Source organism: Camellia sinensis, chromosome 1 (assembly GCF_055761805.1).
Source record: "Camellia sinensis isolate YWXY chromosome 1, ASM5576180v1, whole genome shotgun sequence".
NCBI lineage: Eukaryota > Viridiplantae > Streptophyta > Magnoliopsida > Ericales > Theaceae > Camellia > Camellia sinensis.
Window position 1 is genome coordinate 126467475 of NC_138961.1, and position 72089 is coordinate 126539563.

Consider the following 72089-nt stretch of genomic DNA (forward strand, 5'->3'; position numbering starts at 1 on the left):
TATCGGGATTTGGGTCGCCAGTTCTGGTGGCGGGGTATGAAGAGAGATGTGGCAGCTTTCGTATCTAAGTGCCTTACTTGTCAGTAAGTGAAGGCCAAACATCAGAGGCCGGCAGGTTTGTTGCAACCCTTGCCTATTGCCGAGTGGAAGTAGGAACACATCACTATGGACTTCGTTGTGGGTCTTCCGAGGACTCAGCGGGGTAGTGATGCTATTTGGGTGATTGTAGACCGGTTGACTAAGTCGGCGCACTTCATTCCTATGTGCATGAGAGATTCGGTAAATCATCTTGCCGACTTGTACATTCGGGACATAGTGAGGTTACACGGGGTTCCAGTGACGATCGTCTCAGATAGAGATCCTCGTTTTACTGCCAGGTTGTGGCAGAATTTGCAGAGTGCCTTAGGCACTAAGTTGACCTTTAGCATGGCTTATCATCCTCAGACTGATGGACAGTTCGAGCGTACTATTCAGATCCTTGAGGATATGCTTCGGGGTTGTGTTCTAGACTTTAGTGGGTCGTGGGAGAGGCACTTGCCGTTGGTGGAGTTTGCCTACAACAACAGTTTCCAGTCTAGTATCGGTACGGCACCATTTGAGGCCTTGTATGGCCGACCGTGTAGATCTCCTGTTTGTTGGGCCGAGGTGGGTGATGCACCTCTGTTGTGTCCGGAGTTGGTGAGGGAAACGACGGAGAAAGTTGAGCTTATCCGTAAGAGGCTTGTTATAGCACAGAGTCGTAAGAAATCTTATGCCGACCGTAGGAGGAGACCTCTGGTGTTTGAGGTGGGTGATCATGTCCTTCTGAAGATATCACCTAGACGGGGTTTGATGAGGTTTTGGAAGAGCGGAAAGTTGTCCCCTCGGTTCATTGGTCCGTTTGAGATCCTTGAGAGGATTGGCGAGGCTGCTTATCGTTTAGCTTTACCGCCGCAGCTGTCCGGAGTACATGACGTGTTTCATGTGAGTATGCTTCGGAAGTATGAGCCGGATCCATCACATGTGTTGGATTGGACCAATTTAGTGGTTGATGAGGATGTCTCGTATGAGGAGAGACCGGTTCGGGTCTTGGATAGGCGGGATCAAGTTTTGCGAGGCAAAACCATCCCTTTGGTCAAAGTTTTGTGGAAACGCCACGGAGTGGAGGAAGCCACTTGGGAACGTGAGTTGGAAGTCCGCTAGAAATATCCGGACATGTTTGTTGATTTGTAATCTTATAATTAGATTCTGTTATATTGTTGAACTTAAGAGCTTTATATATGTCTTAAGTTGTAAAACATTGAGTTTGTATTGGTAAATGGGTGCATCTTGAAACTTGCTTCATTATAGAAGTTTAGTGTAATATTGCATCTGTTGAGTACATTGTTGAACGGGTTGTATATATCATGCGATTGAATATGATATGGGAATTGTTAACATTGAAAGGAATAATGCATTATAATGATACATGTTGAGATATATGTTGTTTTATATATATAATGTGAGATGCCTCTTGATAAAGATATGAAATGACCAGTTTTGGGTCAAGATGTTTACTAATGAATTGTCAAAAAAAAAAAAAAAAAAATCTGTTTTCAAAAACTTATGCTTAATTTCGGGGACGAAATTCTTTGAAGGGGGGAGATTATAGCGACCCCGGTCTTGTCCCATTTGATTATTGTATCCGGACTTAGGTTCCGTAGATTCTGTCATTGTATAGTTGTTGTTGTTGTCCCTTATTTTCTCATTTGGACTTATAGGATGTGTTGGGCAGGTTTGTTTCAGGTTGGTTGGGTTTAGAAACCAAGTGTTGCTGTCCAGAATTTTGGATCTTCGCTCGAGCGAGGAGTTTGTCGCTCGAGCGGGCTATTGTTTTTGGTTCTTCGCTCGAACTGGGGTTTGGTAGCTCGAGCGAGAGTTTGCGTCTGATTTGGACCTGTAGCTTTGCATTCTTGGCTCAAGCGAGCTTTTCTTCGCTCGAGCGAGTTAGTTCGTTCTTCGCTCGAGCGATAGTTCCTTCGCTCGAGCGTGTGTCTGGTTACAAATCTGAGGGTTTGAGTTCTTCGCTCGATCGAGTTTTCTTTCGCTCGAGCGAGCTTTTGGGTTGTTGGCTCGAGCAAGGCTTCCTTGGCTCGAGCGTAGATTCTCTGTGTCTGGTCGCTCGAGTGACCAAGTCTTCGCTCGAGCGAGCCTGTCCAGTTTATATACACAGCAGCGGGTTTTGATCAGTCTTTTTCATCTTCTTTTGATTCCAAACCCTAGGTCCGACTTCTCTCCCTCCCTACTCACCTTCTTTCTTAGGTTTGATCTATTTAGAGGGTGTTTCTACCCTAGTTGCTTTATTAAAAAGATAGAGGGAGTCGAGGGCTTTCATTTAATCTGAACATTTGGCGATTTGGAGCACATTGGTATTTGGGCACTCATCTCTGTCTTCACCATTTGGGTTGTTTTCTTCGAGGTAGGGATTTCCTACTCCATTTTATAGGTTTTGTTCTAAGTTTTGGTATTTTGATATGTTGGGGATACTTTGGTAAATTTTGGGAAAAAACCCTACTTGTATTATTAAATTAATTTGTATAATTAATTCATGGAATTGGGAAAAGAGGGTTAAATTCATGGAATTGGGGAATTCATTGATTAGATGGCGTAGTTGGATAATTTGAATCATTTGTCCATTGAATTGTTGACATAGTTATTTTCAGTTTAGAAATAACTGTTTTGGGCTATCGGTGGAGGATAGTCGTGCTTGTTGTAGACACTGCATGTGGATTAGGGATAACTGAAACTAATCACATTGGTTGAGTCATTCATTTTGACTGCTGAATTAATACAGACATTATGTGTATTGATTGTGTGTTATATGTTATGTGTTTACATACATTGTTTTGTGTGGGAGCAGATAGGGGATGTACTCCACGGTTTAGGGGAAGATAGGGGATGGACCTCTAAACCGGATTTTTGTTTGGGAGGAGATAGGGGATGGACTCCATTAGCATCACTTTTATGTGTGCTTATTTATATAGAAGTGTTTTTATTGATACAGCACTAAAATGTGTATCAATTTGGAAGCATGAAGTGTTTTGATCTGAGCTTGAGTCTCATTTTGTTGTTGACATTGGAAGAATGTGAATATGATATATATATATATAATTCACTGTTGTAAGTTTGGCCAGGTTCTAAGCCATATTGATAAAGCTGGAAAGTAAAACCTGTCTTAGACAATAGTGTCATGAGACTGTAAATTATCTTGGTTAACCATCTATTGAATGTTATTGCTTTATTCATTGCTTATATTTGGTTTAGTATATTTCTACTGGGCTGTGGCTCACCCTTTATGGGAACATCATTTTCAGTTTCAGGGGATAAGCTACCTCCAAGGACTTAGCTTGGAAGGACTTGGATTTTGAAGACTATTTTTAGTTGTTGTTTTTCATTGTTAGTACATGTAAACACTCAAGCCTGGGGCTTTATTTATGTTTGAGTTAGAACTCATATTTTTGTGTCCAAGTGTTGGCTTGGAAAGATGTAAGCCGGTAGGGCATTTACTTGATGTTACATGTAATGCTTTGTTTAGTAAGACTCTGATGGATATTATATTGAATTATTAAAGTGTTTTCTTTAAATAATGCATGTTAATGATATATATATATAATGGGTTAATTCTGAGGGCGTTACATCTGCTCTGTTCTGTTCTATTCCAAAAAAGTTGCTACTCAGTTTGAAAAGTGACTGGCAGGCCAGAAGTAGTGGTTTACTAGCCACAAATGGTAGCCTATCGTCCAAAAGAAGTAGCCTGCCGGCCAGAAAAAGTGGCCGGCTGGCCACTGAAGCTTGGTTCCTCCTGCTACAACAGAGGACAAACAGAGCACAAATAGAGCATCCTCAGGGGATGTTTGTACACCTTACCCCTCCTTATCATCAAACAGCTCAAAGGAGTGGCAAGCTCAATTCATAAGCCGTCAATCGATGCAATTTCATTGCATGATGGCCTATGAACCAAGGTGTAGAATTTCAATAAATGCACAATAAAAGTCTCTCAAACCTCCTCCCTATCATGGATTGATCAAGGGAAGTGGTGACCATGGAAACTTGAACCATTTCATCACTAGCAAGTATGAAATGCCTCAAGTTCCTATGTGTTCAATTAACGTTCAATTGAACACCAAATTGCTTATTATCTTGCATCATTTTTAGTACCAATTTTATTACTTCATTTTGATTACCAACCATTCCTTAGTTCATTGAGTCCAAAAGTGAAGATTAAGTCTTCTAATGGGAAGGAGTACCAAACCAAGTGTTGTTTTAGGCATGAGAGAAGTGTCATGCCGTTGGTAATGAACCCCCAAAGGTATTAAACCATTAAGCACGATACCTTTATCTCAAACTTAAACAAGCAAGTAGTTTGAAACAACTTTCAAAATAAAGAAAAAACCAAGAAAGGAGGGAGGATGCAGAGGTGATTAAATATGAATATGAGTATGGAAAGCAAGAAATAAACACTCTCAACTCAAATAGGTTGGTGGCTAAGGCCTAAACCACCAAGCCTATGAGGACAATTATAGTACAAGCATGCTATGTGAAGTTCAAATGCAATGAACAACTAAAAACAGTCCTAAAACAGTGCTGGAATTAAGACAAAAATAGCTAAAACAATAAGCTACAACATGAGGCAAGTTAAGCTAGTAACCAAGCACAAGGAGGGGAGGCTACCCCCTCAATTTTTGGGATTTCAAAACATGATTTTAGCCTCTGAAAAACCTCTGGAAATTAGTGGTAAAAAGCTCAAAAAAAAGAAAAAATAAAAAGGTGTTGAGAAGGTGGGAAACACAAGGGCAAAGGCCTTAGAAACAAGGTTCAAAGAAGGGCTATCAATCCCTCTACCCTTAATGGCCTTAAACCACAAGTTTCAGCCCAAAAATTCAGTGTAAAAACAGTCCAAAAATAGTAGGAAAAAAAGAAAATAAATCAAAGAAACAAGCCAAGACTTATACCTCTTGAAAAGTGACAAACCAATACTTACACACCCTCAAGAACTCAAAGTAAGCTCAAAAGTACCCCATCTCCAATACCACCAGGTTTGGTTTAGAGTGTATAGGCAAAGGCTTAAGAATTTGCAAAAGAGAGAGGGAATTGTACAAAGAGAATATTTTTGCTCCAAAATTTCCAACCCTCAAAAATGGAAGGGGAGGTCTTCTATTTATAGAAATACATGAAACTCCCTCAGAAATATCCATACATACACGTGTGGGCAGATGCATGCACCTGTGGAAACAGCTGGCACAACTGGTATAAATATCTGCAAAAACACACAAGTGGCCGGCAGGCCCAGCAACCCACATTGGCGGCCGACCGGTCCTAGGGTTTTTAGGCATGAAAAACTGTGGTTTTGGTCCAAAATAAGGCAAAATGTGCGTAGGGTTTGAAGGCTCAAAGCTGTGGCTTTTTGCTGAGGACTTCGAGCACTTGACAAGCATATACAAATTCATCTTTGGGTACGCAATCGGTGGCGCCCAAGTCATAAGGACGGTAAAAAAATGGGGTGTCTACAATTTCCCCTCTTTAACAGAACTCGAAGTCATGAAATGACGTGAGTGAATGTCAAAGCTCGGAGACGACCCATTTTGACAAGGCCATAAGACTTGGGCAAACAATCAAGACATAAATTAAATGGTTGTGCTCGCAAGCTGCCTATGTATCCCTTTGCAGGGAATCAAACCAGCGTAGTTCTAGGGCAAGATGCAAATGATATGCACAAAAAATATACTTTGAAAGTTGGATTCACAAGCTTCACGAAGCTAGGTATTTGGAAACTCATGATCATGTACAATGATGCAATACGCAAAACAGATGTAATAAGCAATAAAAAGATAACAACATATGAATGAGCATCTTCAAGCTTAAAACCAACACAGGTTCCATGCAAAAAGATCTAAAACACAATCTAACCATGCCAAAATGTGAGAAGAAGAAAGAAAACACCATTTAGGGTCGCATTTCACGCGTCCTGAGAAACTGAGAAACGAAAACCACTTGAGGTCACGTTTTACGCGTCCCGAGATGAAACCACGCAAGGTCGCGTTTCACGTGTCTTGAGATAAAAAACAAAACCGCTCAGGGTTACGTTTCACGCGTCCTAAGATAAAAGCAAAACCGCTCTGGGTAGCATTTCACGCGTCTTGAGATAAAACCCGTCGCATACGCTAATCTCGCTGAAACCGTGAGAAAAGGAGAAAAATCGCTCAGGGTCGCGTTTCACGCATCCTGAGATAAAACTTGCTCAGGGCCGCGTTTCATGCATCCTGAGATAAGAGCAATAAATGCAAAGAGGAATGAGCTTGTGCGATAGATGCATAAAGTGCGCGTGTGCGATTGATGCACAAAGTGAACAGGTACGATAAATGTACAAAGTGAACAAGTGCGATAGATCCACGAAATAAGCAAATGCAATAGATGCACAAAGTGATAGAAAACCAACAGATGCGGCTATTGAAAGCATGTTCTATGCAAGACATGAATGCATGTTTTATGATGCATGAATCATGAATGATGCAGGGCACGCATGCAACACATATGCTATGCAACAGAAGACAACAAATATGTAATTCGACAGAATGAGTAAAAGTGATGTTCAATGACAACCTCTAACTTACCTCTCGGAGACTTTGAAATATGCTCAGAAAGGATACACCTCATTCATATTGGTATGTGGGGAATGCTTACGCACCGGAACGTAGTTTCGAGCTCCCTGAGAATCAATTTGGACCCAAAAGAGAACCTCTCATACAATGCTCGGGGAACAGAGGCATAAAACAGAACCAGGCCATAGATAAGAGCCGTCGGTCACCTGTCGGCCACAAGGGAGGACCGCCGGCCAATAGTATGGCATGCCAACCACTAATGTGACCTGCTGGCCACCCGTGCATTTTCGGGGGCACACTTGCCATTTTGCTTTGGGTCTTTGTAAATACACATCAAGGCTTCACTTTTCACACACCCACATATCCAAAATCTTCATCCATCTCTCTCTAGGTGCTTTCACTCTCTAGAAAAAAGTGGATAGCCGGTCACAATTAGTGGCCTGTCGGCCACTAATGTGAAGAACCACCAGAAAACTGACAGCTGGCCTTCATTCATAGCCCTATCTTCTACAAAAGGTCCTCATTTGTGATTTCTTCTTCAAAACCTCATTTTAGCTGCTGTTTCTTTTACAAATGGAGACATTTCTTGCTGAGAAGCTCACGAATTGGATAACCACTTTAGACAGGATGGAAAAGGTAAATTTCTGAGATTTCGGCATAAACGTACGTTTTCCGTTGAGCCATACTCCACTTTGCTTTCCGTTCCTCCATGTCGCGGCCCGATGCTGGGACCCAATTACACATGTATTTTTCTTCAGAACACAAGAAATGTGCCCCGCTCTTGAAGAGTTTCGGGCATTGATGGAAACTCGGCGTGACGAAGAAATCATGCCTCAACCCATTTTGGCCATGTCTAAGCTTTGGGACGAATGTCTGGGCTCACTTTGTATGAAGCTCGATCTCTGGCTTATAACGAGGAGCTGGATATACCCGGCTTGGTTCATCGATTTTCTGACATCGGAGACAGAGGTGACCTCCTCTGCCGAGGCTTTCAGTAACATGCCCTCTGTTTATGTATGCTTGCGCATTTCCTTCTTGCCCCTAGTTACGGCGGAGCCAACATCAAGTTGATTGAGGTGGCTCAACGCTTGAAAGAGAGTAAAAGCTGCATCGGTTTGGCCTAGGCCGAGACCCTGATGGGTTTAGATGCTTTTCATCAGTGAGTGACCACCAAATTTGTGGAGAGTCCACTACTGCCCCAGGTCTTGTTTCCCACCCTTTCTGATATATGCCTCACATATGACTCAACACTTATGCTCTATTTTTTCTCAAAGCCTTTTCTTTACTTTTCTCTCCACACACATTTCTCTATTCTTTAGTCTCTCTTATTTTTCATCCGTTCCCAGGTATGGCTCATTGATAAGCTGAAGGTAGTGGACTCTTGCCCCGAGTATTCAGCTTGAGCTTATTTCTTCCTCCAACAACTAGTGAACTTTCCCAATGTAGGTTGGTAGTGCAACTGGATGTGCAGTAGGTCTGCAACTGACATAGCTTGGCATTGCCCCTAGCTTAATCTGATTGAGATGAGTTACAGCATGACTCGGCAGCTTGGCATACAGTTGATTGGCCTCACGCACTGCGTGTTCTATTTTCCCTTCCGGTTCAGACACTAGTTCAGGCATAATCAGACCCGTCCAGCGGAAGGAGTAGAATACCCAGCTTTATTCCCGATCCGTGCTTCGCACTTAACTCAGTATCTTGCTGCCTGGAGGACGAGAGAGCTTCTGGCCCTTGCCCCTAGTTTTAGTTACGCCCTTTTTGACGAGTGCTTGACTTGGCTCGAGGATGAGGCACAAGTTGGGCCCACTTTGGCTACAGAAGCTTCCGCAAGCACGAGCAGAGGACGTAGGAGCACCTGACTCGCCTATGCCCCTAGTTTATTGCTTTGACCTTTCTTTTCAAGTTTTATGATGTAAAAGCAACTTTAATTTGTATTAGAGAGTTGGAGAACGTTATGTTGAAATCAATGGAATTAAAGTTATGAGCACTAAAATTTTTCCTTTTGGTCCAAAAATGGTCTAAGTTGTAAAAGGTAAATTTTGAACAAAATCAACTTTTATTAAAACTTTCCAAAACCATTTTCGAAAATGATCACTACCTTACACGCACAGAATTGATCTTCAAGATGTACAACCTCAAATCAACAAATCATAACTGCCCATGCTTGAATACCACTACTGCTCTGCATTGGCACAAGGTTTTCTTTCAAAAATGATGATCATAACCAAACTAGCAGATGATGAACGAACATGACTTGATTAGGAAAACGGACAGGACAGTTGAATTGGAGATAGTTACGGTCGAATTTCAGGATGAAGTTGCCTATGTATCTCGAAGATGGGAATCATGCCTTACATAGTTTGGTTCAGGTTCACCCGAGTATTAACTCTCTTCTTTTGCGCTCTAACTTTTGCCCTCTAACTTTTGCCAAAGTCGCCCTTTAGGGTTTTCAACCTTGCGAGCTTAGTTTTTCTTTGATTCTAATTTTTCATGCTCTAACTTTTGCCTAGGTCCCCCTTTCGGGTTTTCAGCCTAGCGAGCCTCTCAAGGGTAGTATTTCTTCAACTTGTCTATATTGATCGGCTGTGAAAATTCCAAGCCATCTAAGTCCATGAGAATAACTGCTCCACCCAACCAAATAGCTTTGATGATGTAAGGACTAGTCCAATTGGGTCTGAACTTGACCCTAGGGTCATGGATGGGGGCTCGGTTGTCTTTTAACACCATGTCTCCCTTCTTGAGATTCCAGGACTTAACTTTCTTATTAAAAGCCCTAGCAATTCTGCGCTGGTAGCCGTAAACATGATACAATGCCTTCAGCCTTCTCTCATCAAACACATTAACTCCTCAAGTCTGCTCTGTTGCCAATTCGCCTCCGCTATCTGACACTCAGCCATAACTCGCAGCGACGAGACTTTAATTTCAATTAACAAAACAGCTTCCATCCCATAGACGAGAGAATATGGGGTTGCTCCTGTAGACATCCGGATCGAGGTCCTGTAGCCCTAGAGTGCAAATGGCAGCTTCTTCGGCCAGTCCATATCGGTCTCAACCATCTTCTGTAAGATGTTCTTGATATTCTTATTGGCAACTTCAACAGCTCCATTGGTTTGTGGCCTATATGTGGATAACTTATGAAAAGCCACATTGTATTTCTCCAACAAGTTTATCACCTCTTTCTTGAAGTGGGAGCCGTTATCTGATATAATCTCATTCGGGACTCTGTATCGGCAGATGATATTGTTTCTAATAAATTTGGCCACATGTGATGGCTTCAACACTATATAGAATTGAGCTTCCACCCACTTTGTAAAGTAATTAATCACGACGAAGATATATTCATGCTCATTCGACTTTTTTGGCGTGACTGCACCAATAACATCGATTCCCCAGACTGAGAAAGGCCATGGCGAAGTCACGTTGTAGAGCTTTGACGGCGGAATATTCATGCGATTGGCATGAATTTGACATTTGTGGCATTGCCACATAAAACCAATACAATTCTCCTCTATGGTGGACCAGTAATAACCTTTTCAGAGAATCCTTCGGGCTAGCATCACACAATTCGTATGCGCCCCGCATTCGCCGCATAGCCTCCATAAGGCGCTTAGATTCCTCTTCCTCCACACACAACCTATGCATCATTCCCAGATGACCTCTTTTATACAGCTTACCCCCACAGATGATAAATTGGACAGTCATATGTCGTATTCCCCATTTGTCTTTGGCATTTGTCCCTGGTGGATACATCTCCTCTTCTAGAAAGTTCCAAATATCGTAATACCTGGGTTTTTTTGTCTTGCACTTCATCTATTGCGACAATAGTTTCATAAGCCGGTGTGTAGTTTTGTTCGATGATAATCGGACTCACCTGGACTCCAAGTGGGATGTCTACCATAGAAGATAGAGTTGTTAAAGCATCAGCGAACATGTTGTTCTCTCTTAATAGATGCGTGAATGTTAGTTTCTCAAACCTAGGAATTAGAACATCTAGGGTCTGATGGTAAACCTTCATCTTCTCTTCTTTGACTTTCCAGTCTCCATTTGCTTAAGAAACAACTAAGTTCGAGTCCCCGATGGCATCCAACCTTATTGCCCCTAGTTCTAGGGTGGCTTCTAGACCAGCAATACACGCTTCATATTCTGCTTCATTATTGGACACCTTGAATCGGAGTTTAAAGGCTAAATATATATGGGAGCCATCGAGTGCTATCAACAACACACCTATCCCATAACTGAACTGATTGGACGTTCCGTCGAAGTACATCGTCAAAGTTTCCTTTTCAACTTGCAGAATGTTTTCGTCTGGGAACAAGTATTCCACTACCTCATCTCCTTCCACCGGGTGGTCTGCCACGAACTCCGCTACAGCTCTTCCCTTGACCCACTTGCAGGTGACATATTTTAGATCAAATTCAGAGAGAAGAAGCAACCAACGAGCTAGCCTACTTGTAAGCGCTGGTTTCTCAAAGAGATATTTGATGGGATGTAATCTCGAAACTAGGTTTACAAAGTGAGCTAACAAGTAGTGTCTTAACTTCCTGGTAGCCCATACCAAGGCTAGGCAAGCTTTCTCCAATGGAGTGTACTGGGTCTCGTAATCAAGCATTTTCTTGCTTAAGTTGTAGATGGCTTTCTTCATCTTATCTTCAGATTCCTGAGTGAGCATGCATCCCATAGTTGTATCTGTTACTGGCAAGTACAGAATCAAAGGCTTTCCCAGCTCTAGCGGCGATAAAACAGGCAAATTCTGGAGGTACTGTTTAACCTGTTCAAAGGCAAACTGATAACGATCATCCCAACAAAATTTCTTTCCTTTCTTTAGGAGACCAAATAGTGGCTCCCTAGTCAAGGTTAATTTGGAAATAAATTGTCTTATGAATTGCACTTTACCCAGAAAGCCATGCACCTCCTTTTCAGTCCTTGGTGGTGGAATTTCTAAGATGGCCCTGATTTTGGAAGGATCTACTTCAATTCATCTACTTCAATTCTTCTCTATGTGATCAGAAAACCCAGCATTTTTTCTGCCGTTACGCCGAAGGTGCATTTCTGTGGGTTTAACCTCAATATGTATTCTCCGATACGTTGAAAGAATTTCTCCAAGGTGGTGTGGTGGCCCTTTCGTTCTTTGGACTTGACAATCATGTCGTCCATATACACCTCGACCTCTTTGTGGATCATGTCATGTAGAATGGTGGTCACAGCCCTCTAATAGGTAGCTCCAGCATTTTTTAATACAAAGGACATAACCGGTAGCAGTAGGTACCCCACGGAGTAGTGAATGTGGTCTTCACTATGTCCTCGAGTGCCATCATAATCTGGTTGTACTCGAAAAATCCATCCATAAATGAGAGTAATGCATGGCCCGTAGTGATGTCCACTAACACATCAATATGCGACAGAGGAAAGTTATCCTTTGGACTGACTTTGTTTAAGTCTCGGAAGTCTACACACACCTGAATTCTACCATCCTTCTTCGGCACTGGAATGATATTGGCCAACCAAGTCGGGTACTCAAAGACTAACAAGAAACCTGCCTCAATCTGCTTGGTGACCTCTTCCTCAATTTTCAGCGCCTAATCCGGACGAATTCTGTGCAACATCTGCTTGACTGGTCGGGCCTCGTGGTCAAGAGGGATCCGGTGTTGTAAAATCTCAGGGTTGATTCCAGGCATGTCTTCGTAGGACCATGCAAAAACATCTTTGAAATCTTTTAACAAAGTGATTAAATGCTCACGCTTCTCCGAAGACAACGTGGACCCGATTTGGACCAGGCATGGATCCTTCTCAGTACCCACATTAATGGCAATGATTTCATCAGCACAGGCTTTAGCAAACCTCTCCTTCTCTCAATTAATCAAGCTTTTCAAAGCCAAAGGAATTTCTTCCCCTTCATTTTCATTGAAATTTTGAAAATCCTAGTCAGTCCAATAAACCAACGGCCCATAAAAGTACACAGCATCTGCAGAGTTTTCATTCAAAGGATCAAGATCTTCGGTTACAGACTCAAAAGAAAAGTTGAATGAATACCTAGACAGGACTTTGGTATCCGGGTTACCACTCCCAGAAATACCAGACTCAGACTCAGAAGAATTTGAACCTAATTCCGACCCCACAGACTCAATGGAATTAGATTCTAGCTCATCACCCAATTCAGAACTAGATAGATAGCCTTCCTCCAGTTGCCAGGTAAGAGATGGTGCACCTGATGCATCCAAAATGCGACTGGTTGGGTTCACACCCAGTTCTTCCCTGATCATGGAGACAGTAAAGTTATCTCTCAAGTTCTCTAGGTTGGCCGAAGGATCTGATAGGAGACTAGCTAGTGCTGCCCTTACTCCAAGTTCGCTGTCATGTGTCCCGTGCTCTGTTCAGCTTTGATGCTCAATTCAGCCCTTTCCTCATCATCATTGTCCTACAGCTGCAGATCAAAGAATATCTTGAACCCGGGGACACGTTGTTTCAAAGAATTTACCCAAGGCCTGGGGAAGCCACAAAAGGGGAAATCCTCTCTTTCCCGAACAAAACGGCCATTCAGTGTCTCCTAGATTGGCCTGTGGATGAGTTCATAATGTTTTCCAGCTCTTTTGGCCTTGGCTTTTCCCTTCATCTCTTCTTCCTTCCTTATCCAGTCCTCTTTGGTGGGCACATAGCCCAGTCTAAAGGTATGTGGGTTGTGTGGCACATCTGTCAGTGCTGCAACATCTTTTCGGCCACTCTTTCTGAGTCGCATTCCTGGAACATGCTATAGTTTGTTCATAAAATAGATAGACTGGGCATTGACGTACATGCCTTCGCTTGCGGCCAGAATGGTCTGCACTACCTGGGCCTCAGCCAGAGTAAACCCTGAGAGGAATACATCCTTGTCGCCATGATTGATTTCTAGTATTGGCGTATTCACCTCTGGCGGTGGATGGATGGATGAATTCCCAAAAATAATTACTACCCCTCCCCCATGAGGGTACTTCAACATCTAGTGGAGAGTGGAGGAGACAGATCGATGATGGTGCAAACTTTCCTATTTCCTATTAGGGATATAGCTTGTTGACTACTACATACATCCTTAACCATGTGCCCTCCAAATCAGTACCTTCTACTCCATATGAGATGTGGACTAGCGAACAACCTGATTTGAGCAATTTGCGTCCCGGGGGGTCGATATCTTACATACACAATGCTTTCCATAAGTTTGGGAAGTTGGGCTCTAGAGGAAAGAAGTGTATCTTCAGTCGCTATAATAAGCATTCTAAGGCTATGTGTTTGTTGGGGAGTAGCCGAATTGCAACAATCCCGCTCCGTAATTAGTTACTAATCCATAATTAAGAATACTAATAAGATGGTGGAGCATAATTATGTGTTAATTGTGTGATTTGCTTGTTGTTAAGTTCTGATCTGTTAGATGTAGAAATATTTGTCTGAATTTCTGTTTTAGTATGTTAAATTGAAGGCCTTATCCACATTTGAACATGAAATTGACTAAGTCTATGTGTTATTTAGAATTTTTAGGATATTATGGTAAGTTTAATTAGAATTCTATTCCGAATCAAATAATTAGAATAAATTGATTAGAAGTAATTAAGTCTAACTAAGCTTAATTAAGCTAATACTAATCAAGCCTATATAGGGCCTCTTAAGACTCATCTAGCAACATTCTAGACTTCATTCTTGAGATAAAAAAAACACAGAGAGAGGGAGAGGAGGAAAAACATTGAGTTCAAGCTAAGAGGAAGAGGAGATTGAGAGGAATTAAGGAAGATTTTGCTTCAACACTTACAATTCAAGACCTAGGTAAGGACTTCAACCAAATTCTTGACTATAAAGTATGTAGAAATTAAGATTATCTAAGTTAAAGTCTAAATTGGCTTGAATTTGAGGAAGGAATCTAGAATTGCATGTTAGAATGTGGAATTGATCATAATTCATGCATGCATGCATAATTCATGGAATTTGAGTTTGAATTTCAACAAATACTTACATGCATGGGCCTATACTTGCATGATTTTGAGAAATCAACATGGTTCTTCTTTTATTACTCCATTTGTACATGTTTTGGAAACTAAGATTTCATTTCATTACATGCATGTGTATGTATACATAAGTTTCAACTTAATTATGAAGAATATTGACTTGTTTTTGGGCTTTGATTTTGATAATTGAACTTCATTTTATGTTTTTCTACAAGTTTCTAAGTGTTTCTTGAAGTTATGGCCCAAAAGAATGTGTTTTGGTACTTTGAAATTGCATTTTGAACTCAGAACACAAATCTGGAAATTCTAGAATTCGCAGGGTTCGCTCGAGCGGTGGAACCTTCGTTCAAGCGTACTTTGCATGCTTCCAGTATTTTTGCAGTCAAGGCAGTTGGCTTGAGTGACCAAAGCTTCGCTCGAACGAACTCACATTTTCAAGGCACATGGCTCAAGCGACCAAAAGTTGGCTCAAGCGTAAAACGAGAGCATCCAGTACTTTTGTAGACTTTGTAGACCACTCGAGCAACCAAAGCTTCGCTCGAGCGAACTGCCCTGTTTTCAAAAATTTTCCAAAGTGTTTCAAGTTCATAATTGCATCCCCATTCCACCTTAGGCATTCTTAAGCTATGTTTTAGGCTACAATAATGAGGATAAGAATTAGAAACACACCTAGAAAGAAATGAAAAAGGCAAGTGGTTTCAGAGCGTGTGTTTTAATGTGTATCTATTTTGTGTCTGTGTAGGTCATGCACAATAGTCCGTTTGATCTGTCTAAGTTGTCTGATTCGTCTGTTCTGTTTCTGGAGCTATCTGTGAGTAACAATTTGGTAAAGCTATGTTGACTATAAGTATTTTTTGAATGATATGATACGGTCTGTTTTTGTAAAATGCAATTTTGTGAACCATGAATGATTGTCTAGGTTTTTGAAATGTAATTGTGACATCCTTAGTATCATGTCATATGTTATATGTTACCTGGTACCAGAGTTTCAAGTGGGTTCCATTCATGGAACTGATTATGCATAATTAACTATCTGATCTACAAGTGGGTCTTTATGACCATCTTATGTGAATATAGGACTTAATGACCATCTGTTTTGTATATGGGTCTTTATGACCAATATGATTTGTTAACGCTAATGGATGTACCACGTATGACTATTTACAAGTCTGAATATGTATATGAATCTGTTTCTGATTTGAATTCTGATTTCTGAATTTGTTATGGATATCATTCATAAGATCTTTACTCTGTTGTTATTCACTAGGTTCCAGCTCACTGTATTAATTATGTATGTAGGTGATCAGGCGCGTGACCAGGCTAGAGACTTCTAGTCTAGATCGATTTGTGTCAACCAACTTGTGCTCCTCCTGAGGAGGTTCCGGAAGTCTTTTTGTGGTCAAGTTCTGTGGATAGTGTTTGTGATCAAGTCTAAGTTTAATTTACTTTTCTTTTGTTTGGACAAGTTTACGTTTCTTCTGTAAATAGGGCTAAGTCCCTTTTGACTTATCTACTTTGTGAAGATGTAAGGTTGACGTCATAATATATGTAAATATGAGTTTTAAATTTATGTCCTATATTAGTTTGCACAGCTCAATGAACATTGTATATTTGTTATTTGCTTCAGCTAGCCCCTAATAATTTGATTTCTATTTAAGAGGCCTTCGGTAATCTGTGGATTACTGGCTGATTAAGATGCTAAATCTATAGGGGTGGGCTTGGGTTGTGACACAGATGGAAGTGTGACTGAAATTGAGTCACGAGATGTAGATTTCCTAGAGGAGGATTTCCCTAGCAGAAGTAATGAAACTAGAGATGTGAATCTCTATGAGATGGAGGATCTACAAGATGGCACACCTAATAGCTTAGTAGAGGATAAGAAAGAAATTCCTCAAGCCCCTAGGGACAGTAGGAGCGATTTTCTTGTCCTTGGATTGGATCCAATGGAACATGATTATCAAGATCCTCAACTGTGTAGAAACAAGCGTGGAACTATTTCCCATTGTTGTTTTGGGATTGAAGGGGAAACATTCATGATTGTTTCAAATGATGAGATGGAGCTTAAGAATTTCTTTGAGGCTCTCTCATCTCCTGCTAGTAGATAATGGAATGTTGCAATGGATGAAGTAATGGCCCGTGTACCCTATTTGAATGTTGTTGAAAGCTTGATGTATGATATGATGTGTACACGACCAGACACCTATTATGCAGTCGAGTTGGTGAACAGTTACCAATCCAGGACAAGCTCAAAAAAAGCAGTCAAGAATATGGATTGAGTTGAACACTTACATTGCACATTTGACTTTATGGGATATTTATACTATCAATATTCGTATTTGTTTTTACATGTATGTTTATTGCTTATTGATATGGTTTGTCAGTTAGCATACAAAATAAATAGATTAGATGTTAGCGGGCTAGATTAGCTCACTCACACGAGCAATCGCCCTTGGCACTTGACAGTGAGCAAGGATGAGACTACTGGTTTATAGATTGGAGCTCAGAGGAGCTCAAAGTCATCCACAATTTATGTCGCCTTTGTTGGAGCCAAGATGAGGTCCTATTAAGGATCAACCATGGAAAGTAGTACCCACATAGGCCATAGTGTGCCTGTTATGTATGGCCAGATGCAAGATCTCATTTGATGTATTGGAAGCGAGCAAATAGAGAATTCGAGTTAGGCGGTTGAAGCTACTAGTGCACTTAGAAGTAACTAAACTACGATCTGTATAGTGTATAGAGTCTAACATCACTCTTTTGAAGAGTTACTCCACTGTAGCATGAGTTCATACTGCATGTGCTTGCCAACTAGTTAGTGAGGTAAGAGAATGGATCATTGCTTCCTCACCGTGTGAGTTCTAAAGGCCATTTTACAATGACCTTACTTTGTGCCCTTTTGTGACCTTTGATTGTGTCATGAGTTGAAGGATTGATGTTCTGCTACTTTGGTATGTTGTCTACAGTCATGTATGATTCAGCCTTAAGGGACATCACTGGGAAAGCGGTCAGTTATGAATTAAGTGACATGAGAGCAAAGGGAAGATCATTTAGTTATACACCTCTACTATATATTCACTGTCGACAACTCACATCGGTTTGTATGGGATGCGATTGAGTGTGTATATACTACAAGATTTGAGAGGGTCAAACATGCTCTTTGGGAGATTAGGAATGTTTTGGACCGTTATAACTAGATGGGTTTGAGGTACGTGAGACATTATTTTTTATCTTTGGGTTGATATCTCTATTCTGGCTCGTTTCGAGTTTCTAGTATAGAGCTCCCATATGCAGGTGGTCTCAGCAGTTGCACGGTCCATTGGCCAATATGAGTTTGTTCTAAGTTTAGGTAGATTGAGATGGAGATGTAGCAGCGTTATGCTAACCCATGTACGAGTGGAAGATGTTGGTTGGGTTTTGGACCTGAGTGTGGATGCCCATGGTGGCATGACCCATGACCCATGTAAGACCTAGTTGAATTTAAATTCAGAGCTATCCTAAGAGATAAGGATAACTTATCATCCCATCTTATCTGGGATAAGGATCGGTGGTTATATATCGCTCTATATATTGATCATATCAACACACGTATTATTATGGGACTGGATAAGGTGAAGCAAAACGTATTATTATGTGGGCAAATATCTGAGTGCTTTCAATCTTTTTGTCATTGAAGAATTAAACATGGGCCTTTTTATTATGAGTTGTGTGGGTGTTGCTCGCCTTGTAGTATCACTCCATTGTTAGGATTTCAACTGATGGTTCGGAGGCACACGATTCACTCATTAGGTTCATTCTTTTTGGATTCGAGATATTCAGGTATGGATTGAATCCGTTAATTTGTTGCGTATAAATATTCCTACATAGAATGATGTAGTAGTATGAAGACTTACTATTTTAAAACAAAGTGTCCATTTAAACTAGAATCGAAACCTAAACATTAGGCCTAATTTTCTTTAGTCACTTTCAAGTTCTCCTTTGGCCTAACATTTCATCTAATAGCATTCCAAAGCTACAAACATCTGCCTTATTTGAGACGATTGACCACACTAAAATTCACTTGAAAGGGATGAGATTAATATTGACATAATTTTTGTCTTGTCCATGTAGATAGGTTGTTAGTCGAGGTTCCACATGGAAGGATGTTATTGGCCGAGGTGTGATGCTATCACACTGGATCTGAGATTAATCAGAGAAGGACCTAAGTCCTAGTAAAAGACAGGCTGCTTGGTTGGATAAGTTGAGACTCTTGTGAGAGGTTAAACCCAATCCCATTAGGAGTGGTGAATCTTGAATAAGTGTTATTCCTATGGGAATAAGTGCCCTATTGAGGTATGACTTCTAGGATGAGAAGGGCACTAGTTCTATACAAAGAAAAGCACCTAAATGGGTGAAATGTATGTTTTTACTTGTGGGTTAATTGCTTGAGTTGGTACTTTGCAATTATCTACGAGAGATGAAGTTACTAACTTCACCGTCGGAGTGTTCTCCCGGTTGAGAGTAACCGGGTTAGTTATTATGTTCCTTGTTTTAGGTTGTGGATTCCATCTAGTGTATGTGCTCTTCAGCTTTGTTCCTGGAATCTTTGGAGGTGGATTTGATTTGGTTGTGTGATCAAATTTTAATACACACAATATTGTTATCTTTTCCAAAAACACTTACTAATTCTGCTTGAAGTTTAGTTGATAATTTAGTTATCTTTTACATGAGGTTTTATTTTATTTTATTTATTTATTTATTTATTTTTTGGTGAATGGAATACCTTTACATGAGCCTAATTCAAGCTACTTCGAGTAAATTGCATTGCAGGTTAAGCTGTTTGCTTATCTTATAGATTGTCTAAACACATTTGAAATAAGAGTTTGAGAAACTATATCCAAAGCTTATGTGCTGTCATATGGTGTCAAAGCAATATCCCTACAAAATAACAAATAAAAAAAAGCCATATGTATCACAGAATAGAAATGGAAAAACCCCATTCTTACCTAATTTTTATGTACAATCTTTCACAAGAATTATGTGGCAGTGATTTTTATTTTTGTTTTTCATAATTAAAATGTCTCTCCATGAGTTCTTTGTTTTCAAGTGATTGGGCCAACATATCAATCAAATCATTCTATATAAAATATGTTTTTTTTTTTTTTTTTTTTTTTGTGTGTGAACATTATAACTCATAGAATCTTTGCAAAAATGCAATGAATATAAATTTAACTAAGAAAGTTTTCAAGCAATTGAAATGCAACACAAGGAGAGACATCTCAACCAAATAACATGTTTTCACACAAATTTATTTTAATGAGGCATAGTTGTCCAATCATGTGTTGGAATAAGACTACCTCAATTATACGAGGAGCTGGAGATGTTAGAATTCCCTGCTGACACAAAAAATTTTATATTAAACAACTTGAGGTGCAACACATCCACGGTGATGGAATTTATGCAATCACATGGAGGATAGCATAGGCAACTCTGCAAGATCCATGTTGATTTCATGATCTTCAACTGGAATCTCTTGTGGACACAAAGAAGGCTTGGGAGGCATCTGCAAAAGTTCAACATTTCCTTCGAGCATCTCTACAACTTTGCTCATTGAAGGACGGTCACTGGGATTCATTTGTATGCACCATAAAGCAACTATTATCATTTTCTTTACCATTGCTCTTTCCTCCTCGGTGATCTGACCCATCTCTATCTCCGTCCCTTCTCTAGATTGGTCATAGACCCACGAAGGAAAGTAAATTTGGCTTGTATGATCTGCAAAGACATTCAAATTTCTCCTCCTGCCTGCCATTTCCATCAGTAACATTCCAAAACTATAAACATCAGCTTTATATGAAATGCCTCCAATGTTCTTATAGAATAACTCCGGAGCCATGTAGCCCATTGTTCCTCTTGCTGCAGTCAGTGACACAATGCTATCATTTGTTGGATACAATTTTGCGAGCCCAAAATCAGAAAGTTTTGCAGTGAAATTCTCGTCAAGAAGAATGTTATGGGGCTTGATGTCAAAATGTAAGATCTGAATGTCACAACCTCGATGCAAATAGTCAATCCCACGAGCCACTCCTAGAGAAATTTTGTACATTTGCATGCAACCTAAGTGGACATTTCCTTCTTGAGAAAAAATATACTTTTCAAGAGACCCATTAGGCATGAACTCATATACTAGAGCGCGCTTAGATCTCTGTACACAATATCCAATTAGCCTGACCACATTGACGTGATGAATCCTTCCGATAGTGGCAACTTCATTGATAAAGTCTTGCCCATTAGCTTTGGATTTATCCAATATCTTTATTGCTGCAGGATGGCCACTTCGAAGCATTCCTTTATACACACAACCATAGCCTCCTTCACCCAACTTATCCTTGAAACCTTTAGTCATCTTTTTAATGTCCAAGTAAGAGTACATAATAGGCATGAGATTATTCTGACTTCGAAGAAAATCCTCAATGTTGTCGAACATAGACAAATGCCTTCTCCTAAACTTATAGATTAAAAACACAAACATAAATAGCATCCCAAATAAAGCTCTTCCTGCGAGGCATCGTGCTGTATGAGAAAATTGGAATTTAGAACCGGCTTTAGGTTGGATGGAGGAGGCCATATTGACTTTGGCGCAAGTTCTTTATACTAAGGAATAATTAATGTTCATTTGAACACAAAAAGAAGTGAGTGAATCCCAAAAAGTGACAAAAGTTACCTGTTTCCTTTAATTTAAGAATTGTACAACAATTTCTTACTGTTTTGGGTTAATTACAAATACAACTCTTCAATTTTTTTTTAAAATGTAAATTACTTCTTATAATTTTGAAAATTACATCTCGTTTTTTCAAATTTCTAATTACATGACAAATGATCCATTTTATTAAGTCAATTAACAATTTTTAATGAAGACATAAATATATTTCAATTATTAATTCTGATAAGTTTATTGTTCTATAGAAAAGTAAATAGAAATTTTATTTTTTTTATTAATTTTATTGAATAAATTTTATTAATATTTATAATATCTAAAATCCCAAGGCAATCTGCCCATTATTTTGTGTCTAGTGGTCTCTCCTATTGTTCAAGATAAATTTAGAAAGATTTAAAGTGAGCTAAATTATCTTCTGTTAATTTCATGTATTTTATTTAGATAGATTTATAATATTTTTATTCATTTCTATTTTTTTTGTCATCATAAATAAATTTTGAGAGAGAGTGATATAGATCTCCGTACCTATTGATAAAAACACGTAGGGTAGATCTGCAAGATAAAAAGAAAAATGCTAGCAACATCAAGAGATTTATCAATATTTTTACCAAATATTTCTTATATGTGAATTCTATTATTACTCACATAAAAATAGTGATATTTATATGAAGATTTGAGTTATCAGAGGCAGTGAATGAAAGAGTGCCCAATATAATTAACAAGGGTTGGGCTAATTTGAGGGGCCGTGGGCCTTCTTACGGTCCCATTTCGATAATATCAATCATTTATTTTGTAAGATTATTCATATATATAATTTATACAAAAAAATTAAGTTAATATAGAAATTATAACTTTTTTATTTTATTATATTTGTCTCTACAAAAAATAAATAGTCTATTTAAAAAACATATTTGTTGTTCATTTTTTCAGACAAATTTAATAAAATAATTTATTTTTTCAGACAAATTTAATAAAATAAAAAAATTATAATTATAGGATCAACTTAATTTTTTCACAAATGATATAAACCTTATAAATAAATAATTCAAATCATTAAAATGAAACTTGTAATTAGTCCCATGGCCCCTCTAGTCAAGTTTCAATTTGAAACTTGAGAAAAATGAAACCTAATTTACAAAGTGTGTTTATATACTAATGCAATGAAACCTGCTTGAACTTTTAGAAAATAAAATAAATAAATAAACCAGTAAGACATTTTCTTCTTATATTAAATTGGTTTTTTACCAAAAAAATAAAAAATAAAAATAAAGAAAAAGAAAAGAAAGCGTAAATTTAAATTTGTTTGATAAATTTTTTTTTTGTTATTAATTAGATTTGAAACTATAAAATAACAACACCATATTTTTATATATTTGAATTAAATTGTAATGATTTCTTTATAATCTAATCTATCTTAACTAAATTTAATATATAATTTGGTAAATTATAAATACATCCCTAAGGTTGATGAAAATACAAACTACTTCCTATGGTTATGAAAATTACATCCCGTTCCTTCAAATTTTTAATCGCATAACTAATTAATGACCCATTTTATGAATAATTCATTAAGTTAGTTAATAGTTGTTAATGATGTCAAAAATATATTTTAATTAACAATATTAGTAATTTTACTAGTGTATAAAGGAGTAGTTGAGAATTTCTTTTTCTTTTTCTTTTTTTTATTAATTATGTTAAATAAAAATTTCTAAAAATCAAATATTTATAATTCCTAGAATCACAAGAGATAATTCGTATCTTAAGTAAAGCTCAAGAGGTATATTTGTAATTTACCGTATATAATTTTAGTGAGTATAGCAAACTTTGTAGGGATGAACTCCCTTCCATACTTCATTTCTCCATACCCCCCTCATGGGCCCTAATTTATACCCACATCCATCATCTGAACCATCTATTTCGTAGACCCCACAATAAAAGTTATTTATGCAAAAAATTAATTTCATCGAATGTGTATAAACATAAGAACAAATCAAATTTTATTTTGTAAAATGAACAACAAATATGATTGTAAATTTAAACTAGTCATTTTATAAAACGAAATGCGATTTGTTCCCGTATTTATAGTTATCCAATAAAATTGATTTTTTACATGGATAACATTTACCGTGAGGCTTACTAAGTAAATGGTTCGAATCATTTGTGTGTGCCGAATTTGTTGGCTCCATAATTAAACCATCTAGTTGGAAGGTGACTTGTGGCAAGTAAGGGTAATTATGTAGATGCCCAAGTCATTAAAGAACCCCGCCTCTTTAAGCAAATTGCGTGAACAGCAGATGCAAGTTCTAGCAGTTGAAAGGTAGTTATTCAACATGTGAACAACACAAGGGAAATAAGTTATGGAGACGGTTAGCGGTTTTGCATGCACAAAGAGAAGAATTGATCTTAAGAAGTAGCTACAAGAAAAGAGATCATGGTGAGGAAAAGCAGCTCAATTGCTTCAAAGGCCAAAAGAAGATTATAAATAGATAAAAACAAAGATGAAAAGGCCCCCCAAACAAATCCAGACTCTACAGCTTTGTCATTTCTTTTATGTTTAAATTTTAGCATTGCACTTACTTTTCATAGGACTAGAATAAAGTAACTCTTGTGTTTTCAGAATTTGACCTTCAATGATGCCCTTACTAAAGGTAACATTTTGTAATTGCATTATTCAATTAATCAATTACATTTTCTGTTTAGTCTCTTCCTCTCATTCTGTTTCGAATTCAAGTAATATTGCATTGGTTCTTAATAAAACATAACCAGTAACATCCTCTTCATTAAGGCTAAAAGAACCTAATCACAATTGCCTGATAAGTAAATTGACTTATAAATTCTACAAGGCTTTTTCAAATCCTTACTGGCAGGAGAAAATTACATTTTTATCTTTCGAAGTGCCAAAATAGCCAACATATAGTTTTTTGGCACATCCAATGGGTCACTTTTTGTGTTGAAATATGGTAAGAACATGACGCCAAGAATAAGAACATCTAGATAATGATGTTGATGTTCATATTGAGGTACAAGAAGAGGGTCTTTTTGCCTCGAAGAGAAGAAGTAGCAGACCCTCCCTCTACTTCTAGCCAACAAGAAAATGGCCAAGTACGTGTAGAAGAGAATCCTTATCCAAGGATTAAGACACAACCTCAATATATTGGCCAACCACAAGGTCAATCTTATGGAAAAGCACCTTTCCAAGGCCAAACACTTGGCCAAAGTAGTAGAATTAGAAGTGAACCATTATTATTTAGTCCTACCATGTCAAATGAACAGTGGATTGGAATAGTGTCCATGATAAGTCAAATAATGGCTACAACCTTTAGGAATTGGTCTAATTCTTTTGGTGCATCAATCATTCAAAAGATTGATAATAGGCTAGAAAATGTAGGTCTTATTCCAAATAATGGACATAAGAATCCTGTTCAAGTAATAACCCAACCTACACCATCTTTTACTAACAACTAAAGCAATGGTGACAATAAGGGAAGAACCACACAATCCTTTTATCAGCCTATTAGACCAATTCCACCAATTGGTTTGGGGATTTATCATAGATTGTCTACTACTGAAGAGACAAATCTTGTACATGTAGAGCCTCAGGTTATACCTTGAAGCGCACCTAGTAATCCTACCTATGGATGTACACAAGCACAAATGAATAATACTACTAGAATGGTGTCAAATCTAGTTTTTGAACCTACACTCGAGGGGGTTGGCAGAGCCTTTTAGACCACCACCTGTTGTTCTTAGGGAAGAAAATGTAATAGGATATGAATAACCACCAAACCCTACTGTGTACCCCATGGATCGAATGACTGCATCTTTTGTTCAGCCAGTGCCAAATATGTAACCCCATGCTCATAGATAACAAATCTATCAAGCGTATGGACAATAATAGATCGTAGTACCCAAGTGGTGGCCCAACCTATTATTCCAAATGCCATTCATATCGAACAATTGTTGAACATGGTGAAAGAAATATGTGGTCCTATGACTCGGGGGGTGCAAACATCAGAATACAGAAAACTTTACCCTGATTGGGTGGATAGGTTGCATGAGTTCCCAAAGGCTACAAAGTCCCAAATTTCACTTTGTTTCGAGGGGATGGGAACCGATCAACTAGAGAACATATTGCTAGGTTCACAAGGCAAAATGGGAAATATACAAATCATGATTACATTAAGCTTCAATTATTCCCTAGTTCATTAATTGGCCTAGTATTTGCTTGGTATATTATCCTACTTCTTGGTACTGCCCAAACTTGGCAACAGTTGGAAGAAATGTTCCATGGCCAATTCTTCGAAACTGAACCAGAAGTCTCAATAGACGACCTACCAAGATTGAGCCAAAGACTAGATGAGAAGGCTGCCCAAGTCATAGTTAGACTTAAAAGGGCTAGGAATAGGTGCAGGGTAGTCCTTCCAGAGCCTGAATTTGTTAGGTTGGCTCAGAATGGTCTAAAATTTACACATAGGAAAAAAGTTTGATACAATGGACTAGGAATAGGTGCAGGGTAGTCCTTCCAGAGCCTGAATTTGTTAGGTTGGCTCAGAATGGTCTAAAATTTACACATAGGAAAAAAGTTTGACGCAATGGACTTCACAGACCTAGTTAATTTAACGTATAAAGGGACTAGGTATGATACTCTGTTAGAGAAAGAACATAATATGAATAACTCTTCATGTTGGACTTATTATAAAGATCCTTATTTGGAAATTAATGTTGCAAAGATTGTAGGCAAATAACCATATACATGTGACACCTTAATTAAGAAGGAAACTACAATTGATCATCAGTTTAAAAAGAAAAAATTCCATAGAACATATTTTTTTCATATATCTAAAGTTGATATAATATTTAATCATTTGTTTGCAACACAATTTTTAAAACTATTGAAAGAAGTGGTTATGTCCCTTTCAGATGAATTGAAGGGTAAAATATATTGTTAATGACATAATACTTGGTCTCATTTAACTAAACACTGTATTTGTTTCAAGACAAGATTTAAGAGCAGATCTGGGAAGGCAAGGCTGAGAAGGCAATGGGGATTGACAAAGATCTCTTTCCAGAGGTGCATGAAGTGTAAGCCAATGTTAGGGTTCCAAATCCTATCATCCAGGCATTGGAATGGGGTTTGCATCTAGGAGAATTGGATGTCTTAGATGTCCAGATGAATGAAATAAAACAAGAGATAGCTTAGAAGGAACATAATCCATCTCAAAAATAAAAAGATGTTAGCATTTCAGATGGCCAGCAACAATTTGATTGCTCAGTAGCTGTATGTTCTTTAGAGACATCAACTGTACAAAGAATTTGCTCCAAATGCAGAGTCAGCTACAATGGATGGCTGGAGTCCCTGAGAAGGTTGAGAATACAAGTAATAATTCAAGACATGTGGTTTGAACATTTAGTGGCATGTAGGAACGAAACTATGCTCCATATGATCCGATGTCCTTTTTGAAAAGACATCTTCGACCAGAGGTAGGGGCACTAGAGGCTCATTCAGGAGTAGGAATCACAAAGATACAAGAGCAGACTTACTTTTCCAGTCTCATAGGGAAAGGAGTTTGAGAGAAGTCTAGAAGTTGGACCCTCGAAGACTAGCATTTCTAGTCCTACTCACATGCAAGTATACTCTTGGGTTCAAGGGTTGTCTGACTGGTTTGTTACGCAGACCAGACCCTAGGTCATGCCAGTGGAAGCTAAGCAAGATCAAAAACCAAAAATGGTAAAGCCACCTTCTGTTGTGCCTGACCAATGGGCGATGCTGAAGAACCCAAAGAGCAAGCAACTAGATTTGGTGCCTATCCTCTCCAGATCTCAAAGGAGGAAAATTGATACCAGGTGCTTGAAAGAACTCCAAGACTCTATCAAGGTAATACCTAGAAGAAGGGTTGGTAGAGAAAGAAGAATCGATAAGGAGCATGTAAAATAAAATTGTGCTCAAGAGAAAAGAGAACAATTGGCTAGAGTTTATGCTAAATTTAACAGCCATGGAAAATGCCAGTCTTGTAAAAGTGATTATGAGTATGAAGATTCAGTAATCTAAGTACATGGTTTAGTTGCAATGAAAGATGCGCTATTCAAAACTATGATGGCAGAATAGACCTAGCCAGCGAAAATTAAGTTGGCTGATTCCATGGAAATATAGGGGGCCCAAAATTCTGAAAGCAATTCACAACCTTCGAAGAGGTCAGGATCTCAGAATGAGCCAGTCTTGATCCAATTTGGCTCATTACCTACTGTGAACATAAACATGGTTTATGTCTTATCTTATATGTTTGAGGTTGATCTAAGACAATGAAGAAGCCCATCTATCGAGGAATGGGTGGACATAGGTGGTGATTCTTCTACTACATAGACTAAAATGGTTGAAGAGATAGATTCTAATGGCTTAAGAGAGATGGAGGTCTAGGTAGCTACACCATGCTACCCTTTTGAGTACATCACTGTAAGCATGACTCAACACATCAAACCTTTGTACATCAAGGCACATTTTGATGGTGTGTGGATGATCAAGGTGCTAGTAGACAATGGAACAATAGTCAATTTGTTGCCTAAAGCCTCCTTGAAGAAATTGGGTTTGAAGACTCCAAACATCTATATCAGGCTTCACAAGGGACAAACATATGGCCCAAGGTATCCTACCAGTTAACCTTAGCGTGGGATTTAGACACTGTATGGCAAGCTTTTTTGTGGTTGGTAACAAGGCAAAATACAATGCTTTACTAGGAAAAGATTGGCTTCACACCAATAAGTGTGTGCCATCATCATTGCATTAAAAGATCATAATAACTTTAGGTGATTGGGAAATAGAAAACGTCTAGGCAAACGCTCAGCCATTCACTGCTCATGCAGACTTTGCAGAGGAAAAGTTGTATGATGATGGAGTGATGTCCCTGAGTGTGATAAAGACCTAGGAAGGGACAATATATAATGGGCCTAATAATGAAGTCGCTTATCTCAAACAGAGGATTTGGGATGGTTTGGATGAGCTAGTATACAACAAAGATGAGTCTAATGACTAGCTCTGAATCAGAAATAATGCAAAAGGCCATAACATTGGCCTTGAATAATGTATTAGCTTTAGATATTGAAGCCAGAATCCAAGAAGATGAGATTTTTTGGGCAGATTTTTTCCATGAGGATGAGGAAAGGCAATCAAAAGTTAAGATGTCAGAAGCTTTGAAGGAGTTTGAAATAATGGAAAACTTGGAAATCAAGACTCAGTACCCCTTATAGAAAGTAAATCTAGGCATGGAATTTGCTTCAAATCCAACTTTTATTAGTGCTTGCTTAGACCCAATCTCTAAAGCTAGATTAATGGCTTTATTAAGGGAATATAAAGATTGCTTTGCTTGGGATTATAGTAAGTTACCTGGTCTAGATAGGCAGTTGTTGGTACTTATCATATGTATTATTTACAGTAGTTAGTGGAACATAGGCTTCCTATTAAGCCTAACTTTAAACTAGATAAGTAGAAACCTCGAAGAGTGAGCCCATAAGTGACTCTTAAAGTCAAAAAGGAAATTTCCAGATTGCTGAAAGTTGGATTCATCAGGATAGCCAAGTATGTAGAATGGTTGTCTAATATTGTTCCATTGGTAAAAAAGAATGAAAAGATGAGAGTCAGCATTGACTTTTGAAACCTGAATTTGGCAACTCCTAAAGACGAGTATCCAATGCCAGTGGTGGATTTACTTGTGTATAGATCAACTGGTCATACTATTTTTCTATGATGGATAGCCATTCTAGGTATAATCAGATCTGAATAGCTAAAGAAGATGTCCACAAAATAGCTTTTAGGTGTCTAGAGAATTTGGAACCTTAGAATAGGTAAAAATACCTTTTGGGTTGAAGAATGCTAGGGCAACTTATCAAAGGGCCATGAATACAATCTTTCATGATCTAGTGGGGTGGTTTCTGGAGTTTTATATTGATGACATCATTCCTAGTCATTCGAAGATCATTTAATTCATTTGGAAGTATCATTCAAAAGAATGACGCATTACCAATACAAGCTTAACCCTCTAAAACATGCTTTTGGAGTGTCAGCTGGTAATTTTCTAAGATATATTGTCCATAGAAGAGGAATCCAGATTGACATGGATAAAGCCAAGGCCATAATTGAAGCAAAACCACCAAAAAGTAAGAAGGAATTGTAATAATTCCTTGGACAACTTAATTTTTTTAGAAGATTTATTTCTAATATTGTTGGGAAAACTAAAGTTTTTTCTTCTTTGTTGAAGCTCAAAGATTATGAGAGTTTTAGGTGGAATGCAGAGCACCAGGCCATATTCGAAGCCATTAAGAGTTATTTGCCTAAGCCTCTTGTGTGGATGCCTCCAATGGAAGACAAGCCCCTGAAGTTGTGCATTACAGCAGAAGAAGAATCAATTGGAGTCTTATTGGCCCAAGATAATGAAGATGGCAAGGAGCAAGCAATTTATTACCTTAGCAAGTTTTTGAATTCTTGTGAATGTAAATACTCAGCCAATGAGAAATTATGTTTAATCTTGTATTTTGCTACAATAAAGTTGAGATACTATATTTTAACAAGAGTTATGCATGTTGTAACATCTACTGATTTGATTAAATACATGTTAATAAGACCCATCTTAAGTGGTAATATTGGTAAATAAGTCTGAGCTTTATTAGAACTTTTCCTTGAATATGTTCCCCATAAATCAGTAAAAGGGTAAACTTTGACAAATTTTCTAACTGACCCTCCATGCCAAGAAGAACAGAAAAGCTCAAATGATTCAAATATGGCTAACATTGTGCCTTGGAAATTGTGGTTTGATGGTTCCAAAGCCAATGGCTCGGTTGGGGTTTAGAATTTTAATTGAATCTCCAACAGGAGTACAAACCAAGCATGGTTTTAGAATAGATAAGCCAAATTGTTCTAATTACCAAATTGAGTATGAAGCTTTGGTTGCGGAGTTAGAACTTTTAGTAGGCTTTAAAGCTGAAACATTTGAGGTATTTGGGGATTCCTAGTTGGTTGTAAACCAGTTAAACGGTATTTTTAAATGCTAAAATGATGGTCTATTACCTTATTATATAACAGCTTGTGGGGGAGAGGTTTGGAAATACTCTTATGATCCTAGGGGACGCTCGTGATCCTCGAATAGACACCTGAAAAGAAATGAACACTCCGGTCGGGGGTGTCGGAATTAGCACTCTACTCTCTCTAGATTACTTGTATTTTAAGTTAAGCATAATAGTTCTCACATACCTTTCTTCGACTGTTGTTCCTTTATTTATACTCGTTTCCTGGGCCCCGGGGCCTGGCCCACTTTTCGCTCATTATCCGCTTATTTATTCGGCTCCATAGTTCAATAGCTACTCGGCCTATTTATTGTATTTGGCCTCCTGATCATGTAGGACAGAACCGAATAATGTCTGTCTTCTAGAGTGTACGCTTCTAATTCCGCTATTTATTCGGCTCCCACAATTGCCCCCAAACTCCCTATTGACGGTAGTTAATTGGTGTGTTTGGTTTCGAAGTTGAAAAGTCAAAAGAAACATAAGTTAGGGGGCTTCACCTATCCCAATGTGAATGTCAGAACGCACACCCCTTTCGATCATCATTATACGTTCCCGCCTCATTCGTGCATTTCTAGCATTTATTATGATTTGAAACTCCGGTCTCTTTGAATGCATGTTTTTTTGAATATTTGAGCCTCCTGGATTGCCAGTCGGTATCCCTCCTCTGTCTCGCGTCCTCTGCAACTTCTTCCCATCTCTCCTTGTCTCCTTTGTCTCTCATAAGTTTTCTTCTCTTCTCTTTGTAATCCTATTTTTCGTGTTTATTTTTTATTTAGCATACCCTTGAGTCCTTACTAGAATGGCTAAGCATTTGAAAGACCTCCTTTCCGAGGGTCGTATTTCTAGGTTCTGACGACATTTTTCTATCCCTAATGACATCCATCTATCTCTCGTGACGGACAATACTCTTGATATGGAGAGGGATGATCAAAATACAATCGTCTTTCCTCTCCTATCCAGTGCGAAGGGCGGAGTCTGTTTTCCTCTACACCCATTTCTTAGGGCCGTCCTCCGCCATTGGGGTCTGATTCTTTCCCAACCCAATGTGAATTTTTTTCGAATCATAATGGGAGTCGCAGATTTGAACCGGCGCCTTAGGATCAACTTTGGCATTCTGGCCATTCGGCACTGCTATACTTTAGCCAAATCCTCCGATCGGCATGGGCGCTACTTTCTCAGGGCCAAGGACACTGACCATCACTTGGTAACCATGCTTGCCAGCTCTGGCAAATGAGTTGATGATGTGATGGTCCATGTCCGAGGCAACTGGGAATTCGGTGAAGGCGAAGATCGCCTAGACCCTATACCCAGACGGACGGGTAAACCAGGTTGTCGTGTAGCTCCTTGTGTTTATTGATCTTTCTTTTACTCGATTTTTTCTCCAAGTCTAATCCTTTGTTTATGCAGGCAATAATTTGAAAAAGATTCTGACCTCGGCCGACGACGCAGTCCTTACAGAAATTAAGACTGCACTCAAGTATTTTGGCCGTCCAAACGTACAGAAGCAAGGGAGAGCCACACATATACTCCTGCGGTACGAACCAACTTATACTACGTTCTCGGCCGCGGACGACATTTCGATCCCATCCGGCGAACAACATCTTACGGCTCTTGTCTTCCCCAGCTTTAAAAACCTTAGGCAGATTAGTTTCAAAGCTTCTAATTCGGAGCGAGACGTAGAGCCGGTGGTCGCGGTAATTGCCGAACCAACAAGAGAGTTCGAAGCGGAGGCCGAAGAGGTCAACGAGGCTCTAAACTCAGCGTTTGAGGCAGCCGGTCTTAACCAGCCTAACTCACCGTCCACTTTGGGTTGGGGGGAATTTTCCTTCAGAGATATTTTTACTGGTGTGGAAGATCTTCCCGACTCCTATTCCGAGAATATGGCGAAGGAATCTCTTTCTCAACTGGCACGAAAAAAGAACGCTGAGCGTTTGGCCGCCCGTCAGAGGGCTGAGGCCATTAGTTCCAAACCTTCCCTCCTTGAGTCATCCGAGCCGGTTGTCGTGGTTGAAACGGCTCAAATTGTTTCTGTCGAGACGAAACGGTCAGTTGAACGTTTGACTCCAGAGGCTAATAAGGGGAGGGAGAAGCGACCCGCCGATTTCGAGGCCGTCTCTGAAGAAAACCTAGTCGAAAAACGGCCGCGCTTAGAGGAGTCAGACGTGGTTGTTCCTTTTGTGGTTCAACCGAAGATAAAAAATGTGTCGATCTCCTTTGACGCATCGGCTGTGAAAGACCCATCCGTGGCGTTGAACCTGGCTTCGTCGGTCTCATTGCCGGCTGACAAGGCGGTTTTTCGCTCAGAGCCGGACGTGTTGGCAATTGTATTGGCTGCTCAGACAACTCTTCTGGTATATAGCTTGATCTTGTCTTTTGTGTTTCTGCATATATTTGTTTTGGTTTTAATCTTCTGTTTTACAGACAGTCGGAAGGATAGCCGAGATAGGGCGGCGCCAGCATGACGCCATCGAAGAAATCGGCCGTTTAAGATCGGAGGTTGAGGGCGAAAGGAGTAGGGTCGACTTCGAAGCGGCGAGGGCGATGATGGAGAGTGCAAGGGCGAAGGCCGAGATGGAAAGAGCGAAAAATGTTGAACAACAGAGATTGGTCACCGAGAAGAGGGCAAGCGTGAGCGATGAAGTGCTCAAGTCAGCCCAAGAGGTGATTGCCAGACTGGAGACCAAATTGGAAGAATCAAAGAAGGCAAAAGAAAAGGCCGACTCTGAGACTTCCAAGGCATACAAGGCTGGGCAAGGCGTACAAGGCCGGGCAAGGCGCCGCCCTTGCAAACTATGTGGAGGAAGTTCCTAAATTTGAGAACCGGGGATTCAAGCATGGCTGGCTCAAAGCCCTTGCTGCAGCAAATGTGACATTGGCTATGCCGATTCCATATGAGCAAGTAGACATCGAGCCGCTAGAGTCTGACCCCGAAGACCCTAAGGACTGATTTAGGACGACATACTGGTTATTTTTACCAAGGATTTTCAATGTATTTTCTTTTCTTTTATTTTATTTTAACTCAAGGTGATCTTCATGTATAAAGTGATACCTTATCTGTATTCAATTTATCAATGAAATTTTCCCTTGCTTTGTGTTATGCCTATACTTAATTGCCATTATAAATGAACAAATAATTATTCTATTAAAAAGATGGATAATTCAAAAATTGGGAAATATTCATGATTCAGACTTTGGATTAATCGAATAGGTTTAAGAACATGCCCTTGCATTTGAATCGATCGGTGTCAGGCCTTGCATTATGTGTGAACAGTGAAGGCATGAGATCCTTTCGGCTTCGTGAAATGGCTGAGGCACGATCCTTTTTTGGCTCAAGGCCAAGGGATTTAGCCGATTCGAGTAGAGAGCCATTGGCCGTTTGAATTAAGGAATCTGCCTTTGCCTCAGATATGAACTGGACCGTCGAATGAGTCCGGTTCGTGAAATGGCTGGGGCACGATCCTTTCGGCTTAAGGCCAAGGGATTTAGCAGACTCGAGTAGAGAGCCATTGGCCGTTTGAATTAAGGAATCTACCCTTGCCTCAGATATGAACTGGACCGCCGAATGAGTCTAGTTCGTGAAATGGCTGAGGCACGATCCTTTCGGCATAAGGCCAAAGGATTTAGCCGATTCGAGTAGAGAGCCATTGGCCGTTTGAATTAAGGAATCTACCCTTGCCTCAGATATGAATTAGATGCCGAATAAGATCGTCGAATAAGTCTAGTTAGAATTAAGGAATTGCCCTAGTTAGGGGTGAATCTAGAAAGCCGAAAATCGGCGGCTTATGGAATACGTACATTAATGAGGTCGCCTCAGGAACGCGGTGCGCCCATGAATTATTTAGAGAGGGGGTTGTGTCCAAACAAAACTCAACCCTATATGTAGAACGTGGGTAGCTAAGAGTGAATGTCTAGCAGACTATTCTTCAATAGTAAAAGGGAAGGCAGGACACTGGCAGAGCTGGACTTGATGAATCGCGGTGGTGAACCTCCCTGAACGGGAGTTAGAGCATCTGCTGAGCATGAGAGGCGTCATTCTCCTCGTCGACGAAGCAGGTCACCCAAAAAGGAGAAACGCCAACGGGAAAGTTCCCCTCGTCCTCGCAGTGAAGCCAGTGGGCCACCACACCCATTGAGCTTTGCAATTTTTGTCGATAACAAACCGATGACGGAGGTGTATTCAATCATCCGAGATCCAAACGTAGCAGTCGAATTTGTGCGACAGATCTTTCCGCCAGAAGTTCAGCAGTCGATGGTTGGTCAACGAGACTTCGAAGTGTTTCGAGAGGGCATCCATGGGCCGGTGAAGGGACTATACACCTCCTACGAAATCGGTATGTGTCTTCGTGCTGCTCGGCGGGAGATAGAGCAGAGGGACGAACCCATTCGAAGCCTAGAAGCTCGCGTGGAGAAAGCCGAGTGTGAGCTGAGAAAGGTCAAGACCGGTGGGGAACAGTCGGCCAGAAAGTCTAACCCGATCGTGGAGGAAAGGGTGACACAACGGCTAATAAGTCATGTGATCGCCGATCGAGATACGGCTAGAATGTTTGCGATTGAGTCCGCCAAGACAAGGGCTTACGAAAAAGGCTTCCACGAAGGCCGGAAGGTCGGAATAGAAAAGACCAGAGAAAGACTCACCGAGGAGGTCTGCCGATGCGAGAATCAGGGATTTCAGCACGGGTGGATCGAGGCGCTTAAGGCCGTGGATGCCCTCTGTGCAGCAGGTGTTCAGTCGGCTTCACCGTTATATCATCGCCGCAATCTTCCCTTCGAGGCGTACGAGATAGAGAAGAGTGATGATGAAGGTGGCGCCAAATAAAATTTTATGTAAAAATAAATACATTTTGTATTTATTTATCAAATTATTGTTTAATTAATAATGTATTCAGGGCCAATGTAATGTAATCGAAATTAGTTTAATGAGAACATATATTTTTCGAAATGTTTTTGCTATTGTACCAACCAATTCATGAGTGGATTTAATTATGATAGTATGATCTTTTTATTCTAACTATGATAGTATGAAAATATACTTGTTCATAAAATGACCACGACCATGAAAATATACTTAGTCGGCTAAAACGTCAATTGCGCAAGGTGCCGTGAATTTGGCCCAAACATATGAATACGGTGCTCGGAATTTGGAATCTCATTCGGCCTAGGCTCGACTTCCACGGATGGGACTCCGAATTCAAAGGCTCTTTGTCTTGGACAATTCTCTCATCCACAAAGGATGCTCCGAATCCGGGATTTTAATCGGCCTAAAGGTGTCATGCACCAATGGGGCTTCAAATCTGAAGACGGCCAATCGTGACATCTACGAAGGGCGCTCCGAATCCGGAGTCTTAATCGGCCCAAAGGTGTCATGCACCAATGGGGCTCCGAATCCGGAGACTTGGCCAATCATGACATCCACGACGGGCGTTCCGAATTCGGAGTCTTAATCGGCCCAAAGGTGTCATGCACCAATGGGGCTCCAAATCCGGAGACTTATCTTGGTCAATCGTGATATCCACGAAGGGCGCTCCGAATCCCGAGTCTTAATCGGCCCAAAGGTGTCATGCACCAATGGGGCTTCGAATCCGAAGACGGCCAATCGTGACATCCACGAAGGGCGCTCCGAATCCGGAGTCTTAATCGGCCCGAAGGTGTCATGAACCAATGGGGCTCCGAATCCGGAGACTTATCTTGGCCAATCATGATATCCACAAAGGGCGCTCTGAATCCAAAGTCTTAATCGGCCCAAAGATGTCATGCACCAATGGGGCTTCGAATCCGGAGACTATCTTGGTCAATCGTGATATCCACGAAGGGCGCTCCGAATCCCGAGTCTTAATCGGCCCAAAGGTGTCATGCACCAATGGGGCTTCGAATCCGGAGACTTATCTTGGCCAATCGTGATATCCACGAAGGGCGCTCTAAATCCAGAGTCTTAATCGGCCCAAAGGTGTCATGCACCAATGGGGCTCCGAATCCGAAGACTTATCTTGGCCAGTTGTGATATCTATGAAGGGCGCTCCGAATCCGGAGTCTTAATCGGCCCAAAGGTGTCATGCACCAATGGGGCTCTGAATCCGGAGACTTATCTTGGCCAATCGTGATATCCACGAAGGGCGTTCCGAATCCGGAGTCTTAATTGGCCCAAAGATGTCATGCACCAATGGGGCTCCAAATCCGGAGCCTTATCTTGGCCAATCGTTATATCCACGAAGGGCGCTTTGAATCCGGAGTCTTAATCGGCCCAGAGGTGTCATGCACCAATGGGGCTCCGAATCCGAAGACTTATCTTTGCCAATTGTGACATCCACGAAGGGCGCTCCGAATCCAGAGGCTTTTATTGGAACACTTTTGAACTGGATTTTGCAATGAATAAACAGGAATCTTTGTATTAGAAAAGTGGAATGTGTACATAGTGAACCGTTCTAAATTAGTATCATTCTCCACAGGTCGGGTTCAATGATAGAATTTACACAAATGCGTTGAATTCCAAGGCCGTGGCAGACTCCTTCCAGATATGTTTTTGAGCCGATATGCCCCTACTCCTACGATCGAATTGACCTGATAGGGGCCGTCCCAGTTAGGACCCAATTTTCCATCAGCCGATTTCCTGGCAGCTGGAAGTACTTTCTTCAGGACCAACTCTCCCGGTGTGTAGCGGCGCAACTGAACATGTTGGTTGTACAACTTAGCAAACTGCTGCTGGTATAGTGCCATGGACGCAAGGGCTTGGTTTCTTCGTTCTTCGAGCAGAATCAAATCCAAAGCTAGCATCATGTCGTTTCGGCTCATATCAAACACTTGCGATTTCAGGGTTGGGTGGCCGATTTTCAGGGGTGTGATCGCCTGGGTTCCAAAGCATAAAGCAAACTGCATTTCCCCGGTAGATCGCCTCGGCGTAGTTCGATGAGCCCACAATACACTCGGCAATTCTTTGACCCATTTGCCTTTAGCCTTTTCCAGCCTCTTCTTGATGTCGTCCAAGACAGATTTGTTAGAGGCTTCAGCTTGACCATTACTTTGTGGATGAGCCGGCCTGGAAAAGTAAGGCCGGATACCATACTTGCTGCACAACTCTCGGTAGACGCTACAATCAAATTGGGTGCCGTTGTCTGAGATAAGTGCTCTTGGAATGCCAAATCGTGTTATGATATTTCGCCAAACAAAACGCTTCACGTTGGTATCTTGGATGTGCGTTAGTGCCTCGGCTTTCACCCATTTTGTAAAATAATCTGTTGCGATAATCAAGAATCGCTTGTTACTCGGGGCACGAGGCAGAGGTCCGACAATGTCAAGTCCCCATTGGGCGAACGACCAAGGACTGGTTATGGAGCTTAGCTCTTCAGCAGGCAGGTGGGTCAAAGAAGAGAACTTCTCGCACTGTTCACACTTTTTCACGTAACATTCGACATCGGCTCTCATTATTGGCTAGTAATACCCCTGCGTCACGGCTCAATGAGCCAAAAAGCGCCCGCCAGAATGGGCGGCACAACTGCCTTCATGTATTTCAGCCAGAAGCTCTTCGACTTTGTTCGGATGCACGCATTCTAAATATGGACTAGAAAGGGATTTTTTATAAAGCTTTCCTTGCGGGTTCAAGTAGTATCGCAGGGCTTTGTTTCGCAGTTTGTGTGCTTCTTTCTTATCCTGTGGGAGCTGTTCGAAAGATAGGAATGCAGCGATGGGATCTATCTAACTCGGTCCAGATTCTATGACATTGACATGGACTTCCTCCGAAGGGCCAATGCTCGGCTCTGGGATGAAACCCACTTCGATGGTCCGCTTAATCTTTGAGTTAATGGAGGAGGCTAGGCAAGCCAGGGCATCTGCATGTGTGTTCTGATCACGTGTTATCTGATTTAATTCATGGTGGTCAAATTTTGCCAGCAAGGAGTTAGCCGTTTTCATTTATGCAGCCATACGGTCATTTCTTGCCACGTACTCCCCCTTTAGTTGATTGATCACCAGTTTTGAATCGCAAAATACAAGCAAACACTGAGCACCCAAAAGAAGTGCATTCCGTAAACCGGTTAGAAGGGCTTCGTATTCGACTTCATTATTTGATGCTTCCAAGCCGAGCTTGATGGCCTGCTCAATTATTGCGCCATCGGGAGCCATGATTACTACTCCGCGCCCCACTGCCCCGTTGATTGGATGATACATCACAGTATAATTGCCAAATGTCCCCAACATAAATTCTCCAGTTCGGCTTAGGTCGAATTTCATCAGGCTTGAAGTCGGCAAGACCCCCGGTGAATTCGGCAACAAAGTTGGCAATCACCTGTCCCTTGATTGAGGTTCTAGGTAGAAACTGAATGTCGTACTAGCCGAGTTCAAGAGCCCATTTTGAAATGCGTCCTGATGCTTCTGCACTACGTAGTATTGATCGAAGGGGGTAATCTGTTAGAACCCCAATGCTATGCCCCTGGAAGTAATGCATCAGTTTTCTTGCCGCCATGACTAAGGCTAGGATGAGTTTTTCCAACGGAAGGTAGCGTGTTTCGGCGTCAACCATTGCCTTGCTCACATAATACACTGGCCGCTGCTCCCCCAGCTCTTCTTTTAACAGTATGAGGCTGACAGTTCGGTCGGAAACTGCCAGATACAAAATGAGCGGGTCACTTGCCGAAGAAGTTGTCAAGAATGGCACTGATCGGAGGTAGGTTTTAAGGCCGTTGAAAACGGCTTCGCACTCAGCGGACCATTCAAAAGCCTTGCCTTGCCATAGTGTATGAAAGAATTGTCGGCAGCGATTTGTGGACCGACTGATGAACCTGTTGAGTGCGGCAGCCATCCCAATCAACTTTTGAATCTCTTTCACTGAACAAGGGGAGCTGAGCTCCAAGAATGTTGTGATTTGCCTCGGGTTGGCTTCGATTCCTCGGTGGTTGACAATGTAACCTAAGAATTTGCCAGAGCCGATCCCAAACGCACATTTGGAAATGTTAAGCTTCATTTTGTATTTGCGTAAAATGTCGAATGTCTCTTCCAGATCAGCTAGATGAGTTTGCTCTTCTTTGGACTTGACCACCATGTCATCAATGTACACTTCTATAGTTTGGCCGAGTTGCTCCTTGAACATGGTAGTGACCAGTCTTTGGTAAGTTGCCCCTGCATTTTTCAGCCCAAAAGGCATAACCTTATAGCAGTAGGTTCCTCTTGGGGTGATGAATGCAGTTTTGTCTTGGTCCTCCGGATGCATGGCGATTTGATGGTAGCCTTTGTAGGCATCAAGGAAGCTCATGCGCTGATGGCGTGCCGTCGCATCCACAAGTTGGTCAATTCTGGGTAGGGGAAAACAATCTTTGGGGCAGGCTTTGTTCAGGTCCGTGAAATCAACGCACACTCGCCAAGTCCCATTTTTCTTCTTCACAACTACAATATTAGAGAGCCATGTAAGGTAGGTCACTTCCCTGATTGCCCCGGCGTTAAGCAGCCTGTCGACCTCCTCGACAACGGCGGCAGTGTGCTCTGCGGCTGACCGCCGGCTTTTCTGAATGATCGGATTGCATTTAGGGTCAACATTCAAACGGTGCTGTGAAATGGATGAATCTATACCCGGCATCTCGTATGGAGTCCACACAAAGACGTCAAGGTTGTTGAGTAGGAAAGAAATTAGTTGTTGTCTGTCGGCTTGAATCAGGGAGGCGCCGAGCATGAAGAACCTGTCTAGGCTTCCGTCGATTTCAACTCGATCTAGGAATTCCGTGGCCTTTTCACTTGGGAGCCGCCCAACATCGTCGAGGCTCTCCCGATTCGGCACCTCAATGGAATTCACTTGCAACTCTTTTGGCGTCTTTCCAGCAAGGAGATAACATGCTTGTGCCGATTTCTGGGAGCCACGGATTTGCTCAATGCCGTGTTCCATTGGGAAGTGTAGTAGCTGATGATAGGTACTCGGCACGGCCTGCATGGTGTGCAACCAAGTTCGCCCCATGATGAGATTATATGGCAATGGTAGCTTGACGACCAAGAATTCCACTTCCACTGTTCGAGAGCCCGCTCGAACGGGTAGTGTGATTTTTCCCAACGGGTATTCTGGATTGGCGTTGAAGCCGAACAATGGATAAGGTGCTGGAGAGAGATCCGATTCGGAAAAGCCGAGTTTGGTGAATGTCTTGTAATACATAACTTCCGATGTGTACCCCGGATTAATGAGTACGCATTCAACGATGAACCAGTTTACGCACAGCTCGATTACCAAGGGATCGATGTGGAGGAGTACCACTCCAGCCAAATCTGAATCATTAAAAGTAATGCTCGCAGCTTCATGGGGCCGTTTAGCTGGAGTGGGTTAATTTTGAGGGTTAGGATTCGATTGAATCGTATGCACTGCGGATGACATTGGCAGGTTGTATATCATGTGGATCACGCCGAGTGGAGGTGAATCTTGTCGTAAGGCTATTGCTTTGGTTGAGTTGCCTTTGTGGACATACTTTTGTAGTCAGCCATCTTGTACCAACTCCTCCAGGTGATCCTTCAATGCGTAACAACTCTCAGTCTCATGGACATAATCCTTGTGATACTCGCACTGCCTATCCCGTCTTCTTGTTTTGGGAGGTCCCACCATCTTGGATGGCCATTTGAAGAACGGAAGGTGTTGGATTTTGGACATAACCGTGCTGATCGGCTCTGACAACTCTGTGTATTTCTTGTCGGCGTGCCTTGTGCGCCTGCCATCGACTTGCTGTTGTTCATTTGCCTGGTGGGGGCACTGGTCGCTCGATCGGTGAGAATCCCGTCTCTTATCTCGTTTAGCCCGATACCGCGGTTCAGAGCTCTGAAGTGGCCGAGAATTTAACGGCTGAGCAATTACAGAAGGAGCCATCTTGTTGGTCATGTTTTCGGCTTTAACCAGCAAGGCGTCATCTTCCACTTTACAATATTCCTCAACTTTCTTCATCAATGACCAGACTGTTTTGGGGAGCCGTCTGGTTAAAGAGCTGCGGAGGGCACTGTCGGGATGTAATCCCATCTTGAAGGCTGTAATGGCCATGGAGTCATTGCAAGCATCGTCCACTAGATTAAAACACTCCCAATACCGTGCCGAATATGCATGAAGGGTTTCCCCTGGTTGAATCTGCATTGCTCAGAGGGAATCGGCTTGCTTTGGCTGGACCTCATTAGTGATAAACCTTGCCCTGAAGGATTTTTGGAGTTGGTGGAAGCTCTTGATCGAAGCTGTCTCCAGTTTATAATACTACCTGACAGCTAGTGGTCCCAAACTGCTTGAAAATATCTTGCACATGAGAGCCTCGTCGTCTGCATGCAGCGTCATGGCTTGCTTGTAATGGCGGATGTGATCGATGGGGTTTGATTTACCGTCGTACAAGGTGAATGACGGTGCTTTGAATTTCTTAGGTAGCACTGCCCTTGCAATCTGTCGTACAAAGGGATCGTGCTGGTCTTCTTCGTCTGAACTGTTGATTCTTCGCTTATGCCTTATACGTGGACTCTCTTTAGAGGAACTGGTAGTTTCGAGTCGTCCCTTCTTTTTGGGCTCCGGGGATAATGAGTCGGAGTCGCTATCAGTGTCTTGTTGTCGGGCTCAAGGTCGTTGACCACCTGCCCTCAGAGGTTGTTCCGGATCTTGGCGTACAGCTTGTTTAGACTTCGCTACTTCCAAAGCCAAATCCTGACGGAGACGTTCGTTCTTAGCGATCATGTTCCCCAACCTTTGTTCATTTTGCTTTGCTTGTTCCATGATCACTTGCATTGTCTTATGCGCTGAGGTCGAGGGTGATGCAAAGTTCAAGGCGCGTCTTGCGGTGATAGTCTCTGGTCCAAGCATGTTTGTTGGGGTGAGGTCATCTCTTTGTGTGGTTTCGTCAGTGACTATCAGAGGGTCTTCCGTTACGCCCGCCATGGATGTATTTGAGTATTCCCACAAACGGTGCCAATTGTGGGGGAGAGGTTTGGAAATACTCTTCTGATCCTGGGGGATGCTCGTGATCCTTGAATAGACACCTGAAAAGAAATGAACACTCTGGTCGGGGGTGCCGGAATTAGCACTCCGACGGACAAGTCAGTCTCTACTCTCTCTGGATTACTTGTATTTTAAGTTAAGCATAATATTTCTCACATACCTTTCTTCGACCGTTGTTCCTTTATTTATACTCATTTCCTGGGCCCCGGGGCCTGGCCCACTTTTCGCTCATTATTCGCTTATTTATTCGGCTCCATAGTTCAACAGCTACTCGGCCTATTTATTGTATTCGGCCTCTTGATCGTGCAGGATAGAGCTGAATAATGTATGTCTTCTAGAGTGTACGCTTTTATTCCGCTATTTATTTGGCTCCCACACAGCTTTATACTTACGTTTTCATTTCAAGGACATGGTGATATCACACATTCCTAGATTTATGAACAAACAAGCTAATGAAGTGGCTCAAATAGTATCAAATTACAGGAAACGAGATGAACATGAACTGGATACATCTTAGATTTCTTTTAAAAAAAGGCTTTTGTCCTTAAAAGATAGAGGGATAGTAGTAGAAGCTTATTCAATTGATGTACCAGAAAATGATTGGCAATATCCAGTTATCGAGTATTTGACAAGTCTAGATGCAGAGGCAAGTGGAGCTGTCAAACTAAGGTCAGTAAAATTCATCTTATATGATAACAACCTTTACAAAAGAGGAGCAAATGGACTATTACTAGAATGCTTGGGGTCTAAGGAGGCTAGAATAGTAATGGTTGAGGTTCATGAGGGTATTTGTGGAGTTCACCAGTCAGGAGTCAAAATGAGATGGTTACTAAGAAAACATTTGTACTACTACCCAAGTATACTCAAAGATTGTATTGAGTATACAAAGGTTGTCAAGCATGCCAAAAACATGGGATAATAAGACATGTTCTAGTAGATGAAATGCATTTAGTGATCAAGCCTTGGCCTTTTAGAGGTTGAGCAATGAATATAATTGGAAAGATTCATCCTCCATTTTTGAAGCATCATTGCTTCATTCAAGTGGCCACAGATTATTTTATGAAGTGGGTCAAAGCAAAGCCATATAAATCCATAGATCAAACTAAGGTAATCAGCTTCATTAAAGATCTAATGTATAAGTTTGGCATTCCCCAAACTATTACTGTTGATAATGGAACAATATTCGAGTGTGGTTTAGTGAATGTTTTTGCTGAAGAACTTGGTATAAGCATAATTACACTCAGTCTAATGGACAAGCTTAGTCATCAAACAAGACAATCAAAAAAGGAATTCAGAAGATGATAGAAGACAATCCCAAAGAGTGTCATAATATACTCTTAGAAGTCTTGTGGGCATATAGAATATCTAAAAGTTCTAGCACTGGGGTTAATCCATTTGCCTTAGTATATGGACATGATGGTGTGCTCCCAATGGATATTAATGTTAAATTTTTAAGAGTTAAAGCACAAGATTGTTTTGACAAGGATCTTTATTGTCAAAACATGTGCATGAAATTAGAAGATCTTGATGATGCTAAAATTTTGGCTTTGAACAAAATTATAATCCAAAAGTAAAAGGATACAAAATGCTATCACAAGAGGGTGTATTATCAAAGCTTCGATGAGGGAGACCTAGTATGGAAAACCATACAACCTCTTGGCATAAAAAATCACAAATTTGGTAAATGATCACCTAATTGGGAAAGACCATTTTAGATTCATAAAGTACTTCCAAATGAGACTTATTATTTAAGGAACCTTAATGGTTTTATACATCTAAGAAAAATCAATGGCTAATTCTTAAAATTATATTTTCCAACTGTTTGGGAAACCTGATGTGATAAAGAATCAAATCTTAACAAAAGGTAAGCACAAAACAAGCATAACAAAGACCAAAGTTGCTAAAAGTAAAATTTTCATTAATTAGATGAAGCTTTTATAGAGGCCATAGCTGGGTTCAAAATGAAGTGCATTGTTTGAGTTGTTCCTATACAATCATCTTCCTACTATCAAAAGAAGGAAGTAGATCAAGTGCCTTATACATATCAGTCCTAAGGAGCCCTAGATTGGTGCTAAAGGCCTATATTTTTCCATAGGTTGTGGTTAATGCTACATTGACCTCTGTTAGCTCTTCCTCTAAGGCCTTTTTCTTCATAAGAAGTGCCTTTTGCTGGGTAGATGCATCTGCATATTCAGATATGAGAGAAATAACTCTAGCTTGAGTAGTGCTAACAAGAGTTTGGTCTTGTGTAAGTTGTTGTTGAGAATTCAAAGCCAACTCTTACAACTGAGGATAAAAGTCTAAGGAGATCATGGCCTTCAAGAGCACATTATGCAAAAGGGAATTTATGGTGAAACAAGGACTAGTAGCATAAATTAAACCCTCGTTTGAAGATTGGATTCTTTAAAGCTAGTAAGAGAAGTCTTGAGAAGCATTCCACCTTAATACTCAAGTGTTGAGGGGATGGGGCATTATCAGGAATAAAATGGCTGATGAAAAAGTCTGCCAGTAGAAGAGGGCTAGTTTCAACAGACAATAACAAAGGAATAGGTGTAGCTGTCATGATTTGTTAAAGCTCTTGGTCAAATGCCATTAACTTAGAACCTAACATTTCCATAGCTTCACTATTGCTAGCTTGAGGTTTTATGCTCTCCTCCATTGTTGTTTGATTCTGTGCTTATGGTGCAAAAGTGCTGTTAGAAGGTATGGAACTTGGTAAGATTTTTGATTGAGAAGTCTCAACCATAGCAACCTCTGATAGAATGATGCTCTCTACTGTTCTTCGAACCAGGGAATCAAGTGAAGAAGAATTAAAAGGTTTAGTCTGGCTCAAGGTATCAACAACATGTGGAGGAATTACTAGGGTAGAGGTTTGAGAAACAATAGGGGATGAGACAGGAAAGACTACTTGCAGAGGTGTGATTGGGACATGTTCAGTAGTATCCTTTGGTAAGTCCTCTTTTGTTTTCTCTTCACTAATAATCCAGGGTTTGTAGGGATATACAACCCTACTTCGACGAGTAAAAGGGATAGTGCAAGGATCAACCCATTCCAAGAGATGACGATGAATCTTGAAATGAATGAAAGGTGTTGAACATGACTCTCAAAGTGTCCTAACCAGTAGCAATGGTGGTTGAGGAAGAAGAAGTGGGTGCGTCTCATCCCAAAGAAGAGGATTGCAAAGTAAGAAGGAAAAAGGAAGCAGTTTGTGTTTTGATAGTATAATGTTCTAGCTGAAGGATATGAGAAGGAGAGCCAAAATGAACAACCTTGAGATGCGAACCCAACTCTAGAGACATTGGGTAGTTGGAAAGAATAATTGCATTGGCACTGCAAAAATCTACATCATCCTGAGCCTTGTTAGACATTTGACCAAGACCAGCAATAGTTCGAAGCCTCTGAAGATAAATGTTTTAGGCAAAGATCAATAGTCAAAGGTTGATGATTCTAAGTCTTTACGATTATTTGGTCTTAAATACAAAAATTCAGAAGTGCAAGCCAAAAGATCATGATAGAAGAGAACATTGATAAAGGAAGCTAAACTTAAGTAAGTGGAGGTCGTGGAGAAAACGAAGCACCAGAAGTTAGAACCACTAGTGTAACCCATATTGCTTACACTAGTGTGGAGGGTAATGTTGGCGCCATAATTAAATCATCATGTTAGAAGGTGACACTTGGCAAGCAAGGGTAATTATGCAGATGCCCAAGTCATTAACGAAACCCACCTTTGAAGCAACTCACATGAGTAGCGGATGTGAGTTTGGGCAGCTGAAGGGCAGTTATTCAACATGTGAAGGCCATAAGGGAAAGAAGTTATCAAGACAACAGTTATTAGTGGTTTTGCATGCATAAAGAGAAGAAGTGACCCTAAGAAATAGCTACAAAAAAGGAGATTACGGTAAGGAAAAGCAGCTTAACTACTTCGCAGGCCAAAAGAAGGATATAAATAGATGAAAGCAAAGATTAAAATGTCCCCAGAATAAATCCAAACTCTACGTCTTTGTCGTTTCATTTATCTTTAAAATTTAGCATTGCACTTACTTTTCATAGAAGTAGATTAAAGTAACTCTTGTATTCGAAGTTGTCCTTACTAAAGGTAACATTTTATAATTGCATTATTCAAATCAATTACATTTTCTGTTCAGTCTCTCCCTCCCATTCTATTTCGAATTCAAGTTATATTGCATTGGTTCTTACTAAAATACAACCTATAAAGTCTCTTGATTGAGGCTAAAAAAACCTAATCACAATCGCCTGACAAGTAAATTAAATTGGCTTATAACTTCTGTTAGGACTTTTCAGATCATTGTTGGCACGCGACAATTACATTTTTATCCTTTGAAGTGTCAAAATAGCCAATAGGATTAGAGCCAACAAGAAGAATATGGAGAGCTATGGATAGATGAAATATGGAGGGGAGCTAATCCCAACTTAGGATTTTGGTACTAGATTTATGCTTTAAAGGGAAACACCAAGCTATGAAGGATAGTGGGCACTGTAAGATGAGATGGTAGGATCTAAAGGGGATAAATTATAAATATTTAAGAATAGAATGGATGAAGAAGGTACTTGGGATTTGAAAGATGATGCTAACACTATGTGGAACTCGCTGGCCAATTATATGAGGAGAATCTCAAGGGAAGTCCTTGGAGAGTCAAAAACAAAGGGACCCAACTCTAAGGAAACTTTATGGTGGAGGGATGAGGTTCAAGAGGTAGTAAAGACGAAAAAAAGTGCTTTAAAAAGTGACAAAAAGATAGAACTGAATAAAATCTTCAGAGCTATAGATTGGCTAATAAGAAGATCTAAAAAGTAGTGAGAGAGACTAAATTGAAAGCCAATGATGACCTATAAACTAGACTTGATAGTAAGTAAGGAGAAAAGAGAATACACAAACTTGCTACAATAAAAGAGAGGAAAACAATATATTTTAATCAGGTAAGTACATCAAGAGTGAGAAGTCTAAGATGTTGGTGAAGGATGAAGAGATTAAAGAGATGTGGAAGAACTATGTTGAGAAGTTGTTAAATGAGGAACATGGAGGAGGTCAAAAGGGGAGGAAGTAATCAGTAATAAGGAAAATCAAGACTATATTCTATCACAGGATTAGGAATTTTGAAGTGAAGATTGTACTTAAGAAGATGAAATCGAATAAAGCTCTAGGACTCGATGATATCCCTATTGAAGTTTGGAAATATTTGGGTAAGAAGGGGGTTGCTTGGTTGACTATGTTATTTAGTAATATTTTGTTGACTAGGAAAATGCTAGTGGAGTGGATGATGAGTATTTTAGTGCCAATCTATAAGAATAAAGGAGATATCTAGAATTACAATAACTACAGAGGAATTAAGTTGATATGTCATATAATGAAAGTGTGGGAGATTGATAGAATGCCAATTGCGAAATATAACAGACATGTTAGAGAATCAATTTAGATTTATACCCGATAGGTCAGCAATGGAAGTGATCTATCTTTTGAGAAGAGTAATAGAGAAGTATAAAAAGAAGAAAAGAGATATTCATATGGTTTTTATTGATCTTGAGAAAGCATATGATAGGGTGCTTCGGGATATAATCCAGTGGCTGTTAGAGAAGAAAGGGGCGACAAAAGGCCACATTGATGTGATTACGGACATGTATGAAGGTGTAGAAACTACTATTAGATCGTTGGTTAAAATTTTCAATCACTGTGGGGTTACACCAAGGATCAACCTTAAGTCTTTATCTTTTTACTTTAGTTATGAATGAGTTGACAAAAAACATTCAGAATGATGTGCCATGGTGTATGCTTTTTGCAAATGATATCATGTTAGTGGATGAGACTAGAAAATGAGTTAACACTAAGTTGAACACATGGAGAGAAGGACTTGAATCTAAAGTATTTAGGATAAGCAGAACTAAAACAGAGTACATGGAATGTAATTTTAGTAATAGTAACAATGGAAACAGATGAGAAGTGAAGATTGAGAACCAAGAACTACCTAAGAGTGAACCTTTTCATTATTTATAATCAATTACCAAAACGTCTGGGGAGATTGGAGTAGATGTAGTCCATCAAATTAAGGCGAGGTGGCTTAAGTAGAGGAGTGCGTCTGGGGTATTGTGCGATAAACAAGTACCCACTAGATTAGAAGGAAAGTTCTATAAAACGACTATTAGACCAGCAATGTTGTATGTGATAAAATGTTGGGAAACTAAGAAACAACGTGTAGATAAGATGAGTGTGCCTGAGATAAGTATGCTAAGGTGGCTGTGTGGCAAGACTAGAAAATACAAAATTAGGAATAAGTATATTCATGAATGAGTAGGAGTAGCAGTGACAGAAGATAAGCTGAGAGAGAATAAATTAAGATGGTTCAGTCATATACAATGGAGACCAACAGAGGCAGTAATGAAGAGGTGCGATACAGTGACGGTAGAGGGAAGTGTTAGGAGAAGGGCAAACCTAGATTGACATGGACTAGTATAGTAAATAGAGATATGAATCTCCTTGGTTTGGCTAACCAAATGGCCTTTAATAGAGTCGAGTAGAGAAGAAAGATTCATGTAGCCGACCCGATTTGATGGGACTTAAGGCTTGGTTTGGTATTTGAATAAAGAGCTTTGTCTTAAAGGTTGGTTATGGTGGGAAAAAAAATAATAGGTTAACGCTTTCTGAGATTTGCTTAAAATACGAATTGTTTTCTGTGGATTTGAAAATTACATTCCACTCTTTCAAATTCTAATTCATAATGAGTGGCTCTTTTTATTAATAAATCATTAAGTCAATTCATAATTTTTAATGAAAAAAAATATATTTCAATTAACGATTTCAGTAATTTTATTATTGTATAGGAGAGTAGTTAGAAATTTATTTATTCTATTATTTATGTTAAATAAAAATTCTGATAATGAGGTATTTGTAATTTCAAAACTGTAGGAATATTCTATACTTTAAGTAAATCTTATGAAGTGTTTATAATTTCAAAAATGTTTGATCTACTAAATTTTCCTCTGTTAAAATTGCTTGAATAAATCAACCGGTAAAAATGAATATCCTACATGTAAGATACTCATTGGGTAATTTGGGCAGAGGAAAATTTAGTGGATGTAGCGGTACTGTTGTAATTTTTCCTAAAAAAAACTAATACTCTACGTGGTTCATTGGGATGAGAGAGAATTGTATGAAATGGGATTACTTAAGTGTTTTTTTTTTGGGGGGGGGAGGGTGCAAGTGAATTTGTGATGAGGTACAAATGAAAAGTTGCACCCCTCCATATTTATTTGTGTAATTTCTTTTTTTTATGTGTCTAGTGATAAGTAATTTTCCCAAGGTTTTTTATGAAATGACAATTCCTTTAAAATGATATAAAATGATTCTATTTGTAATATTTTTCATTATTATTTTATTCAACTCAAACATATCAATAATTATTTTAATAAAATCATCATTATATTCCAATTCATTTAAGTAAACCAAACCCTAGCTAAGAGCTAAGAACGTTTCTGATATGAATGGATGAAGGAAGAATACTTACATAAAGCGATCCACCACATGAGGCCTGCATTATTTTAAAGGGAAAAAAAAATTGTCAGCCAACAAAAACCATTACTCCTGGCAGTCATATGTATCTTAAAACATCTTTAATAATTAATGTTAGGGTAAATTAACCGATCTCTCGTCAAATTTAAAGAAAATATAATAAATTTCATAATTTTAATAAATTATATTGAGTTTTTTTTTAGAAAAATTTAATTTATATAACACTTAATTTCATTTTTATTAATAATTTGTTAGTTATATGAATGAAAAAAAAAATATTGTCTTCTATTTTACATAAAAATATATATTTTAAGTTATTTATTTTTATATTTTTGCACTATTGTATTAGTTTTGGTTCATTTAACCTTATTAAAAGGAGTCATTGTAATTATATTAAAATTATGAGACTTTATTTTTATCAAACATCAAGGGAGGTAAGTGTAATTTACCCTTAATGTTAAAATTAATTTTAACATGTTATATAGCTAAATGTTTTATCTTGGAAAGTTTTTTTAAATGGTGGAATTATCGTATATTATATTTTCTTATAAAATAACAAATATAAATATTATTTTGTAAGTTGTATTAAGAAAGATGTAAACAGAAATTTTTTTACGAATCTTACGAGAGAATTTTGCAATAATACAATTTGAAATAGAGATGATTTTTTTAAGAGATTTTGCTAAATTCTAATTTCAACAATTACTTTAGGACATTTTTAAAAAATAATGAATTAAACATCATGCCCCACATATTATAATAATGAAACAGGGTGGAATTTGAAAATTATTGACAAATTATAAAATACACCCCAAACTTTGATTATTGTTACAAATAAGACACCATGGTTTTCATTTATTCAAATTACAGTTTGAATCTTAAAAACTTTTAAATTGGTCCAATTCAAACTATCCATCTATCTTGATTTAAAGGCAATAACAAAGAAGGATGATTTTGTCAATTTATTCACCACAAACATATACAGTATGCATATATTACGGATGCTTCTATTTTCACATCTCATTCTTTCTTTGTTCACACATTTAATGATATTTTATTTTATTATAATTTTGTCCTAAGATAAAATTACCAAAATGTCCTTATCTTTACCAAAATCCTAACTTCCTTCTAAACCTAACCCTAGCCGCCGCCACCACGAACCACCATTGCTGCAACTTTGCCTCCTTGAAATCCCCATTGCCATGAGTTTCCTACCATTGCAAACTCCGTAGCCCCTCTGTGGTACCCTCGTAACCACCACTCTTCATCCTGTCAAAATCATAGTCGCAACTTCTCTCACTATGAAACGCTAGTTGCTGGCTATCACTCTTTATTTCAAAACCCTAGTCGTGCAATCTCTCTCTTTGAGAATCTCTCTATATCGTGGTCGCTAAAGTGTGGATAGGATTGGTGTGTTGCAGGTGAAGGAGTTACAAGAAGGAAGGGTCGTAGGAAGGGTATCGAAGAGGATTTGGTAGGAGCGGAGGTGCAAAGAGGGTCGTTGGGAACGGTTGAGGAGGGCCGCCAGAGATGTTAGTAGCAGTGGATGTGAGATAGGAGGCTCGCGATGGTGGCCAGAGTTCGTCGTGGTTCATGGTGGTAGCGAGTGGTAGCTAGGGTTAGGTTGGGTTTAAAGGAGTTAGAGGTATTTTTTAACAAGAAAGGATGTCTACTGAGCAAAATTTGATATTTGAAAATCATTAATTGTGTGCCTTGTAAAGAGATGTGTAATGAAAGGGTTTAGTATGTGGAAATAGAATTACCTATATATTATACTAAAAGTTGGCACATGTAATGCTTGCGCAATTCAAATAAATAAAATAAAAATAAATTACTTATTATGTGTTGTGTGTTAGTCAATTGGTAAGAATCTTCTTCATCAAACATTAGGTCTAAGGGTTCAAGTCTCACTTCCTCCTTTTATCTATTTTTTTTTTAATTGGAAAAATAGCCACTTGACAAAAGGAGATAAGAAACTTCAAGAAACAAAGTGATTTGTTCACTAATATAACTAGCGGGCGCCACACGAAATGCATATGTAATTCAAATAAGAATAAAAATAAATGATAACAAACTAATATTAGAAGACAAATGTTGCCTAAGTGGTAAGAATCTTTTTTGTTAAAAATAAGGTCTTGGGTTTATTCTTTGCCCATCTCTTTGAATAATCTTTTTGTTTTAAAATAGAAAAATCAGTCATGTAGTATGAGAAGAAGAAAAGGCTTCAGGATACCACTAAGGCTGTTGCTTAAGATATATTGTATAGATTATAGGAAAAATCCAATGGTGTCATGTGCACCTTACCACAAATTAACATAACTTTATTAAAAAATTTCGTAACATCAATCTTAGAATGTTTAATCTAGCCACAAATTGACATAACAAAAATATCGTAATCAAACCACAAATTTCTGTAATATCAACTATAAAATTGTGAATATTTTGTTATATTATTTATGGTGAAGTTGCACATTTTATGATTGATGTTACAAAATTTTATAACAAAACTATGTCAATTTATAATAGAATACGTATAGTCTGCACTCTTGAAGGGGTTGCACACTGTAGCCTTTCCCTAGATATAAATATCCACCATCACCTCCTTTATTGCTCTCAAAATGATCTCACACTAGGAGAGACAACACAAACTATCCCCACCGTCTCCCACCGCCTTTGCCATACCCAGTATCTCTTCCATTTCCCTACCTTTCTTGCCACCACCAATGCCTCCCCTATCATTCCCCACCTTCGCCCCTAGTTTTGATTGTAGAAATAGTTCTCTATTACGTGGATTTGGAGCATAGTTTGTTTTAATTCAGAATGTGGAATCCATGTTGAGTTGCAAGATATCGATAAACTATCTCTGATTTGAATATGAAGATCTTAGAAGAGGAATAAGTTGAATCAGCACAATATACAATTTACAACTCTTACATATCGGTTTATTGGTGCACTGACGCTGTGTTTGATTGGGGAATTTAGAGAAGAAAAGAGAAAAAGTGTGTAAAATTAGGTGAAATGTAAGTATATTTTATTTAAATTTCACCTATATTTTTCCTTTCTCTTTTCAAATTCATCTCAAAATCTCCCAACCAAACGCTGTATAAGTGTATGCAAATATGAGTTGAGATGTGTAGTAGATGGCAGTGGGGGAATGGGAAGATCTTAGAAAAGGAATAAATTGAATCAGTACATTAAATTGTATACAACTCTTAAATATCGACTTATTATATGCAAATGTGATGGATAATATGTGGCTGTGGAGGAAGGGAAATGGAAGGAGGGTTGTGGGTAAGGGGAAGGAAAGGGAGGGACTAATACAGTTTAGTTTAAGTGTATGCTGGTACTGAGATGGATGGTTAAGATGGTTATTAAGGGTTGACGGTTATTTGGTATCGTTAAGGTAAAATTTTGATTCACATTAATATTGTATTTAAATTATAAATTTGGTTAGGAATTTAAAAACAAAATAGAAAGAGGTGAGAGAAAATAAAATATAACCTGATTTTTTTTTTCATTTTTCTTGCTTTTTCTTTTTACTTTTAAGTTTTTGTCCACATCTATTAATAAAAAAACAACTTAAGTTGAAATAAAAAATGAGAGAATGCCACAAGCTTTGCAAAAAAATTCCTGTGTTAGACAAGTTATAAGCAGGTTCGATGAATGGCTGAGATTAAGAGTAATTTAACACATCAAAGTTTAAATAGAAAAAAATTAAAGAATCATGGAAAAACCACATGCTTTTGCCACATGCTTTGCAAAAGCCAGTTTTTTTTTTTTTTTTAAACTAAATAAAGGATTTTTTGTTTGGACAAAAACAGGTTTTCTAATTCCTGTCCTCTAATAGTGAGGGGGCTAGATTCATATAAAAATACTCTTATACAATAATGTAACATAGATGAGAAATCCTATGTGTGTATCTCTTTAGGGACATATCATATGTATTTTATTATAACAATATATAATTTTATTATAAAATTTTATAATATAAATTAGAAAATGTACAATCTCGTTACAAATTGACATAACAAAATATCTAAAATTTTATAATTGATGTTGCAAAAATTTATAATTTGATTACGACATTTTTTGTTACGCTAATTTATAACGAGATTACACATTTTATACTTATTATTATAAAATTTTGTAATAAAATTACATATTTTGTCGGAGCTGCATATGCTGCCATAGCATTTCCCAGCATAAATATAGCACTGTTTTTAGTTTTTGAATTGTTTAACAACTTAGAATTTTTTTATACTTGGTTTTGAGTTTTTACAAATATTTTTTTTTGCGTTTTCAATTCCTATCTTTGTATTTTTAATAATTTTTTAAATATTTCAATCATTTTAAAAAAAAATTTAGATCCACTTAATCTTAATATACTTAAAAAGTAAAAAAATTATATAAAAATCTTTAAAAAAATTTATTAAATACAATAAAATACAAAAATGTACTCCTGTGTTTGGTAAATTTTTTATTTTAAAAAAAAATCACAAATACTAAAATTTTTAAGAATATTTAGATTAGTTATATTTAAAAAATAAAAAAAATAGATAAAATATTTAAAAAATTCACTAAAAACAAAAAAATAAAAAAACTCAATTTTATAAAACGCGGATTCAATTTTCTAAAACCAAAACATAACTTTAACATATATCTTCGTTTTTTATGAAGTTGAATTTTTGGAATTCTCTCTTTGAGATCTTTTGTTTGCGAATAAAAAATAAATTAATTAATTAATGAATATTCACTGTACTCATCATTACCCAAAACAGTAAAATTTCACTTTTTCCAAATATTAAAGTTTTCACTTGAGGCTAAAAATCGCAAAATAGATGTTAACACCATAAATCTGCAATTTTTTATTATTTATATAATTGCAGGACACGTGGCATCCTCTTATCCATTTGGAAGTTAAAAGAAGTTATAGAGATAATGGAGAATATGAAGGACAAAGTGGATGAGTGGGAGGACAAAGTGGATGAGTGGAATGACACATGGCAAGACAAGAATGAAGATGGAAGAAATGGGTAGTTACTAAGTAGTTATTGCTGTACTTTTTCTTCTATAAATAGCCATTAATGGCTACATTGTAAAAGATCCAGAATTCATAATCAAAGACACTTGATTTCAATATTTCTTGTTATTTTCCTTATCTTAGGAGTAGTTTAACATAGATTTATATTTCGAAGCATTTATTTTCAGCATTTCTATTTCGAAGCATTTTATGCACTTTCTTTTCGAAGCATAGGAGTACTTTGATTGTTCACTCAATCATCTTTCTCCGTTCCCCATTCTTCTTTTAATTTTTCTTTTCTTTACACTTGGCAATCTTGAAGTCCTCTTCGTTGAGGCAAAAGAACCGTCAACACAATCGCTTGATAATTGGCTTGAATTTAATCTGTAAGGATTTTTCAATCCTTGCTGGTACGCTCGCATTTATGATATTTTCCTTCGTAGGAAAAATAAGCCAACATTTTAGCCAACATTTTTTGGCACGCCCAGTGGGACGTCAAGTGTAATAAATGGAAAATGAATTGGATTTGTCCATTTCAAATAGTCTAGATGAAATTTATTGGCGTAAACAAGAAATTTTGGATCTTCAAGAAGAGATTCATTTTCTTGATGAAATAAATTTTCATCCCTTACAATATTATTTGGTGGAAGAACAAAGACACCATTTAATTGGAGAAATTCATCAACTTGATATGGAAATTCGCCAATGGAATGATGAGTTATCAACTCTCACTACCAAGTCTTTAACTGAGGCCTTAATGGCCGGAATTGGTGAATTTTTTCAGAATTTTTCCATGGTTAAAAATAGCAAAAGCAAAGAGTTGATTTCATCAATGGCTCGGGGGGTTCAAGAATCCGTTTTTAAAGAGCCAAATTATGAAATTAACACAACGAAAGAGCATGTTCTTGAACCAAATTTGGCTAAGAATGATGTTCCATGTATGACTCGGGGGGTCCAAAAACCAAATTTTAGAGAGTCAAGTCATGAAAATAATATATCTATGGGTGATTTTCATAAGCCATTAATGGCTAACATGGAAAAACAACCCATTTTGCCAAATAATTATGAAAACCTATTCGGCAAAAGTCATGTTTTTAAAACAAACATGGTCAAGAACAATGAACAAGCCACTGTTCATGAATTCAAATTTTTTGACATTTTTCAAAATGTTAAAAAGTATGAATTTTCATGGTCACACTATACCATGACTTTTGGTGTTCAAAATCCTTTTTGGATTTGTGGTTCACATCAAAATATAATTCTGATGATGTGGTTAATAAAATTAACAAATTGTTCTTATGAGTTCGAAGCACTAAGAACAAGGGATGACCATTTAAAATGCATGAACTTGGCTAGAAAAAGCCTATACATTTAAATAAGTGGTTGAGAATGGCTTATCTTTTCAAATTGATGGCCAGTTGTTTGTATGTACACAATCAAAGCATCAAAGATACATTCGAAGCATCAAGAGTTGTTTCGAAGCTTGATTACTTCACATTCGAAGCTGTATAAAGCTTTGAAGATACATTCGAAACATCAAGAGTTGTTTCGAAGGTTGATTACTTCACCTTCGAAACTGTATAAAACTTTGAAAACTTTCGAAATATGTACATCTCTTCAAATATATGTGAAATGACAATTAATTAGTTGTCGAATAATGCCTGTTTTTGGCATCATAAGTTGGCTCGAAGAACAACAGTTTTGGTGTCTTCGAAGAATTAATAATTGGTTCGAAACACAAAATTAATATTTCTATTAATTATGTGTGAACCAGAACATATAAGTTTTGAATAAACCACAATGTTGGCCAAAAACAGCTTCGAAAGCCGTTTTGCCATAAGTTGCTTCGAAAGCCGTTTTGCCATAATTTTGTAAGCTTCGAAGCACTCTATCTTGTATCAACAACAGCTTCGAAGAAATAATAATGGTGGTTGTGAACCTTCGAAACTTTGTCGAGTATTTAAAATGACAATTAATTAGTTGTCGAATAATGCCTATTTTTGGCATCATAAGTTGGCTCGAAGAACAACAGTTTTGATGTCTTCGAAGAATTAATAATTGGTTCGAAGCACAAAATTAATATTTTCATTAATTATGTGTGAACCAGAACATATAAGTTTTGAATAACCATAATGTTGGCCAAAAACAGCTTCGAAAGCCGTTTTGCCATAAGTTGCTTCGAAAGCCGTTTTGCCATAATTTTGTAAGCTTCGAAGCACTCTATCTTGTATCAACAACAGCTTCGAAGAAATAATAATGGTGGTTGTGAACCTTCGAAGCTTTGTCGAGTATTTTTGAGGATATAATTCGTCTTTGGTCGGTTCCATCGACCTTCGAAGAATGATTTTGGTCCTTTATATCACTTTCGAAGCTTGTTACTAGTAATAATTCGAGTCATCTTGTCATAATTTCATACTCATTCGAAGCACTTTATTGGTGTTGTTACATCATTCGAAGCACTTTGCTGCTTAGGTTAGTCATGTGCTTGATTCGGCCCTTCAAAAATTCAAATAAACATCATTTTTAAGGGCCGCGGGGGGTAATGTTAACACCATAAATCTGCAATTTTCTATTATTTATATAATTGCAGGACACGTGGCATCCTCTTATCCATTTGGAAGTTAAAAGAAGTTATAGAGATAATGGAGAATATGAAGGACAAAGTGGATGAGTGGGAGGACAAAGTGGATGAGTGGAATGACACATGGCAAGACAAGAATGAAGATGGAAGAAATGGGTAGTTACTAAGTAGTTATTGCTGTACTTTTTCTTCTATAAATAGCCATTAATGGCTACATTGTAAAAGATCCAGAATTCATAATCAAAGACACTTGATTTCAATATTTCTTGTTATTTTCCTTATCTTAGGAGTAGTTTAACATAGATTTATATTTCGAAGCATTTATTTTCAGCATTTCTATTTCGAAGCATAGGAGTACTTTGATTGTTCACTCAATCATCTTTCTCCGTTCCCCATTCTTCTTTTAATTTTTCTTTTCTTTACACTTGGCAATCTTGAAGTCCTCTTCGTTGAGGCAAAAGAACCGTCAACACAATCGCTTGATAATTGGCTTGAATTTAATCTGTAAGGATTTTTCAATCCTTGCTGGTACGCTCGCATTTATGATATTTTCCTTCGTAGGAAAAATAAGCCAACATTTTAGCCAACAATAGAAAGCTAATCCAAAAAGTAAAAGAACATGGTTCACTTTCTAGACGATTGATTGATATTAACTAATCATTATCTTAACACATGTTTAAAAAGTGGATTTAAAAAATAAACTTGAATATTATTTTTCAAAGTAAAATGATGCCTTATTTAATGTCTAAGACTAAAAATTTCAAATTGAGGCCTGCAAAATGACAAAATTGAAAATTGATGTTTCCAAACAATTAAAATTTTCTATTCTAAAAAAGTGAAATTCAAATTGAATGCTAAAATTTTAAAATTGAGGGCCAAAAAACGTCTTTTTTATTTTTAGATGGTAACACAATTTCTTAATAGTAAACTTTATAATTTGATCTACATATAATTTTAGATTAATGATTCGTCCACTGAATTTATTTAGTCTGAATTCAGGCTAAATAAATTCGGTGGATGTAACGGTGTCGATAATTTTAAATCAAGGGCATTTTTTTAATTTTATTTTTACAAGTTAGATTGCTTAAATTAACTTGATCTGTATCTATCCAAAGTCAACTTTAATTTTTCTTCACATTGACTATGCTATTTGCAAATATGGTGATCCTGGGTAAGGGTGTGCGCGGTGCGGTTCGGGCGGTTTGAGAGTAAAATTACAAATCGAATGGCGGGTTAGCGGATTGGCGGATTGACAAATTGCGGTTTGGGTGGTTTTTGGCGGATTGGCGGATTGAAGAATATTCTAACTAATTATCATACATTTGCATAATATATAATACTAATTTGTATAATATTTTTTAGATATATAACACAAAGTAATATTACATAATATGTTTCATATATATAACCACTAATTTGTAATAAATCTCATATTTTAAATCTTTTTCACACTCATTTTTACATTGATATTTCATTGAAAGTTAAAAAATATATATGTATCAACTTTAGCGGAGCGGAGCGGTTCGGTTGGCAGATTATAAATTTTAACGTTTAAACCACGGTTAGCGGTTAGAGCGGTACGGATTGATGCAGATCGGTGCGGTTTTAGCAGATTGGGCGGTATTTTACACAGCCTTAATCCTGGGTTGTTAGATTTTACGTTATATGAAAGATGATGGTCCTCAAGCTATTTAGAGAAAGGACCTATTTAGAGAAATATTTTCCTCTTTTACAATGAAAAAAAAAAAAGAAAAAGAAAAAAAAGAAAAAGGAATATTTTTATTTGATCATATTGTTAGCGAATGAAGAGAGTGAATTAGAATTCAGGATTTAAAGTATTAAGAAGAAAAAAATCTTACGCACAATGGAAGAACGACCAATTCGGTGGACAGAAACCGTTGTAGTTGTAGTAGTAAAGCTCAAATCCATAAGCCATGGCATTGTGGACGTCCAAGAAGGAAATGGAAATGTTCCCACCATTTTCACCACTCATCAACAACGGCGGCTGTGCAATCGGAACCATCATCTCCACCGTACACAAATCCGCCACATCTGACACCTTCAACTCACCCACCACAACGTACAAATATTGCCCTTTTACAGACCCCGAAGAATTTCCTGCTCCTTTGCTACAACTATTTTCTATGTAGAGGGAAGACTTCACTGGGTTCTCACAATTCATGAACACTACTACTAGAGGTCTATCATATGCGTACGCCAAACGATATGGATATTGAAAGGTGTCGTGATAGGTCAAAGAGTGAAGAGGAAGAGAGCAATCGTCCTTGTGTATGCCCACATCCACAACTCTGATTGTATGGTTGTCGTAGTTGATCTCCTCCACGTAGTATTTTCCAGAGAATAAGTGTAATACTGTGCGATCATTCACGCACTCCAATTCATACCTCTTGTCTCCGCAGTTTTTTGGATCGCCTTTCAATCTAAAGGGATAGGTGATGTTATCATTATTTCCACACGAAGAAGGGTCACAGTGGTCGTGACTCTCCCTAGCATAGCAATTTACAGTAAACAGGACAAGAGCAACAACAAGGGTTGTGTACCCTGCCAAGAGAATTTTTCCCCCAAACATGGAGACACTCTGAGACAGAAAGAGAGAGAGAAGGAGAAAGAGACAGAGTGAAAGAAATATTCAATACTCCATCGTATAAGAAATATTATGTGCAAATAAACAGTTACTGGACCCTAATTTCCCTAGTCAAATATTAGCAATGTTATAAAAATAAACAATTCATACATAATAATATGATTCATTGGGGACCTTTTATTTCAAAACAAAACATCATTAAAGATGGATTTATTTATAATAATGATATTGTCACATCATTATTGTTAAATTTTTTGTATGTTTGGAATTTTTCATATTAATTATGCCTTTTGTTGAAGGGTTTTTTTTTAATAATCCATTAAGTTGTCGTTTGGCAATTGACTTTTTTAGTTGATTTTTTTAACTTTTTGACTATTTTAGTTTGGAACTAAAAGTTTGTTTGATATGACTTTTTTGGCTTTTTTGATTTTTGTAAGAGAAAAAGTAAAATGATTATAATTTATATATGGCATTTTATCTTATTAACTTATTTAGTCTATTTTATTTTTTTGAGCTTTTTTAGCCACAAAGCTATTGCCAAACAACCCCTTAAATGATACTAAGGAGTTGTTTGGCATGTGCTAAAATAACGCATGCTATTTTAGCACATTATCTTATTTGAGTCACAATCATCTTATTTGGGTCACATCACTTCTTATTTGAGTCACATCACTTCTCTACAACATTACTTCAAACCTAACCCATATTTCACATTTTTTCATAAAAAGTCAAGAAGTATATTAATTTAACACTTCCCAAACAATCCCTAAATATCACCACTATCATAGAAATTTGAAAAAATTATAAATGCATTTTGGTACAAACTAACCTACCCTTTTCTTCCTAAGATAATTGTTGAAAACTCCAATCTAAGGAGGATATAAAGTATTAGGTTTTTTTTGCTGGTAAGAGGTCTACCCTTTGTAAAATAGTTTGGTGAGAAATCTTTTTATTTGTTTTGAACGACACTTTATTTTCAATTCCACATCTTAATTTATCCGTTGACTTTTTTTACTATCTGTTCAAATTTATACATATTTGTTCAAATTATTTTCTATCTGTTCAAATATTTTTCTACCCGTTGAATTTTTTAACTTATCTATTGAATTTTATAACCTATTTTTTTATCTGCTCAAATTCAAAAAAATTTCAAACTTTCTCTCCTTATCTGTTCTTCTCTCTACTTCTCTTTTTCGTCTCTATCTATTTCTTTCTCTACCTGTTTATCTATTTAATTTTTTTATCTGTTCAAAACAAATAAAAACAAGATAAATTTATGTATGTACATGAAGCAGATAAATTGTTTTATCTATGCAAACCTATTTTTCTTATTTTTAACATATCTATTGAACATAAGCAGGAGAAGAGAAGAGATGAGAGAGAGAGAGGGAGAGAGAGAAATGACACTGACTGGCGGCTTGAAGGTGGCGGCGAAGAAAGTTAAGGTCTCATCAAACAATAATTCAACAACAACAACAATAAAATAATCAACTACTAAAAAAAAAGCTATTGGAGTCAGATCCATGACACCGGCTGGCGGCTTGGAGATGGCGGCGAAGAAAGTCAGGGTCTCTTCAAACAATAATTCAACAACAACAACAATAAAATAATCAACTACTAAGAAAAAAAAAAGAAAGGCTTTTGGAGTCAAATCCAACAACAAATAATCAACAACAACCACCATCTCAGCCATGGCTGAGAGTTCTGAGTTTGTCATACTACAAGATTTAAAAAATAAAAAATAAAACAAAAAAAAAAGGATGAAGCATATCTACAGATCTGGAGTGTAGATCTGAGTTGGTTGTAGTGGGTTTCAGGAGGTGTGTGATAAGATTGTCGGTTAGCTGGATGGCACCAGAGTCAGATTGAGATTGAAAGGTGAAGAGCTCAGCAAATCAATGCTTTGTACATTCTTGCTCTTGCTCCCCTACACATATAAAATAAAATAACAAAAACCAATAAGTGAATCAATGTGCATAAGCACATTAAAACCAAACAGAGTGGAAAATGATAAGGATCAAATACATACACCATGAATGAGAGACTGATAAGAGTTGAAATTGTACAGAAAAAGGCTTAGATCCAGAGTAGTTTATGTCGTAGCAAGGTAGATCTACACCAGGACAACTCTATCAGTTAGAGACGAGGCTTCTGATCTCTCTCTCTCTTTCTCTCTCTAACCTCACTTGAGGCTCTCAACCATCGTCGGAGACTGCTGGACACTCACTGTACTTCCGGCGACAATGACGGAAGTAGTGGTTCACGATTGCAGGGGTAACTCACAAGTGGCAAAAGGAAGCGTCATAAAACTCGCCAGTGATGTTGAAATGATAATGACGAACACAGAAGAGAGCAGGAAAGAGCTTATTGTCGATTCGCATCTCGTCGATTTTCAAATCTCATATATGAGGGCCTTACATTTTACGATCTGGTGGTGATTCACGATCTGGTGATGATCGACAGAGTCTTGGTACTCTAGCACCTACGACAAATGTATTAGATACCAATATAGGAGCATCGACAAAGGAGCAGTAGAGGAGTAGAGAGAGAGAGAGAGGGGGGGTTAGGATTAAGATCCACTAGAGTAATACCCTACAATGATCTTTTACAGTAGTCGACATGTGGCACACTCACCAACTAAGGGATGAGATTTAAACTCACCAAAACGATGTCGTTTCGGTGGGTAAATTGAAAGAAAAAAAAATGTGAAAAGAGAAACGGAGAGAGAGAGAGAGAGAGGAGAAGATACCGCAACCACCAAAGTTCTTCTTCGTCTCTGGCACACTCTGCTTCCCTCTAAACAACTCCGCCTCTCTCCTTCCGTTTTTCTCTCTTATTCTTCTCATTTTCTACTGCTACGCTGGAGTTACTACCATTAAATGGGTTTGAATCTGACTGAAATTGTGAGCTACTACTCCATGAATCCATTGTAGCCTACTGTAGACACTCCATTTTTGACCGTCCTTAAGACCTGGGCTCCACAAATTGATCACCCAATGATGAATTTATACGTTATACAAATGCTTGATTTCCTCAGCAGGGAGCCCCGATTTTAAGTCTTAGAAGCCTACAAACCTTATACCACTTTTGGACCAAAATAGTATTTTTCCAAGCCTGACCACTCAAAGGCTTGCAGGCCAACTAGTGGCCAGCTGGCCAGAAATTAGTGGCCGACCGTCCCCTCAGTGGCCGGCCGACCAGTTGTTCTGGTAGAACATATATTTTACTACCAACTGTGTCAGTTGTCTCCACCGGTACATGCACTGCACCAGTTATCTCTATATTGATATTTTCGAGATAGTAACATGTTTTTGCATATATACTTGACCACCCCTCTAGAAATTATGTTAGAAAGATTTGATGAAGTAAAATTCTTGAAAAATATTTGACGAGGGAGGCATCTAACTTAGGGATACAACGCTCTAAAATCAAGATGGGCACCTGACTTAGGGATGCAGGGCTCTGAAATCACACTTGGACGATCACGTTAGACAAGGTCACCTAAGAGACCTAGTAGACAAAGCAAAGACAAGGAAAGAGCACGCGAGGTTGCCCCAAGCTCCAACAGCACCACCTCCACCACCACCCCCGCAGCAGGCAGATAGACCTTGTGTAATCTATGGTTCACTCAAAGGTTAACGAGAATGAAGTTCGAAGGGAGTCCCAGCGAGTAAGGCACCTGCACCATGTATATCAATTCTAGCATAAGAAGCCCACAACAAATTAATATCAGCGACCGATGATTTCTTTCACTGAGGCATACTTGGACATGGTACAACATCCTCACAACGATGCCTTAGTGGTAACTTTGAAGATTGGAGATTGCCAGGTGATATAGCGATCCCAGTTTTTCCTTTCATGCTTAACTGTAATCCAGATTCGGTTTCGTAAGGGTGCTGTTGTCTTATCCTCTTTCTATCCCTTTCTCTTTGTGTTCGAGCTTTAGGTTGTGTTGGGAAGTTGGGAATAAGTTGGTTGTGTTTTAAAACGTAAAATCTTTGTTCAGTTTTTGGTCTCTCCGCTCGAGCAGCGCTTTTGACGCTCGAGCGGGACTCTGTTGTTGCTTGTTCGCTCGAGTGGGGGTGTTGGCACTCGAGCGGGGAAATCACCCATCCAGTATTTCGTCTGCAGCGGTAGACGCTCGAGCGGGGAATTGGACGCTCGAGCAGGGATCTGTGAGTGACGCTCGAGCGGGGATTTTGCCGCTCGAGCGGGGCGACTTTTATATAAAGTCGAGATCCGACCTTTTTGTTCACTTTTCAACATCCTTTCTCTCTCTTACTTTTCCAAAAAGCTATTTTGACAGTTTCTCTCATTAAAACCCTAACTTCTTTCTTAGGATTGATCTAGTAGGAGTTGTTTTCTCACCTTGGGCCTTTACAAAAGTTGTGTTGATCGTTGAGGGCTATCTTTTAATCTAAAAATTTCAGGATTTGGAGCATTTCCGTTTCTTCATCTCCTTCATTGAGCCCCATCATTCGAGGTAGGGATAACCTACTCCATCTTATGAGCTTTGTCTTTGAATTTTAGCATTTTGATATGTCGGGGGTTGTTGGGTAATTTTGAGAAAGTTTGGTCCTTTGTGTAATTTTGTTTTCAATATATAAACCTATATGCATGTTAGGCATAGAGAAATGAGATTAATGTTGGGACATTGATGGAAATGGAACCTTAGGGTTGTTTTGTGAATTATGGTAATTTGCCCTAATTGGTTTAATTAATTAATGCATATAATTAATTGAAGAAAATGAGGAATTGAATTGAGAATGTTGAAATTGGGAATGTATGGGACTAAAGAGTGTAGTCGAATCCTTTATTGCTCATCTAGTTGAAATGTTGATATATTATCCATTTGTGCATTTATTTCCTGCTTAGAAATAATTGCTTTGGGCTACCGGTGGAGGGTAGTGTTGATTGTTGTAGACAATGCATGATGATTAGGCAAACTAAAACTAATCAATTGGATATGTCATAGAGTATGACGGTTGATAGAATACATTAACTTTATGTGTTGGTTGATTGTGCATATGGCCAATGTGTTTATATGCATTATGTGTTGACAGTTGATAGAATACATTAACCCTATGTATTGATTGATTGCGTATGTGGTTCTGTGTTTATATGCATTACTTGTGTATGGGAGGAGATGGGGGATGTACTCCACGGTTTAGGGGAAGATATGGGATGTACCTCTAAACCGGTTAATGGTTAAGGGAAGATGAAGGATGGACCCAGGGATGCAGCTCATATGCTCTCCCATTGTAGTGATGATACAGCTCATATGCTTATCTGTTGAAGTGTTGATACAACTCATATGCTTATCTATTGGAATGTTGATACAGCTCATAGGCTTATCTATTAGAATGTTGATACAACTCATATGCTTATCTGTTGTAGTATTGAATATAGCTCATATGCTTATCTATTGGAATGTTGATACAGCTCATAGGCTTATCTATTGGAATGTTGATACAGCTCATATGCTTATCTGTTGTAGTATTGAATATAGCTCATATGCTTATCTGTTGAAGTGTTCATATAGCTCATACGCTTATCTGTTGTAGTGTGATATGGCTTATATGCTTATCTATTGAAATGTTTGTTTGATTTGATATAGCACTAAAATGTATATCATCATCGTTTGTGAAGTATGGAAGTGGTCTATGTGTTATTGGTACAACACCAAAATGTGTATCCACCTTGAATTTCGAAGGTGTTCTAGTGATGAACTATAATCTCATCAAATGTTTTGGCCAGAGTACTGAGCCTTGTTTTCAAACTCAAAGTTGAATAAGAAATGGAAAGTGAATTGTAACATAGACTTGACTGTCATGAAATTGTAATAAGATGTAAATGGAAGTGTAAGTATTGACCATGTACCAGTTGCTAATCTTTTAGGCATTGTTCATAGTCGGTTTAGTATATTTCTACTGGGTTGTGGCTCACCCTATATAGGAAAATCATTTTCAGGTACAGGTAGCATGCCACCTCTGAGGACATAGCTTGGAAGGCTAGAGGCAGACATGCTTTTGTTGCCTTATTTTTCTTGATTGTATTACATATAGATTCAAGCCAAGGACTTAATGTGTAATTAAGTTAGCACTCTCTTTTGTAACCAAGTGTTAACTTGGAAAGCTGTAAGCCCGTAGGGCATTTGCTTTTGTTGTAAACATGTAATACTTTTGTAATGAAATACTCTGATGAATAGATGAATGTGGATTTTTTTTTTTTGTATCAATGCATGTCTCTATATGGATGGGTTTAATGTTATTATTTTGAGGGCGTGACAACTTGGTATCAGAGCGTACCGGGTTCGAATACTTTGGGTACGTGGGAAGTGATTAGTATCACAATGGGTTTGTCTCGCTTGTTAGAGACTTAGACGTATTGTTACGTACTTATGTGATAACATGTTTATGTGATTATTTGGGTATGGAATGTAGTTTCTTGGATATTGATTGGATCCTTGGGTTTCTGGGAGTCCTGTTGGAAAGGCACTTGATCAATGCTGTTTCTAACCGGAACTCTAGTAACACCTCGGGACTATCATTATCCGGAAATGAAATTCGTAAGTGCTTATGTGTTTATGTGCTTACGTGGAGTGAATTACAGTTGTCCATGTATTAGGACGTGAGTGTTTAGCTTCGGCACATGTATGAGTGTGCTAACGTGTCTCTATTACTTTTACTAGGATGCCTAGGCGAGGAAGTTGCGATTTCCCTCCTTCTGCTCGGGAAGAGTTGCAGAAACAGTTTGTGGAGTTACGCCAAAGTACTACACCTTTGGTGCGGTTCAAAAGATGGTTTGCTAACCTGTCGAGGTTTGCTCTAGAATTAGTGGAGACAGAGGACTTGCGTTGTTTCGAGTTTGAGAGTAAGCTGTGTGACGACATCTGTGTAAGGATAGCGGCGTCTTGGCATAAAAGATATAGTGTGTTTGTTGAGGCAGCTGCCCATGTAGAGGTTGCGGTGCTAGCAATGGGGCAGAATGGGGAGGGAGCCATCTCGGCAACTCCCGTGACTCAGGGTGTTGGTAGGCCTTTTAAGAGGCAGAGGGGTTTAAACCCGCAACAGGGAGGTCGGGCTAGAACTACCCTTCCAATGTCAGATTTGGGTTCGGGAGAACGTAAACAGAGGGGTGTCTTTTGTTTCAAATGTGGTCTACTGGGCTACAAGGTTTCGGGTTGCCCACAGAGGAAGGAGGCAGGGTTAGTAGTTCAACCAGTAGTTGTACCACCAGGATCATCTAACCAGCCGGGTTTTGGGCTGATCAAATGCTCAGTGGGGAGGCAGTTGTTGGGGTCTTTATCAGCCCAGATTCTGAACCAGTCTCGTGATCAGGCACCGCCTACTTGTTGGATGTGTAATCAGCCAGGTCATATTCGACGTTTCTGTACTCAGCCAGGGGCTTCTTTAGGGGTTTTGCAACCTAGCCAGGCTCAGTTTCATTCGACTGGGCAGGAACAGTATCGTTTTGGGGGACTAGCAGGCCAGATTGCGAGGGCCTCAGTAGAGTCGAGTTCCCAAGCCCCAGTTGGGGAAGTTTGTAGTTGTTCCAGGTGTGGACAAAGGGGGCACGTCAGTAGTTCTTGTCCATGGCTTGTGAGCTCGTAGGTTATCTTATGTTCGGGGATGACCAACTTCGGCGGTCCAGCAAGGGACGGTAGTGGTGGTAATACCGATGGGATGGTTTTGTTTTGACTAATTCGTTTTGTGATCAGTGGATCATTGTTTTGTGATCATTGGGTTCCGTTGTGTAACCAATGTGTTTTGGGAATGTTGAAACATCTAAACTGTTTGTTTATCTATATATATATATACATATATGCTTTGTTTGTTAATTTCCCTGGAGTGGGTAAATTGGAGCATGTTGTAGCTCTAAAGTTTTATTAATGTATAAAGTTGCTGTAAAACCATAAAATTTTTGGTATTAATGCATTTTTTTTTTATGCGTGTGACTTGATTTGGGAAAGATGAGGGCTGAGGAGCCATGTTTTCAAAATTTGGAAGAACCACCGAGGGGTGCGTGTCCTAGCCAAGGCAATATTGGAGCGAGAACTGTTTTACTTGCCGAGTGTGTGGAATTTCATGGGTATTACCCATTTAAAATTTGTGCGTGGTATAGATTTTGGTCTATTGCCGGGTGAACTCGAGAGGATGTGAAGTGTGCGTTAATACTAGATGTAGCACGTATTTAATATGGTGTCCTACGGGGGGCATAACGCATAATTTTGTTAAGGTTGGACTTGTACCTTCGTGGTAAGTAACGTTGCCGAGATTGCAGGTGTACTGATTGGCTGTTTTAAGTGAAGGGATGTTAGTCCCTATATAAGGTTGTGATTGTTGTATCGGGAGCGATGTGTTGTGGGTAGCTGGTACTATATCTCGGGCAGTAGTATAATGGGTGTTTCCCTAAGTTTTCAAATTCCTTTATTTGGATTGAATGTGATAGGTTCGTACCTTAGCACTGGTCAAGTCAGAGGATGTTATCAGAACGGTTAATTGGGTATATAGCCCGTGGTTAGAGTGTGACCCGTGGATGGAGTCACAGTGGTATGGTGTTTGCGGATGAAGATGTGGGTTAATGACGAGGGAGGCGAGGACTTTTACTCCTCTGGAAAGTTAGAAGAGTGAATCTTTGGAAGCCTTATCGGCGACTTGTAACGGTGTCGGGGTTTGGTTCATGATGGTTGCCTAGCGGTAGTTTGGACTAGTGGTTTAGCATGGAGGCCGGGCCTCTTGATGGTACTCTCGAGATGAGTGACAAGTAAGATGTAGAGTAACGAGTGGACCCTATGAGTTATTGGGGGATTCGGTGTGGGAGTAAGAGGGCTTGCAAAATAAGGAGGTTTTGCCTAGTACGGTTGAATGTGTTAGATGTGATGGTTTCGAGAGTTGCGCGGTGTTGGCAAGACTATGTGAGAATGTTCAAGGGAATGTGAGATTTGTATCTCGAGTTAGTGGGAATGGTACCTGTATGTTGGTTCGTGTTTTGGGCCTTGCTAGTTAGTGAGTCTGTGGTGACCCCATTGGTTGTATAGGGGTAGTGTTCATATTGTGATTGGTTATCAATTGTTGGGTGTGAGGTTGTGAGTGGATGCCGGTAGGTATCTTTGAAGGAAGGATAGTTCGTGTTCTAGAGTAATGAGTCAGCGTTGGTCAAAGTGGTCCTTCGTGTTTGGGTTGTTGTGATTGAGGTTGACCATGTCGGTCTTCGGTCAAGGAAGTGAGCAGGCTTGCTAGATTGTCATGGTGGGGGACGGTGATTTCCTTAGACGCAGTGTTGATGCGGTTCAATTTTAGGAGATCCGGTGAGATTCCAAAATTTGTGGTTTGTGTAGAGAACTCCGTGGTTCGGGTTAGTGGCTTGAGTGGCACATCAGTGTGTGGATTACTGAGTGTAGAGTTTATTGAGTTGATTAGTCAGCTTGTCGGTATCGGGTTTTGGGTTGGCATTGGTCACCTTGAGTTTAGTCTCGTTCATTGTAGACTTTGTATGTTGATTAGGGAAAACTGAAACTAACCGAACATGTTTTGCCGTTGAATCTGACGGTTGGAATAATACATCTAATATATGTATTGATTGATCATTGTGAATGATTGGCTTTTTATACATTATGTATGTATGATGTTTGGTTTGATATTGATACAGCACTATAATGTGTATCATTTGTGTATTTCTGAGCCGTGTTTATGATTATAAAGTGGTTAAGTAAAGGGAGGCGGGATAAAATTGCAAAACCATGAATTTCTTATGCCTTATGTGTTGATAGTACTGTTGTTATTTCTATTAACTATCATTATAGAAATGTTGTGTTCCGTGTTGGTTGTGGCATCACTATGTGAGTGATGGTTGTTGATAGTGTTATTTTGGAAAGAAATGGAAAACAAAATTTTCCTAGTGTTTGGGGCCATCTAAATGCGTTGTTGAAAAGTTGATTTAATTCAAGGATTTTAAAGAATTCCAGATTAATCTTTTGGGCAAATAAACTGTAGATGACTCTGCGTTTTGGGTAACACCGTATTTGTGAAAAATGTTTACAAAGCTTTTGAGTTTTCGTATGGAAAATGCAAAATTTATTCCGGAACGTTAACGTTGAAAATTTAAACATCTTTGAGAAATGCCTCTTGAACAAGAAAATGTTTTCTTATTATCTACTCTAAAGATTTGCTTTGGTCGTGCTGTTGAGTAGTGACTTAGCTTGAAGCACTAGTCGGTTATTGGTGAATTGTTTCGGGGGAGGTTTGGTTTGTTGAGGCTTGCGTACCTAAGGTGTTGTCTTTTAGAATATGTTCCCTTGGTTAGTCTCTTCCTTGGTAAGAGTGAGTCGGAGATTTGTTTTGAAGGTAATTTCTTTCCTTGGGGCTCAGTTGTTGAATGCTCTGTGATCAATTGACCTTGTGTTTTGGTGTATCCTTAATTTCGGGGACGAAATTCTTTAAGGGGGGGAGGTTATAGCGATCCCGGTTTTCCCTTTCGTGCTTAACTGTAATCCAGATTCGGTTTCGTAAGGATGCTGTTGTCTTAGCCTCTTTATATCCCTTTCTCTTTGTGTTGGGCAAGTTGGGAATAAGTTGCTTATGTTTTAAAACGTAAAATCTTTGCCCAGTTTTTGGTCTCTCCGCTCGAGCGGCGCTTTTGACGCTCGAGCGGGACTCTGCTGTTGCTTGTCTACTCGAGCGGGGGTGTTGGCGCTCGAGTGGGGAAATCACCCATCCAATATTTCGTCTGCAACGGTAGACGCTCGAGCGGGGGATTGGACGCTCGAGCGGGGATCTGTGAGTGACGCTCGAGCGAGGCGACTTTTATATAAAGCCGAGATCCGACCTTTTTGTTCACTTTTCAACATCCTTTCTCTCTCTTACTTTTCCAAAAAGCTATTTTGAGAGTTCCTCTCACTAAAACCCTAACTTCTGTCTTAGGATTGATCTAGTAGGAGTTGTTTTCTCACCTTGGGCCTTTACAAAAGTTGTGCTGATCGTCGAGGGCTATCTTTTAATCTGAAAATTTCGGGATTTGGAGCATTTCCGTTTCTTCATCTCCTTTGTTGAGCCCCATCATTCGAGGTAGGGATAACCTACTCCATCTTATGAGCTTTGTCTTTGAATTTTAGCATTTTGATATGTCGGGGGTTGTTGGGTAATTTTGAGAAAGTTTGGGCCTTTGTGTAATTTTACAAAAGTTGGGGTTTTAAATATATAAACCTATATGCGTGTTAGGCATAGAGAAATGAGATTAATGTTGGGACATTGATGGAAATGGAACCTTAGGGTTGTTTTGTGAATTATGGTAATTTGCCCTAATTGGTTTAATTAATTAATGTATATAATTAATTGAAGAAAACGAGGAATTGAATTGAGAATGTTGAAATTGGGAATGTATGGGACTAAAGAGTGTAGTCGAATCCTTTATTGCTTATCTAGTTGGAATGTTGATATATTATTTATTTGTGCATTTATTTCCTGCTTAGAAATAATTACTTTGAGCTACCGGTGGAGGGTAGTGTTGATTGTTGTAGACAATGCATGATGATTAGGCAAACTAAAACTAATCAATTGGATGTGTCATAGAGTATAATGGTTGATAGAATACATTAACTTTATGTGTTGGTTGATTGTGCATATGGCCAATGTGTTTATATGCATTATGTGTAGACAGTTGATAGAATGCATTAACTCTATGTATTGATTGATTGCGTATGTGATTCGGTGTTTATATGCATTACTTGTGTATGGGAGGAGATAGGGGATGTACTCCACGGTTTAGGGAACGATGTGGGATGTACCTCTGAACCGGTTAATGGTTAAGGGAAGATGGGGGATGGACCCAGGGATGCAGCTCATATGCTCTCCCATTGTAGTGATGATACAACTTATATGCTTATCTGTTGAAGTGTTGATACAGCTCATATGCTTATCTATTGGAATGTTGATACAACTCATAGGCTTATCTATTGGAATGTTGATACAGCTCATATGCTTATCTGTTGTTGTATTGAATATAGCTCATATGCTTATCTATTGGAATGTTGATACAGCTCATAGGCTTATCTATTGGAATGTTGATACAGCTCATATGCTTATCTGTTGTAGTATTGAATATAGCTCATATG

General features: G+C 38.8%; 1 protein-coding gene across 2 annotated transcripts; it reads right to left on the minus strand.

Moving 5' to 3' along the window:
- Positions 1 to 19762: 19762 nt before the first annotated feature.
- LOC114263369 (LEAF RUST 10 DISEASE-RESISTANCE LOCUS RECEPTOR-LIKE PROTEIN KINASE-like 2.1) lies at positions 19763 to 60061 on the minus strand. 2 transcript variants are annotated; one of them, XM_028203887.2, is made up of 4 exons: positions 59236 to 60060; positions 49767 to 49790; positions 21804 to 21830; positions 19763 to 21133 (listed from the first exon to the last, which is right to left on the minus strand). In XM_028203887.2, exons 1-4 carry the CDS (start codon positions 59960 to 59962, stop codon positions 20025 to 20027), a joined length of 1887 nt encoding a protein of 628 aa, XP_028059688.2. In that variant the 5' UTR covers positions 59963 to 60060; the 3' UTR covers positions 19763 to 20024. The 2 variants fall into 2 exon arrangements, with proteins under 2 accessions (XP_028059688.2, XP_028059692.2); XM_028203891.2 differs by lacking the exon at positions 21804 to 21830 and having other exon boundaries at positions 59236 to 60061.
- Between the last annotated feature and the right edge of the window lie 12028 nt (positions 60062 to 72089).

Coding starts and splice junctions, on each gene's coding strand:
- LOC114263369 (XM_028203887.2), bottom strand. CDS start 59,962: ATGTTTGGGGGAAAAATTCTCTTGGCAGGGTACACAACCCTTGTTGTT. Junction 49,791..59,235: donor GAATTGGTCGTTCTTCCATT/GTGCGTAAGATT, acceptor AAAATAATGCAG/GCCTCATGTGGTGGATCGCT. Junction 21,134..21,803: donor CTACGTGTTTTTATCAATAG/GTACGGAGATCT, acceptor TTTCTCATACAG/CACGATGCCTCGCAGGAAGA.